Raw genomic sequence first — 72089 nt, 5'->3', positions numbered from 1 at the left:
TTGGATAGAGAGAAAAGTTGACACGCCCCGGTCAGCTGATAGAGAGAAGCGGGAAAGAGAGAGTGAACAGAAGTGTGTGAGCACCCAGTCTTCCTGATTGAACTTTTGCTAAGCTTCATAAGTATGGGGGAACAAACACACATTGCTAATAGTATAACATCCAACACACATTATCTTTTTGGTTACTGGTGTATGAGAATTTTTTTTCAAAACAACTATCAAAAACTGAAATAAACAGAAAAAATGCAGAGTGTTTTATCCCGTACCTAAAGCTGTCTAATTTTGTGTCCATCAGCTAGAGCGAATGCTAGCGCCCAGTGAAAACGGGATTTTTGTCACCTAATGATTAATGATTGAGTTGTTTACGTTAACCTCAATTTTTGTTACTCCACAAATGGTGTAATCTTTGTTTATTTTTAATCTTTCTTGTTCTTATCTTTGTAATGAAGATGTTTATTTTTTATTTATCAAAAATGATAGTTAATGCAATCCAAAAAATGAAATTACTTGACAGTCTCTTTTTTGTCACGAAATTGCCATTTAGCATACAATAAACAAATGTATACAACAGCAAAAAGGACTTGAAGTGTAAAATTTAGCAAAGTAATATCACATTAAAATTAAAAGCATAACCAAGTGATAGATTTTGTTAAGGGTTAAGTGAGTGGTTGGCTGACTTCCTGTCAGTGACTGCAGTCAGTCCACTTCCTTATTCCTACATGACCACATTAACATGCAGCAATCAATCGGCGAGTCATCTAGCATCTGCACGATTTTGTGGTAGAAAAGGAGGGCACTGTTAACTGCAGTCACTGACAGACAGGTGGCTAAAGTGACTTGAAAACTTAGACCTGCTTTAATCTAGAAATGCATGACAAAGGAGGTACTGGTTTGTTGTATGATCTTCTGTGTCTCCATCATTTTCGTCAATGAGCATCTGAAGTGCTGTTTGCTGCTCTGCATTCAAAGGGTTCTCAAATTCTGGGACTACTACCACCCCATCCACATCTTCTCCATAGTCTGGTGAAACATTCCAGTCAACTTCCGGCTCTTGGATATCCTTAAAGATGAATAAGACAAGGACTTTCAATGAAAGGTTGTAGAAGTCAACTAAATCCTGGCTCACACTACATGATTTTAAAAATCTTATAAGATTCTGAAATCGGGCTGTATCTCACACATAAGGAGAATCTTCACAGATCATCTTCTCTTAAATCTTAAGCACGCTCTAACAACAAGATTTGAAAATATTGACAGCACACACTACAGGATTTCACCAAGATTATTTGACCAGAGAGAGTGATGCACCACATGTGCTCAGTTGTTTGATCTGAGGTTTTTAGTGCACTGGTGGGACAGGAGGAGAGAGAAGCGGAGCTGTCTGCAGCGGTGCCTTTCATCCATTACGCACACGCAGAGGGACAGAGGTGAAACTGTTGCTGTATCAGCCAATAATGGCATGATCTCACACCCATCACTGATAAAACAACAGTTTGCTACTGAAAATGGCGTGGTTATGTGTTATTTTTAAAGGCATTATTGAACTAGCTCGAGTTGGCCAGTGGAGCGCGCAGTCAGCTGACCTGGAGCCTTTCAGTTGCACTTTGTTGTCTGTTGTCCGGTCTCTGGGGCTCTTTCTAATTGTCTGTTGTCACCCTCAGTGAGAATGAATGTTGTAATCATCCAGATAAATATCAAACATGTTTGAAAATTATCAGGGCGGCTCTGACGAGTCTGTGAGACGATCGTGGGGCTAAAGATTCATCTGTCAACCTCTCACACTAGAAGATAATCTTGCCCGAAGGTCGGGCCCGATTTTAGTCCCTGACCAGATTTCTTCCCCGATTGTGGGGAGGACAGAATCGGGGTTAAATCGGGGCGAGAATCCTGTAGTGTGAGCCAGGCTTTACAGAGCAGTGCAATCATTTGCTTTGATCAGGTGGTGGTTAGAACAGGTCTGCCATAGTTTAGTTTCAATTCTAAAACATTTTCAGCTTTCTCATATGTTGTAGTAAATTTGTGTGATACTGCCTAGGGCAGCAAAAGGCCAAAATATTACATTAATAACTATCCCTAGATTGACCATTTAGCCTACTAAATTGCCTACTAAATAGAAAAAGCTGTCACACAGTACCTCAAGATTCTCTGGCTGGTCGACTGGGTGAAGCATCAGTCCTGTGTGCCACAACTGCCCAGGAGTTTGATTCCTCTCTGTTCTGAGGGACTGGTTGTTCCATCCCCCCACAAAAGCCTCCAGGTCTGCTTTGAGTTTAGGAAGGTATGTCAGGTGGACTGCGAAGCAATCTTCTGCAAAGGACAGTAAAAGTTATGTACTGTAGTAACAGGTGAGATTTACAAACATAACTTTTTTTCAGTAAAAAAAAAAAAAGTCGAACTGTGTCTTTATTCATTTTATTAACTTTCATTTTTAAAAGGTTTTACAAATTACAATTCGATTCAGCTATTATCATGCTGGGTCATCAATGGTCATTTCAGTCCTCCACACAATTTATTTAATAAAGGTGATATCCACCATGAATCAAAGTCTTAGTATCTTACTGGATATCTACAGCCATACCTCTCGAGGACACATCAAGAAGACCATCCACCTCCAGGCTGTGGAGTGTGTTGTAATATTTGGATGTGCCACCTGCTCTGACATCACCCCACAAGCATTCAATCCTACAGATAAAAAGTGCAATACTGTCAAACATCAAGGACATGTTCATTTTTCCTTTGGCAAGTATTTTTTTGCAAATGATAAACCAGGCAAGGCATTCCAAAAAAAAAAAAAAAAACCCTTTGATTCTGGACGCTTTTTCCTGCCATGAAGATTCCTCAATCGGTTCCCCTGATGTTGAACATATATCTGTCAATATCCACATTTTCCGCTCCCTGATCACCTCTGACCCTGTAGTGCAAACAAAGAAGACCAAAGATTGGAAATATCTGTTCGTATTTTACTGAATACACAATGAGACTGCACTCTTTTACAGTGTCTGTATAAAGCCCATATACATTTAACAAATATGAAAATAATTAACATTTTTAGCATATGACAACATTAAAGATGAGGAATATGAGGAACAAACAAGAACTTGTTTCTTCTTGTTAACAAAAACAATGATTCTTTTGCACATTCAAGATAATAAAATGTATACCTTAAGGGCATGCCTTGCCTCTCTGTTGCTCTTTTGAAGGCAGCAAATGCTGTTGATGAGTGATTGTTGGTTGCAGTTTCAAGGCACATCACCTGCATTATTACAATTTTAGATATTTTATTTATTACACCATATCATACATTCTCGCCTCTGTAGATATCCTATAAGATGATAGTGTAATTTTATAAGGTTATGAATAAAATCCAAAATTATACTGAAAAATATGTTCTTCAATTGTTAAGTACCTCAACATCATATTTTACAGGAAATCCAGCAAAATGCAATGTACACCAATTCATGAAAAGGACAAAATCAAATCATTGTATAAAAAATATGTGAAATTCAATCCTACCTTCCTGGAGTAGCCATCCACTGCACCAAACAGTAGCTTTACTCTACCTTTGTAGGCGGGAAAAAGCGACCTTCCTCGTCCGTCTCTTGATAGTGTGGCTTGAGACACACAGAAACTGAACTATGCTCTCAACAGACATACCAAGGTCCAACAGGTCTGCCAGTCTCTCCTCCTCGATGGCGTATTGGAGACATCCCCGGGACCCCGATCCAGAGTCTGTTGGGATGGCAACTTCTACATCGCTCTCTTCAGCGTGGATCCTGACCATCCTGTGAAATTCCCTGAAGGCCTGCGCAAATTCCGGTGAAACAACGACAAAACATGACAGCACGTCCCAAAGATAGAGCTCATGCTGACATACAAAATCTAAATAGTCCGCATCAACAGGGCTCCTTAAGGGAGCTGCCTCCAGCTTTGTAATCAGTCTGGATAGAAACTCATTTCTGAGAAAGTCCTTTAGAGGAGGAAAAACATTGAGCCTGCATATTAAATGCCAGTTGGCTATAGGCAACAGATTCACTTTGAGAGTGCAGACTCCCTCAACATTTGCGTTTGAAAAGAGAAAAACATCAGAGAAAATTAATCTATTTTCACCTACATGTATATGGTCCCTCTCTGCCATTTCACCTGTTTTAAATGTCCCACGAGGTCAATGGATTTGTTTTCTTAAGCTGTGACGTAAGAACCATAAACTGCACGTTGCCAAGCGTACATGAAACCTGAAGCCTGTAGAAACGTGTGTTGTGGATGACTGGCCTTATCGTTTAAAAATATATGCTGTAACCAGATACCCTACATGTGGATATAGCCAGAAAAAGAGTTCATTTATAGTTGTATTTACTTTTTTTTTTTTATTATTTATTTATATGACCAGTGACAAATAAGAACTAATACAAAGATATTAGGTTAACAGTTGTGCAGGACAGGAAAGAAGCCTATATGTTTTTATAATATCCTCCCCTCAAAAATATCACTGTTTTAGATCACCTTATAAGAGAGGAAGAAAAGAAATGAAAAATAAATAAATAAAGGGAGCAAAAAATGGAACAGTGTCAAAGAAAAAGTGATGATAATGATGATAACTTTGCAGTATGCTGGTGTCCTGTAGGATGTGAAACTTCCCTACCCGGCAACCCTGGGCTCCCCGAGAACTGTCAATCAAAGACCAGGAGCTCTACTTCCAAAGTGCCAAAATTGTTTCCCTGCGCGAGCAGGGAAACAATTTTGGCCACAAGCAAGTGGAAGCTGCTTCTCGCACAGTGCTTCTTGCATTGTGAGCTCAGAAACAACCCTCCAGCATGCAAAGCATCTTCTCAAGCGAGAGCAGAACCTCTTGAGCTCGTGGGATGTGATCTTTGTGAAGCTCTTGCGTGATTTTGTGACCTCACTGTTTGAGCTGCGGTATATAGAAAACAGCCACTGTGGTTTGTTGGGAGCTATTAGGGGCAGGGGGTCACAGGAGGTCCGAGCGCTCTCCACAAGATGATAACGAGCACTGACTCCTTTGACCATCAGTGATAATCAGGAACATTTCTTTCCTTGCAGCATATTTTTTGCTCAATTTTCTGGCTGTAACAGTCGTGTTCCTCCATATGGAATGTTTTTTTTTTTTTTTTTTTTTTTTTTTTTTTTTTTTTTTTTTTTTATCAGACAATTATTTTGTTCTTGAAAAATCTAAAAATTCAAGTTTCTTCATATATATACAGGGTCAAAAATACACAGGGGCCAAATTTACAACTCCTTGAGGACAAATATGTCCTCTACAGAAAACTGCTGTATAAACAGAACAGATTCATATTTTTTATCACTTATTTTCCTTAGATCTACTAAACTTCAGTCCTAATTAAACCAAATGTTAAATTATTTTAATCATTTTAACCCCTTATATGCACATTAAATATTTATAATTTTGTTTTGCAATGACACATACTTTATTCCCGACTCTTCGTTGACATTAGATGTCCCATCTAGTCTCATTTTAACCGCAGTTGAAAAGCACAGTCATTACACAGTACAGTCATGTGTTTTCAGGATTTTATTTTGGAGAAAAATATCACTTTTTTTCATTTTTACCGTCAACCATGAGATAAAACAATTTGTATTGCTATTTCTTTTATTGTTTATATTTCTTAAGCCTGATCTCAAAGAAAAATCCCAAGCCCCCCAACATTTATCAAATTAAAAATTCCTCCTTTTATTTATTTATTTTTTAAATTATTTTTTGCTTTTTTATTTCCTTTTTTTCAAAATGAAAATGGTACAATCATGTGATCAAATGGGACTAAAGGAAAATGAACAATTTGAGCAAAAAAAAAAAAAAAAAAGTAGAAAGTGGAAAAAACAATGAATCTGCTCTTTTGTATTGCAGTTTTTGGTAGAGGATATTGTTTCCCTCTAATGTGGTCAAAGAGTTGTAAATAAAAGCGACCCATGAAGGTTAAAGAAACCTTTCTAAGCAGAAAGATGGTGAGCTCACTTCATGGTTCACGTCAGGTGTGCAGCACTGGTTACCATGGTGATCCACCTTGGGCTGACTCTAGTTACCTCTCTCATGGTGCTGCATGGTTCCATTGTAGCAGTCTGAGGTTTCACAGTGCTGACCTAAAATCACTATTTTTGACTGCTTTACCAGAGCCAGATGAGGCAGCATCTTTCAGGTCTGTTCTGTGGATGTCCTCAGCACCCCACTGTGGGCTGCTTCATGCTGGAAGACCACGTTTTCACTGAGGCTATAAATAGTTCATGAGCAGGCCCTGGGCTTTGGTTCTGGACCACAGGCTGAATGGAAAAGCATCAACAGCCCTCACTCTCTGTCAGATATTAACTGCACACTAAGAATAGTCTGATCCCCAAATCTCTGTCTGTGTTTCCAACTCCAGTCAGAGTGATGATGCTTATTTAGTCTGATAAAGAGCCCAAAAACATAAAGCTAGAATAGAATGGAACTTTATTTGTCATTATAACAAGTACAAAAAAATTGCAATATGAGTGCAAGATGAGTGTCAGAAATCAATCGTAGTCGTATCTAATTGATCAGGAGTGTCTTTCTTCATGCTTTGGCACTGCTGTGAGGTGTTTTTTATGATAGGAGGGATGGAGCACAATCAGAGGAGTAAAATGTAAGCAGAGGAAAAAGAGAGATGTGGAGCTGCATCGCAAACGTCTCTCTCACCCAAGGCTCAGTGTGTGGCTTCATGTGAGGAGCACAACAAAAAAAGCTCATCACATTCACAGATGGCTGCTCAATCCAAGGGAAATGTCAAAAGGACTCACATGACAACCAGCGCACCTGTGAGAGAGAGCACAGCACGAGGAACATGATGGATTTACAGATGGTTGTGTGTGCGGGGAGATGATGGAAAGCCCATTGCAAATTTATCTGTATCACATTTCCAGGGCATCAAATCTAAACAGTTTGTGTGAATTAGAGAAGCTGCATTTTATGCCCCCAGCATGCGGTCAGATTTTCAGAGTTTGAACATGAAGAGATCCAAAACAAGCATCTGAGCCTCTCTGAGCCTCGATCAGACTTAACTCTGTGCCAGAATACACGCACAGGACAAATAATGATAAAACTCAAACACGCTATGTCTGATTTTAAGCTCCCAAACATCAAGAAAGTGTTTGGTGATGCTACTCAGTAACACCCATGTGTCTTCTGACTCCTTATTCCCCAAAGGCCACCTAAGCTAAATGTAAATTAGCAAAGCATCTCCTCTCCGACGCTCAGATTATTTCCTATTTCGCTCCCTCAGGGTGATTTAAATGACAAAGCTCTGCACAGCTTTGAGGCTAAAGGCGTAAGAGTCCGTACAAAGCCTCATTCTTCTGAATTTTCCCATCCAATACATATGCTAATGCTTCAAGTCGCAACGACTGGAGGATTTTGTGGTTTAAAACACTTTGGAGTTAAATTCCAACCATCGTTTGGAAAATGGAGCTGGAAAAATAGAGCAGAAAAACACACCCCACGCAGTCATAGCCCAGTGTGTTTAGTAATGAAACACTGTGACATGTTAGCTAGTTAGCGTGTTAGTGTCTGTTAGTGTCTGTTGTTCTCTGGTCTGTCTGTTGAGTCTGTGCTGCTTCGTTCCTGATTGGTTTAAAAAGAGTTTGGTAAAAATTAGCATCAGGAGCAGGCTCACAGGTGTCATAAGATTCTGTTTGTCACAGCACGCTGGTTTTTCTTCAGTGCTTTGTTTTGGTTGTCAGTGTTGGTGGTTTGTTTTACTGTTTCTCACTAATTAAAAAGTTAATTTATTCAGCTCCGCAGCCCCCCAGTGATTTTCATTAATTGCTTTAAACAGTGCTCATCAGACCTTTGCAGTGTGTGTCACCTGTTGTATCGTCCACACTCACCCCTTTGTAACTGAATTTATCCTCAGTCTTAAATGCTCACAACAACATGTTTTTCTGAGTAGTAGTGTTAGAGAAATACTTGTTGTTTTTTCTTTTGAAACTAAAAAAAATGTCTTTCCTTTATTCTCTGAATCTTTTACCACCAGGAAATGAGGAACCAAACTCTGCTTCCACTCAGCCTGACTCAGTCTGAGGCAGAGTCAGTTCCCTCTGCTGCTTTAGGGACTGGACTTAATGTAAATCTTTACAGCTGCTTTAAAAATGAATCACAAAATAGAAAACGAGCAGAAGAGATCTTTAATACAAGGATTCACCTTGCTGGGGATTTCAGTGTTAAAGAAGTTTCCTTAATTTGTTCTTCCCCCATTAGCTCAGAGGCTGCTCTGTGACTGAAAAACCTCTACCTCTGTTTGTGCTCTGTAGTGCTCAAGAGTCATTTCTTAACCATGAACCATATGTTGTATAAATTAAAGATGTTACACTTTGGGTCTGATCTATAAAGATCTCAAATCACAACTGGGTTTGTAAACTGGAAAACTACACATGCTATCAGTGGACATGTTGAGGGAGATCTACTATGATTGTGTGCAGTTGATAGCAGGTGCAGAGCTTGTGCAGACTACCCTGTTTCAATGAGGGTTTAGTAGCGTGTGACGTCAGCGTTTCGACTGAAAACGCCGGCTTACCGTTCACAGGGCAAGGGTGTCTGCAGCGTTTCAGAAAAATCCCACTCTGGAGGCCGTTTTCAAAAGTTGGCGTTTCAGGTCGGCCGAAATGCTGTTTCCATGTAAACGGAAGGCTGAAACTCAACAAAACTTTTGCATTTCACCCTAAAACCGTGATCGTGTAAACGGCCCCTTAACCCACCATGAGAACAGACCTTAGCAGCATTCAGCAAGTTACAATGGAGAGGAACAACTTTCCTTCCTCCTAGTCCAAGTCAGTACCAGAGCTGCATCTTTCTGTACCAGCTGAAGAGTCCAAGTAATAATAGAAAAATAGAATAACAATAGACTTGTTCGGACAGCCGGATAAAAGAGAGTTGCAATAGTCCAGCTTGGAGGAAACTACACCAGTTTCTCAGCATCTCTCTGAGACAAGATGTGTCTAATTCTCTTGATATTACAAAGATGAAAAAATGCCGTCCTTGAGACCTGTTGGATGTGAGAGTGAAAGGACAGGTCCTGATCAAAAAGAACTCCCAGGTTCCTGACAGTGGTGCTGGAAGCCAAGCTGATGTCGTCCAAGGCAGCAATGTTGTTTAAGAAAGCCTCTCTGAGATGCTTAGGTCCAAGAACAATGACTTCAGTCTTCTCTGAAAACCAAAATATTGTATATAAATTGACTGAATAATACACTGTCCCTTACTCACAGTAGTCAAGAAACAGTACAAAGTTAGGAATTAAAATGAAACAATTTCATCCTCAGAGTAACAGCCCTACTGTAGCAATTCAAAGATTTAAGTTGTAAAGAGTTTAATAATTGGCAACCATCTTTTTTTTTTTTTTTTGCCAAACCATGAAATTTAAAATCTCAATATCTGAATTATTGTTGATTCCCAAAAGAGCCCTTACTTAAAATAGCAATAGGAATAATATTACAAAGCAAATTTTAGAAGAAAAAAAATCACAATTTTGATTGTGGCTATTTTGTAAAATGAACCGAAAAAACAATTTCTTTCCCTCTGGTTTCTTGACCCTTAGACTGAAATTATTCTACAGACCCATATCTCCAATTTAAAGCAGAAAACAAAACTTTTGCATTAAAATGAAATGACCAAGGGCGCGGTCACATTGGCTATCCAAACTGTGCCGTGTTTCAGCACGATCACCCCCCCCACCCCCCCGCAGGAGAGTGTGGCCAGCGGTCACACTACCCCTATATGAACCAGACTTCAGCGGGTATCACACACACCCATGGCCTGCCTGCATCATCATGAAGCGTCTGTTTACATGAAGCGCAATCTTAACAGAGAGCTCTGTTACAACTTTAGGCACAGCCCTCCAACACCCCGATTTGTTTAAAATGATTGTAGAGAGATGCGCTCGTGGCAGTCATACGTCATAGATCACACGCCCTGCCTGTGCATACACTAAACTGTGCCAAAGCCGACCTCTCCAAGTGTGCCAAAGCAGAGAAGTGAATCATGCTCAAGCACGGCACGGTTGTAGTCACACTGGCCATTCCAAACTTGCTGAAGGGCTGAAGCTTGCCTAAGCACAGCACAATTTGCCAGTGTGACCACGTCCTAAGTGCCTAGGCACCCCTCTTTAAACAAAAACCGAAGTTTAATGCCATGGAGGTGGAGGGTGAAGCCATTTTGCACCTGCCTTTCTAATGCGCTAAATATACTCACAAAAACAGTGACCACAGACCTGTGGTATATCAGGCCCTTAGACATGATGCATGATGACCATTCAACCAGCCAATAAGATCAGGGTTACTGTTCTATAAGATCAAGGCTGCTATGAACATTATGGTAGCATTAATTTACATTGGGTATATAAGTATAAGTATAAGTATAAGTAGTATAATGTGTGAACAAGATTAAAGTAATAAGAGTGTGACAAGGGGGTAAACGTATGAGAATACACTGTAAAAAAAGACTCCACCAGCTGGTTTCAATGATTAGTCCCTGCTCTCTGCTTGAAGGTGAGGTAATCAGTGGAATCAGCTGGTGGAGTTCTTGGTTGGAAGGAAAAACCTGCAGCACCTTGGCCCTCCATGGCATGAGTTTGACATCCCTGTTCTAGATGGTGGCCATTTTCCTTCATGGATCCCATGATTATTCATCTCAGAAATCAAGGGTCTGCCTGAGTCAGAAAGCTCATTTCTGTTAAGCTTATGCTCCAGGCTAGAATAGGACCCACAAACAGATCAGACTGAATGCACGAACAAAGGTTTATTTCTTAATCCAAAAGAGTAGGCTGGGATCCAAAAAAACAAGAATGCAGGAGGGCTGGGCACTGTAGCAGACTTGTGGTGAAAAATGGGGAGGCAAACAGAAAAACAGGGTAGTTAGTACGAGCCAAAAATGTCAGACAAATCTTGAAAGCTCTTTCGAAGGTTACCAACAGGGTGGCTGACATACTGGCAGCGAGTGAAGATTCAGACTGGGGCTGTTTCCCAAAGCCCAGGTACCTTGCCTTGCCTTGGTCTGATGTGGGCGTGGGCAGGCATCCACATCATCAGTCGCTGCCCAAGTGCTGTTCCAATGTTTATGTCCTCCGGAGGCATATGTCCTCCTTTGGTTAGCATGTGGCTAATTGACCAAGGATATACAGGTGTATCCTTCACTGCCTTGCCCTGGCTATAAATACCCAACATGCAACACATGAATCTACAAAAAAGGAAAAAAATGGAAGGAAAAGACGCATCAGAGAGAGACGCTCCAGTGGAGGCGCGCTGTAAATTCTAATTCAAATGTAAGCAACAAAATACACCTTTTGAAAATAACAACTTATACCATGTCCACCACTTAACTCTTTTGTGTGTCACTCACGTTACTATAATTACTGAGTGGCTGCGCCTGCAGAGTGTCAATGATGTGACAATAAAAAAGCAAAAAGCGTAGAAAAGTGGCAAGCCATGACAGTATTTGTAGCCGCTTGAGCATACAGTATACTCCCACGTTTGTATTTAACTTTCCAAGCACTGTCCACTGTGCAACACGTTATGTGAGACAATGTAACTCCAATTACACAAAAATTTGTGAAAGGAATCTGATGGTAAAAAATATGCCTTTGAAGGCTGTTCCATTAACGTCTCCTTTTGAGCAGAGGCAGGACACTTGCCTTGGATTGGAAGGAAGTGGCTTCGGAGGCACTGCCTTCAAAGGCAAGGCAAGGCAAGGTACCTGGGCTTTGGGAAACAGCCTGGGTTTCATACTGCAGAGGAGAGTGGTGGCTGATGAGCTGATGACTGACAGGTGAGTAGATGGCACAGGTGAGGTGATAGGAGGAGGTGCCCAGCCCACACTGACAAGGGGTGCGTCTCAAAGCTCCAAAGTTCCATCCTTCCTTCCTCCACTTGCGTCGTTCACTTGCGTCTTAGTCCCTCCCAACAGAGATGCATGGGAGAGACATGAGGAAATGAAGAGAGGAGAGAGGATGGAGGAGATTAATTTTAGAGCAATGGGACATCCTCTCCTCCAGAGCGTCACATGAAGCTGCTCTCTGTTTATTCTGTGTGCTGTTTAGAAGCTCATGGATCACTTTTCTGGTAAAATGCGTAATTGTTAGATTATTTATGAATTATTTAGCCTTTATCTAGAGCCCATCTGATCGTGACCTCTGTGGAGCTTATTAATGTAACCCACCTTATTGTGTCTTAGGAAGATATTATTTATCGGTCAGTTTTCAGTATTAATCCTCCGTTATATTGATTTGATGATGGTTGTGTTCAGTGTTTTGTGCTTTAAACTCACCGCGAACACACCAGATTTATGATCAGTGTCTGAACGATCCTCTGTGCCTGTTTTCAGCTCCTCTTTTCTCTCATTAAACTCTGTTGTGTTTGAGGAGTTTCATGTAAAGTCTGAGCCGCTGCAGCATCCAATCAGAGAGTGATATTCTATATTAGGGCGTGTTGTTCAGTGAAAAGCCGGCTTTCGTGTCTCCTCGATCATAGCTACTCCGATCAATCTCCTCCATCCTCTCTCCTCTCTCCTCTAGGCGCAATTATCGCTTTGGGACAGTCTGTAAAATGGCGACTGGGAAAGTACTTCCGATGTCATGGAGGAGATAGGATGGAGAATGCACGGAGTTAACGCATTGAGACGCACCCAAGGACAGGGGGAAACAGACAAACACAGACAAGAGAGGAGGGGCAACAGAGAAGAAACAAAGGGGAAGACACTGCAGATCCGTACAATTTCAGAATTGCTGCAAAATAAACCTTTAGAAGTAAAAATAATCATCAAACACACAAAGTGCATTCAATGTTATATGTGTAATGTGTGTGTTTTTGCTTTGAATATAGATCCACAATTAATATATAAATGCTCACCAGGCATCAGAAGTGTACCAAAAGCAGAACCATGAACGGGTCAGAGTCTAAATGTGTGCTAGAATAAAGATGTTCATATTCATCTGAGAGGGCTAACACGTGGCGTGAAGCATGATCCACTTCTTGCTGATATCAGAGCTCTGCTTCCAGCTCTCAGAACAGGTCTGGATCACATTAACTTTAAATGGATCTCAGTGTTTCCTCCCTGATGGTCAGCTGTCTCATACAGTATCTGCTTGGGGCCACATGGTTCTCTGAGGTGGAGGGACTCTCCCCAGCTCACATGAATAAAATGAAGTCTTTACGCTGTATCCAGTACTCCAGCAGGGATGTGGTGATGACTTTATGTCTGTATGTCAGTGTGTGGGTGCCGAGCAGCTTCCCGCTGCTTGTGTTGGTTCACAGTGAGCTGCTCTAGAGGGTGTTGGTGTATTCTGGATCAAATGGAGGAGACCCCAGCAGCAGTGGGAGAGTCTGCCTGAATTCAAACATATGGGACTGGAGCGAAACAACAGATTGGAGTCTTAATTATACAAACATTTGAGAGGAGGGGCTGCTCTGTGGAAGAAAACACGTCTTCATCACAGCAGTTTATCACAGACCCAACAGGAGGGATGAAGGGTGTGTTTGATGGGATGACAGAATCAGCTCTTTACAGTTCAATGTTCTTTACACTGGAAACAGCAGCGCTGCTAATGAGTTATTTTATCTGATATCTACCAAGGCCACCTTTAAGGACATGCAACCATTTAGCACAGAAAGCACTCAGCGACAGAACACAAATTCTGGCAAAGTGGGGTTGCGTTCAGGACAAACTGGAAATACGGGACAAATTGTGTCCCTTATGATTTAAAATGGGACACAAAATTTAAGTGCGAAATATGGGACCATTCCGTTTTTTTAGCAACGGTGGCGACCCTAACCACCACTGCAGTCTGATGGATACTTTGGGATTTTCTCCACTGTTAGCAATAGTTAGCCGAGCGTTAGCTCCTTGCTGCTTTGTTCATCATGTCTCTTCATTTGTTGGGAGTTCATTTGCCTGTTTTGTTCTAGTTTTTGTTCTTTGGTGATCGTACATCACGGTTAGCTGTTGTCCAAAGGCTCTAGTTAAGCTAACGTTAGCTTCTGGAGCTTAGCTTCACTACCTGATATGTAATAGCTGAGATAACAGAGGTTGTTAAACGTTGTGCTGAATGATTCAGTGTAAATCCCGTAGCTTCAAACTAACAGAGAAACACTCTTGGTAAAGATTGTAAAAAGGAGGTTATATTTTTGTCCTGACCAATGCTGATCTTCTGTCTTCTTGTCTGAGATGCTGATGCTAACCAGATGCTGTTTATCAGGTTTGCTCTGGGAGCTGTACATTTAGTCTGTAACTGAAGCTTTTTATCAACCTTCTCAACAATAAAATGATTCGTATCTCCCTCCAACATGGACTCTAGGGCCTTTTGGTGACTGAAAGATGATCTGTGATCTTTCTGTCTCTAACATTCATCAACAGCACCCTGTGAAATGTCTCCTACTGTGATATCTGCCATAGCACCTGTCACTGAATGTTTATTGTCTGAGTGTGTCGTGGGGGCGTGGCTTAGCCATAGGTCAATTGGATGTTGTGGAGTGCTATTGTGAGGGGTGGTATCAACTCTGATGGCAACGCCACCTGGGAGTCTCACCATGAAAAATTAAGACTGGAAGAAGTATCCCAGAGAGAGAAATCAAATAGAAGTCATTCCAGAGACACGTTTATCAAATACAAATCAGTCACATTTACCAGGTTGGGCTAAAATATGAGGCTAAATAAGGCTGATACTTATTTAGGAAGGAGAAGGCTCTTCTTTGGGAGCCTTGCCAAAAAAAAAAAAAAAAAACTCTCTGACAAGAGCTGAACTTCCCATCACTAATGATACACACACACACACACACACACACACACACACACACACACACACACACACACACACACACACACACACACACACACACACACACACATCCTCTTGTAATATGAATCAAACTGAGGTACCTTAGATAAATGAAACAGTTTGTTTCTGTGTGGGGTCTGCATGGGTCTTATCATTGCTCAGGTCTCATGACTCAAAAGAAGACCAAGGAAAAATACATTTAGATCCATGACTGAATCCTTGACCCTCAATTAAATCCTGAAGGGGGAGGGGGATGTCCTAGAACAGTGGTTGAAGAAAGACAGACTTTTTCTGGCCCCACAAAGCCTGAAGCTCCAGTTTGAGAGAACGTGTGTGATCCAGCTGGTTATGAGCTTTCCCTCTTAACGTCAGCCTGTGAGGCCTAGAGAGAAAATTACCATTTCTTTGGTTCTCTTTGATGTTTGTTAAACATTTTACACTTTGATGTGAAGATTTCCACAGATTTTCACAGATGTAAACAGCAGAACAGCTCCTTTTATCTGCTCACAAATGCAAAGCGTTAAGGCTTGTCATCAAGAAGTCATCTTTCCCTTTGACATACAAACCTGGGGACCAACTAACGTAGCATCAGCACCCAGCAAGAGAATATTTGCCTTTCATGATGAACAAAGCACCTCGTCCACCTCTTAAGAAGTAAAGTCAGCAAGCTACTGCAAGACTCCAGCTACAACCTGTCACTAACATCCATGGACACCACCATCATGGCTACAGCAAAGCCCTGTGCTGATTGGAAGTGTCAGTAATACAATCTTCTTGATGGGCTGCTGAATGAACCTGACCATGGCTTGTGTCAGAGTCTACACTTGCATCAAAGGATCGTTTAAGAGCCTGATTTGATCGTCACAGAGTCTATTCATCTGGGAGATAAAGGGAGTATATGAGGAGGTTATTTTCTATATTTGTGTAGTAAAAGTTGACTTTGAACACGCTACACATTCCTGATGTGACAACTCTAAAACTTCAATCATTAAAAGATTTCAGTTTAAAATGTTGGAACTATAATAAGGTTGCATGCTTTCATTTCATTAAAGGTGAAATGTGCAGTTTGAGTGGAGAAGACTTGGCAGAAATTGAATATAATGTTCATTAGGACATTTATATTGGTATGTAATTACCTGAAGTGAGTAGGAATGAATCTTCGATATCTGGTTTATTTCTGTAGAAGATAGAAAGAGGACTATCAGCCCGACCTGGCATGTTCCTATAGCAGCAGAAACAAATGTATACCTTGCATTGATTTTAGTGGATGGCTTAACTCAACTGATAGAGAATCATACTGATCATATATGACAGCAGCCTTTGTCCCACCACCAACTGAAAGGAGTAAGCAAGGAGCAGTTTAATCTGAAAACAAGACTGTGCTAAATATTCTCAATTCTACACACTGCATGTTTAAAAGCATACATGAAAACCTCAAATACTTAAGGACTGTAAAGAAATGAAAGAAAATTCCCTCGAGTGAGGGAAGGATGAAGCGAGAGATCGACAGGCGGATCAGTGCAGCGTATGCAGTAATCTGGACTCTGCACAGGTCTGTCATGGTGAAGAGGGAGCTGAGCCGGGAGGCAAAGCTCTCTGTTTACCGGTTGATCTTCGTTCCCACCCTCAGCTATGGTCATGAGCTTTGGGTAGTGACCGAAAGAACAAGATGGCGGGCACAAGCGGCCAAAATAAGCTTCCTCCGTAGGGTGGCCAGGCTCTCCCTTAGAGATAGGGTGAGAAGCTCGGCGATCCTGGAGGAGCTCGGAGTAAAGCTGCTGCTCCTCTGCGTTGAGAGGAGCCAGATGAGGTGGCTTGGGCATCTGGTACGGATGCCTCCCGGACGCCTCCCTGGTGAGGTGTTCAGGGCACCTCCCACCGGGAGGAGACCCCGGGGCAGACCCAGGACACGCTGGGGAGACTACATCTCTCGGCTGGCCTGGGAACGTCTTGGGATCCCCCCGAAAGAGCTGGACGAAGTGGCTAGGGACAAGGAAGTCTGGGCTTCCCTGCTTAGGCTGCTGCCCCCGCGACCCGACCCCGGATAAGCGGTAGAAGATGGATGGATGGATGGATGTAAAGAAATGATCATAAAGAAATTATTTTCTCTTTAAGATGAATCTTCATTCATTTGATTTATTTCACTCCATTAAACCATCTGTTAAAGATGAGTTATGGTTTCTGCATGAACGTGACACAGAAACAGCTTTAAAGAACGAGTAGTTTTTAGACTTTTTCACACTCTATGTGGCGTCCAATGGTGTCTGTTCCAAAACTGCAGGGGCGGTATACTATAAACACACGTCTACCATGGTATTACACCATGGTAGTGTAGTTCACTACAAGAATTGTTCATCACATAGTGATCATGGTGATCTCTGTGTGATGAGTCATACCAATGCCAGGATTTTTCTACTTTAGAGCCCTGTTTCCACCAAGCACTCCAGTTTAGATCAGTACTGTATGATACGGGTTGGACTGCTAAGCCTGATCCTGTTTGTGTTTCCACAGCCAACAGTGCCCCCTCGTGGTAGGTGGATGCTGATAGCTGCATCAGTTTCATAATAGTGTGACACCAAAGCAGCACAGCACAGTGTACCCCACTATTAAATCCAATCAAGAAGAAAAATGCAACACAGTGAACAAAGAGCAACAATGAAGACATCCAGCAATTCATCTTTTTTGTAAGTGGCATGTGACGCTTTGATACAAAGAACAATCAGGCTTTGTTTTAGAGAAGCTGCTGTCACACAGGAAGTGACCATTCTTTCAGCCAATCAATGGACTGCAGGGTTTCCAGCTCCACCTTCTGGGGTCAGATCAGTTTAGATTGGCACCCCGACAGAAGGGTACCAAAAACAGTACTTGTCGGTTATTTGGGGATTTGTCCCAGGATTAATCAGTGAAAACGCCACAAAATTCCCAGATGAACTGAACTGAACCTCTTGGTGGACATGGGGCTTAGGAGCCCCAGGTTGTCTGAGCCTTTCTGGCTCTGTACAGAAGTTAGAAATCTTTGGATGTGTGCTACACAGAAATGTTCGGCATGAAAAACCCTGTTGTAACCTCTAATAACTAATGCAAAGGGAACCTTTCCAGAAAAAAAGGGGACTGGAGCATAAATCAGCACAACACCACAGCATGTGAGAAACATTTCTACCAGGTGTTTTTATTTTTTAAAGTTTGACAACCTGTGATGACTGGAGGCATAGAGTTTTTGACCAATACTGCAGCCAGCCACCAGGGGAGCAGTTTTTGTGGAAACGTCACTTTGAGCTGAGCGAAATGATGTTTGTTTTGTTTGTTTGTTTTTTTTTAAAGTGCTCCAAGACATACGATATGTGTTACGCTCAAACAACGATATCACGGCTTCATTCTTTGTCATTATAAATAGCTCTTCTCTGACAGTTTAGAGCCCAAACTGTGAACATAACCAAGCTTCAGGTCGCTCTAGGCAATGCTGATGATCATCTATGCCAGGGTTCTCCAACTCCTACCCTGGAGGGCCAAGAGGCTGCAGGTTTTCTTTCCAACCAAAATCTCCACCAGTTGATTTCACTGATTACTACACCTTCAAGCAGAGAGCAGGGACTAATCAGTGAAATCAGCTGGTGGAAGTTTTGGTTGGAAAGAAAACCTGCAGCCTCTTGGCCCTCCAGGGTAGGAGTTGGAGATCCCTGATCTATGCAAAGAGAAAAAGAGAGTGTGTTCGTGACACAAACACACACACACACACACACACACACACACACACACACACACACACACACACACACACACACACACACACACACACACACACACACACCTAGATGAGATTCATTTCATTATTTTGGAACAAAATTCCAGGTTCGTTCAGGGTTTTAATCAATCATTTTGGAGCAAAGCAGACCACCACATGTTTCAGTGAGGGGCTGTTGGAGTCAACAGAGACCCCTTCATATAATCCTGTTTACACATTCCTAAAGCTGATGATCTACGCTGCATAGGAAACATGGTCACGTTATAATTAGCCAATCATAACTCAGCCTGTATGAGCTTGAATACAGCCCGTTTCAGACGATCTGATCTTGTTGTCATTTCCTTCTCACTCTGTCTCAAAGGCCAGCCAAGGCCACCGGAGGAAAAGCCAATCATTCTGCTTTAGCTTTATCTTTTCAGCCAGATTGTGCCTCCAATCCAATCTCCTGCTTCTCCAGTCTGTGGCCTCACTATTTCTAGCTTCTTTTTTTTCCCTCTTTTGTGAAAGATAGAAAGACCCCCTGCTGTCCACCCAAGGGACTTCGGAGTAGAAGTCAGCCCTTTCTAACAGGTGATTCTTTCTCATGAAGTGACTCAATCAAGCCAAAATCAGACATTAATCATTTGATGTACACAGTTACAAACAGGCCTGTAGCTGCAGAGCTTCAGAAAGCAGCATTAAGTAATATTCAGGCTGCAGGCTCAGTGTGGCCCTAAACTGGTCATTTTGCACACAAAACACACATCTTTAAAGCATTCCCCAGGGGGAGAGCTGTCGCTGAATGTCCACCGTGCAATCCCATTCAACTCGACGCAGGAGCTGAAAAACCATGACTGCTTTCAAAAGAAGTGGGAGGGGGGAGAAATTGAAAGAGGAAGACAGCATGGCTTTTAATAATTAATTCTGCCGAGTTTGGTCCTGGGAGGCCAGGGAAGATATATTGATGTTTGAAAAATGCTAATTAAAGAAAGGAGCACACTTTGGTTTGGAAGGCATCCGTCTGCCCGTGCCGTTTGAAATCTTGCTGCTGCCTGGGCTAATGGTGCTGGTAATGCCTTTGGGGAAACGTGGCATGAAACACAGAGGCAGGCGCTAATGAGTCTTGCGGACCTCTCCAGCACGCAGGGTGAATGAGTGCCACGAGAGAAGATGCTGAAAGGGAGGAAGGAGCCACACTCGGTGGAAGACGCCTCATATTCTTTTTCTCCCCATAAATGAGTGACGAGGGAGCCCCCGATGGGTAGAACCAGAGCCACACACACACACACACACACACACACACACACACACACACACACACTCACACACACACACACACACACACACACACACACACACACAATCTGCTGGCAGCCACCACAGCTAATGGGATCAACATGGTACACAGAATGAGCATAGATTAACTCTGTTGGCTTTATCCAACACGTGGAAAGCAGAGAGCGAAGTGAAAAACAGTTACTCAGAGACAACATCACCCAGTTTGAGACATGCCAGCAGAAGCTGTGGGTGCTGTGGGGATTTGAAGATATCATCGGGCTGTGCTGTGTTCTAGTCCGCTTTTGTCGGAAAAGTTTCTTTTTCATTAGTTATTAGGGGTCTAAAATGGGGTTTGACCTCATGTTTTACGGATGATTAACAGCTGAGGTTCTTCAGTAAATTTTTCAGGAATGGTAAAACACGTCCAGAAGGAGAGCCAAGAAGAGATCAGACTCTGGAAAGAAGAAGAAAAAAAAAAGATTTGTCACCAGCTCCACTCAGATTCTTTACTGTGCACAAAGGCAGCACCTCTGGCGGTGGTATTTTGGCTTCAAAACTATACAGTGGTAAAAGGCGGAGCCACACTACAACCATGAATGCCCATACAGTACATACACATTTGATTTAAAGACTATTTTGAGCCAGGGCGCCACTGGAGTGGCCGCTTGTTGCAGTTGCTCTCTCTTCCTTTTTCTTATCTACATCTTTTTTTCTCCTCTTCCTTGTTCTCTTGGCATTTGGAGCCTGTAATTACTTTTTAAGTTAAGCACATATCTTTAACCATAGTACCCACGGTCGCATTGTTTACACACAAGATCGACTGTAAGCAGCCCATAGCATGTCGATGCTGACTGTTGCTAAGGCTGATGTTCCCGTCAAGCTGTGGAGATGGAGGGGAGGAGGATGTGCTGGTAGTGTGGTGTGAGCTAAAAGAAGGAGTCCAGCTCAGTCCTGAGCTGCTCTTGTACTGTCGTACTAGAATAGTGGCCAAGCTGTCACCTCTTGGGAGAACTTTTATTTTCTAAATTACACTTGTGTTATATTATTTAATATATTCTTTTGCACTACATACTTTCTAGTTTGATGCTGTAACTCTGTAAATTTTCCTGTTGTGATGAAGAACTGTCTTATCTTAAAAATTGACGGTTAAATTGATCTCAAAATTTGTCATACATGAGAAAATACCTCTGCGTGCTGATGGAGGCTCTGCATCTCTACCTTGGACAGCTCCTGGTTTGTAGTGCCTGACAAAATGATTTACAGAGTTAAGTTCACTTCTGTCTTCCTTCTTCTCAGCTTTTCAGGATTTAAGACACCAACTAGCGTCAAAACTCCAGTAACTTTTTAAAAGTAAGGATGTTTATCTGATGGAGCTTAGTGAAGCTCACACTGCATCAGTCTAATCAGAAACACTCGTGATACAGCAGGGGGAGGAGGGGGAGGAGGGGGAGGGATGGAGTGAGTGAGACGAGCACAGAGAAGAGAAATTAGATTTTAACTATGGTCACAGATATAAGGCACTGTCAAGAAAATCTTAAAACCTCCTAATATTGGAGTTATATGTAAATGTTTTTTTTTATGGAAATACTGCCAACATACCAAATCAGTATAGCTAAATGTGACTTATAGTCTGAAAATATGGTTTTATATAAAATACTGTGAAAGGAGACCAACCATTACATTTCTAGGATAAACAAAGGAAGACAGGGTTTTCTGAGGCGATGCTTTCTCACATAAACTGTTGGTTAGTCTTGCCTCGTAGCAAGGTGTTCCTTCATTAAACATCTCTTTACCCACACATTTCCCCTGACAACAGAAGCACAGCTAATAAACGAGAGTCATTATCTGTTCATTTTGTGGCCTTGAGTGTTTTCTTGAGATACGCCTCAGGAAAATATTGTTTGGTTAGTAAACATGAAGAAACAATCTATTTACATGTGTGTGTGTTTTCTTAGTGCCGTGTTCTTCTAAAGGTATCAGCAGCACAGCGTGAGCTTTCTTCTACAACATGAAAAGGATCTCTTCCTGCTCGTAGCGTTTCCTCTCCTGCTCTCTGAGGAGTTCATTCTAATGCCTCTGACAAATAGGTGTGATTTGATCTGCTGAATTTGGTATTTGTGTTTTTCTAATAACAAACTATATTTTTTCTTCTTCCTTGTTTTAACCTGAGTGGTAAATAAGATGATAATTGCTGAAGAAGCCTTTCACGTGCATAGTGTTTGCCTCATACCGAGCTCCCCTCCCCCTGCTGCAGAACAAAGCCACACTTCCACCAGAGGTAATGAGTTTAATGTATTTCAAGAGCGCCTTGTCTGCTGGAATAATCTTTCTTGTGTGCTGCTTCATCAGACTCCCTCCAACGCTGGGTAAAACACAAGTGTCCTCTATCTGGTACAGTATTCTATTTCAGTCCCTTATGAGATAGCAATCTGTGGCTGGACGAGGGAGAGATATTGCCTTTGTAGCGGCAGATCGTCAGAGAGACCAGATCCAATCTTTCTCTTTTCTTCGTCTCACATTCTTGTAGCTGAGGACAGATGGGGATGATATATTGTACATGCAAGGTCTCGCTGAGCTGGGTCTCAAAATATGCCATCCACGTAGATGATAAAGTTAAAGCAGGCATATCGAGGCAGATATCTCATAACCAGGAGATAAGTCTCATAACTCGACAAAGATGGGAGTTTGATTAGACTCAAGGATTGTTTTATTGATCTGTGTGCTTCCACTCCGTCAGATAAGATCATTTGCTCTGAGCGTCTCATCAAACCATGTAACCTTGCGGGGATCCAGGCCTGTGCCTGAGCAGGTATCCATCCATGAAGCACAGCTAAGTGATGGTAAAGAGGGACTAATGTGACTGTTCCAATTTAATCGCAAATACCAGCATGCACCTGTGAAATCACATGTCTACCTTCTAAATGAAAGGGTCAACTCAAAACCATCTGGTCTCTGGACTCTTCAGGAGGTGGTTCAGTTGACTGACCTGTTGGACTCTGTTCCAGTGGTTCCCAAACTGGGAGATACTATCCTCAGATTACCAAACCTGGATTACAATGATACCAGTAGAGTGAGATTAAATTAGGGAGAAGGAATATTTGCGAATTAGAAGTCTCACTTTAAGACACTTTTTTAAGTGTGCACATCTCTGATTTTCCTCAGCAACAAGCTCCAAGTGTTGCTCTAATAGAGAGGGCAGATCATCTGAACTCAGGAGATCTGAGGTGTACCATGCAGTCACCTCTTTGAATATTGGGCCAGATGCATTAACTGGAATATGCTCCAGAATTAAGCTACTGAAACAATTTGTTTTTACTTCTACACATGTTCAACATGGCGAGAGAGCAAAGACCTTACACTTCTGGGACGAGAGGACGTATACTTATTTAAAATGATAAGAGTTAATTATCATGTGCTGCACAGACGGGTGGAGCACCGTAGCAGTGATATTTTTTAAAAGACTGTGAGGCGAGCTGCAGTTGAAGAGTGGGAGCTCTCATCACACTGTGATGAAGAGGGGATACCAATATTACACAGAAAAGTGCAGAAGCAAGCAGCTTGGACTGTTTGGTGGAAACGCCAATACAGTGCGTGCAAACAAACTAGATTAGTGTTTCTCAAAGTGGGGTCCCAGGGGACCAATCAGGGGGCCACTTAAGCATGCATTTTTACACCGGGGCACTTCAGTGCGTGTTTTTTAAGCAACTAGACCACAGGTATATGGCACCAGCCTTGTTCTCTGAACGGCAGGTAATGTGTTTTTGAGTGGCTTTTATCAAATTTTGCTCTTAAAGGGATAGTTTTTATGTGAACTGTGGTTGTATGAAATATTTATCCATAGTCACTGTAAATCAGATGCCACTTTACCTTTGTGTGACTTTTGGGGGGCTTCGTTGCTTGTTTTTATCTACACTGTTGGAAATGAGGTGAGTTGTATGACATACATCTAAGTGTCACTCCTACTCTGCTTTCCCACACTGCCTTGCAGGGTACCTCTAACTGGGTGCTCAGTATCTTCCCACACTGCTATCCTGACAGAGCTACTTTTTCCACGCTGCCTTACAGGGTACCTTCAACCGTGCACTAAGTCATGTTCCCACACTGTTATCCTGACAGGGTACATTTTCGCACTGCCTTACAGGGTACTTTTTACTGTTCACCTCAGTTAGTTTCCCATACTGCGATCCTGACAGGGTACCTCACAGATAGTTTGTCACTCTCAAATGATGTCTTTGTTCTAAATTCCTCAAATACTTGAACTACTTCTTATTGGAAATGTGATGCTATCAATCTGACCAAAATACACTAAAATTATTCATCTGACTCCATTCTCCTCTCACCTCTTTCCGCGCAGTTCGTTGATGGGGAAGGATCAGGAGACGTCCTGGTTCTCAGTTGAACACAAATTGATTAACAATAGGTCAAGAATATGCATTTACAGAGATCTCTGGTGCAGCCTCTTTTCCCTGTTCCCTACATGTTGCAGAGACAGTTCATGAGACTGACCCTGACTCTCTCTCTCAGCACCAATATATAGTCACTAACAGAGTTTTTCTAAAGAATGTAGGTTGAGTCATCTTCTTATTGGCTCTTCAGGTGTTGTCCCCCTCTGATTGGCTGCTGGCCGTCTTCTGGCTCTGTCTGTGACTGGCATTCATCAAGTGGGTGATCAGCCCCCCTTCACTTATCTGTAGAGAAACTGTTAGACACACAAATCTCGCTTCCTTCCTTCCTTTAATTGTTTACCTTCCTCACTTCGACTGAAACACCTCAACTCTAATAAAGTAATTGCTGACTTGCGTTATTCGTGTTACACAGTTACTTCTTTTTATTATTGGGTATAAACATTAACTTCACTTGTGGTCACTCTCTTCTCTGGGTGCTCCATAAAATCCCAGGAGTCCCCAGCCCCCCTCAAGTGTCCTGCAATTCATACCAACAACAATGAGCACATGTGTACAACCAAGTTAGTAAAAGCACATCTGTATAGTATTGTTAATAAAAACATGTCTACATGGGCTAAATATTCTTTCAACACTCACAGATTGAAGCAGAATTTGCTCGCCTTACATCAGTCGACCTGAAGGGCTGCCTCTTTGCCGGGCTGGACCAGCATATGACAAGGTGGAGCTGTACAGAGCAAAGAGTGGCATTGAAGGCCTAACCAGGCTGTTGAGATCTCTTGATGATAATGTAAGTGTTAAGGAATGATTTTTTTCATCAATGCCTTTCACACTTGTTAGGATCTTCCACACTGTATTTGTGAAACTTCTTCTTTTAGGAAGCGGGTTTAGTGAAAACTGAGTTAGTTGACTCAGCGTTACAGGAAACTCAGGGTTTTTTGTTTCAGAAAGCTGGTTCAGCTCAGCTCTGAGTCAGTCACCATGGCAGCATACTCTGTGAACCTAATCTGGTTTGGAGCAGGTTATTATCCAGATTGAGATCACAAAGTATAAAAGTTCTGCCTCATGACCGCTAAGTTCTCTTGGCAAATGAATCACCGATTTAGTGAGACAGTCTGATCAGCTGACAGAGGGCTGTCAGTCCTTCAATGAAAGCGAGAGAGAATATGCATCTGTCTCTTTTATGCTCATTAAAAAAGTCAGGAGCCTGTCTTAATTTTATTGAAGATTATTATCTTTTTTTTTTTTGGACGCAGTGCATGCATTTTATTCACAACCTAACTCTCTGCATTGCAAGTACACCACAGAATTTCATGTGAGCAACACGTCAGTTTAGGAATAAAATGTGATTAGAGCCATCCCATGGAGCAGTGGTTTTATTTAATGTCAATGCTGCTGTCAGATATGACTATGTCTGTGATAGGTCAGATGCTGCCAACTTCGCCTGTTTGATGTGAATGCGGTAATGTCCAGACTGGGAAACCCGGGATCAATTACAGAGTTGATAAGCCCTGTTGTGTGACTGTTTGGTGTGATCACGACTGCTTGGTTAAGTGAAGCTGGGTAACTGAAAGTTACCCTGGGTTTGTTAAACCTGCTTCGTAGTGCAGGCCCCAGATCTCAAAGAATGAAGAAAACACAAGCATGGTGGATCATTGAAGTCTTAAAGTATTAAATTTGATTTTAAAAATGTGAGGCCACAACATGTCTAAATGTCTTATTTTTACTTGAGAGATCTTAAATGCTGTTTACAATCATATAGAAATGCCAGTTATTGAGTACTGTTTTTTTTCTAAACAGAGCTCAAACCACCATAAGAGGACAGTTCTCCTGCTGGGCCTTCCGCACTTTCTCAAGGAGAAATCCTCCGGATTTTTCAAGACTGTTGAGGTAAGCATGTTTGATTTCTTTATTGTAGTGGTAAAGAATAATTTGAGGTAAAACAGCTTGTTGGACCTGCATAGTGGTGCCTACAAAATACATGTTATAAGCATGTGCTTTCTGTAGGTGTTGGACAAAAATATGAACTCCGATGTTGAATAAATTCTCTTCACGACACATAGATTTTTCTGCTCTCGGCTCACGCAACAAATTCTTTCCCCCTTTTTAAAAAAAAAATATATATTCTCAAGGCAGTGTAGAGCACGGTTGCTGCAGTGACTCAGTCCCTTAGCTGCATGTCAAACCCCCTCTCACTTTTTCTCTGCATCCTTGTCTCTCTCATGCTGTCCCTTTAAAATTATTATATAAAGCTCAGGGAAAAACCAAAAAACAAAAAAAGTTCAACAATGTCTCCTGAGCTGGTGGCAATGAGAAATTTAAATGAATTTTCCTTCTCTGTGGCAAACATTGCACTCCATTCCTATACAAAAAATGTCTGAAAAGATCTGTCCAGCTTAGATCATCAAAATCAAGTTTATTCACCAAGTTTGGAAAATTTTGTTCTGTGGCCCGTTTAGTAGGGTGATGATTGTTATCAACATGTCTGAAATGGTAACCTTGTTTCTGTTTTTTTGTTGATGTCAACATACATACATTGCTAACAGAACAATTATAGATGGTAATATATTTCTGCCTTCTTCAAAATCTTGTGTAGGCCACAAATGGTGAGGACACATTCACAAAGGGTATGAAAGTTGGTGTTGTGATGGTGAAGGATGGAGGAGACATCGTTGACACAGTAGTGGTTCTCGAGGAAGCAGTGATCCTGTCCGATCTGAAGGACATCCCACGTGCCATGGCTTTGCTGATGGGTCTTCTTTACTCTCTCAACATAGACTATCCAAATGAACTAAGGTACACGTTTGAAGTCATTCAAAAGGTCCTGATGAACATTGGTGGAGGACAGTGTTCCCCACTTGTGCATGGGTTAAGAAACAGGCTGCTACGGAAAACCATCTGAGATTGTGCTCAGAGAACTCATCTCATGCCTGAGTGTTAAAACTTTGTTGTTCATTTCAAGTTCTTATCTTGTCATCGTAGGTTTTGCGAATGGAAATTTTTATATTTTGCACTTTACTAAATTCTAATTTAGTAATCTTTTATTATTTAGCACTCAATTGACCACAAGCTCAAAGGAGACGCTCCTTTTGTTCACCTTTGCTCCCAGCATTTCTTTCATTTTAAGATGTTCTATTCAGACATGTTTCTATAATCTCATAATTTCACAACTTCTCGTTATTTATGATACCATTCTCGTAACTTTACAACTTTATTCTTGTATATCTTGTCTTTGTACCTCACTTTTTTTAGTTTTTAACAAGACCCCAATCCTTAGTTGTTCTGAACTTACACTGTTTGTTTACAGTGTTCTTTATTCACAGTTGTCAAGCAGTTCAGTAGTCCCATATAGAGGCTTAACTGTTAAACTTACTCATAGTCCTTTGCTTCCTCAGTTAATGCCCCTCTGAGTAAATGCCCTGTTCTCCAGCTGTGTATTCCGCATCTGTTGACTGTGAATTGTGACTTCACACTTTAGTGTTTGAAATGTATCATTCACATCTATTTACTGCTGTTGTTCATTATGTTTGTGAACTGCTGATGTCGTAGGCAGAGGGGGGCAGGGGGTTGGACTGACGTACACACACGCACACTTGATTGAAAGTGTGATTGTTGTTCAAAACGCCTTGGGTTGGCAATGTCATGCAATGCAGCAATAAATGTTGAACTTGTTGCATGTTAATTGCTGTTTGTCATATTTCTCTTTGAAACAAACTTGATATAGGCATTTGTTACAGTCTGTTGCATCTTTTGTACTAGGTGTTGGTACAACAGGAAACATTAGTTATGTTGAAATGGAAATTTAAGTTCAAAGAAATATTGAATTATGTTAAGTAGATTAATTAATTTAATTTAAATAACCTGACATTTTTAATTAAGCTAAAATAGATTTGCATATTAAAATAACAACCGTAAAAAGTTCAGTCAATAACTCCCGAGTCAACTTAAATGAAATTAAAGGGTTTACTCAACTTAATATCTTAATTAAGCTGGAATACATTTACAGGTTTAGACAACTATCATAAGTAGTTCAACCAACTAACAAATCCAATTCAGCTTAACTGAAACAAGAGTTTAAACAACTGACCATTTTAAGTGAACTGAGAGATTTGCAGGTTCAAACAACTACCTGCAGGAGTTAAGTCAATTATGAAATCTAAATCAATGAAACTAATGCAGATTTTTTACACAACAAGGAATGTTTAATGAAGATGACAAATAATTCTTTTTCACTTAACTTAGATTTTTAAGGCAGCCCTTTCACTCATAATTTTAAGTTGAAACAACATGTTACATTTTACAGTGCAACGGGGCACTTCAGTGCGTGTTTTTTAAGAAACTAGACCACAGGGGTGGGGGGTTGGGGGGGTGGGGGTGTCTGCCCACCCTCTGTGCACACCACTTCCTTGTGGAATCAACCTTTGCTCAAAGTTTACAAGATGAAAAAATTAATTACTCAGTGTCCGTGGATATTTCCTCTGTATTCCTTTCAGTTGCCATCTGTAGCAGCTCTTCTTCTGTGTACTCCGGTTCATACAGGTATCCTTTTGGTTCCAAAGTGAATGGAACTTCATCGTCGCTGTCATAGTCACTCATTTTGAATTTCCTACACTGCCTCACAATCCTTAGAGTACAAACAAAAGAATTACAATACTTGATCAACCTTACATGAGGCTACAACCGGCGCCCGAAGCATAGCTTATTTATATTCCCTACAGCTGAAAGGAGGGGGGACGGAGCACACTAGCGCTGCGCGGAAGGATAAATGACCAGTTAGTTAGGTCCGGATAAATGTTTATATTTCTGAAGACTTAATGCGCTTAAAAAATATTTTATGTAGCGTACTCTTAAACTGTGGTATTACTTTTTGATTTTAGTTCTTGTAGGCAGAGAAAATAGCCTTTGAATTTGGTATGGTCTCTCCCTGTTAGCGCCTATTTCCTTGTCACCATCGATTACAGTTTGCGTCTTTCTGAGTGAGAGGAGACACCTTTCTACTGTATCTAATGTCCTTAGCGGTCACATAGAGCTCATACAACCCCACTTCAAAAAAACTGAACTATCCCTTTAAGCCTCAAATACACCAGATACGTTTGCAGTCTGACTCTGTTTAATTGCGTGTTGACTGCGTGTTCAGTCCTTTGAGCTGTATGACTAGAGTCACAGACCAAGGAGTTCCCATGCTTCCCACTCCATTGATAAGTCTCTCTTCATTTATGCTGGGCTGTAAAACCTCAAACCTGTTGACTCCTGGGCCCTGTTCTATGAAGCAGGATTACTGCCTAGCGAGGTAGCTTTGAGGATAGGTTCCGGATTCCCTGTTCAACGACACGGGATCACTCTTCAGCGAGGCGTGTCTCCATGGCAACATACGCTGAACGGCTAACCTGCTCCGGGGCAGGTTAGGTTCCAGATTGAACTCGCGGACTATAAAAACCCCGCCCACTGACCAATGAGCCCTCACGAAAAAATGGCTTGTCGGTTCTTGGAGGATCCCGTGGACATCAGAGCTCGCATTGTCCGAGGAGCACTCCGGTGCGCAAGAGTTTTCAGGGACCGCACCGACCCACTCTCTTTTTCGGATGACCACCTTTATGAAAGGTACCGGTTTTCCAGGGAGGGGTTGGCAGTACATGACACTTTCTACATGTAGTTAAAGGGAACGAAGAACTCTCATTGCCTTAATGAGATCTTCAATGCCAACACTTCTGTTCCGTCACAATATTTTATTGGCCGTATTAAAATTGTGACAGGAATTCATGTAAGGCTCATGTGGGCTACATATCACACAAAAAATGTAAACACGATAGGAATGAACAAATGAATAAATTCATCTAAGAAATAAATTAGGTATGTTGCATGTTACAGTAAAAGTGCATGGTGATCAGTGCTATTTCAGGATGATAATGGCACAAAAGATTTTTTTTGCACCACACTTGCGCATTTAGACTGTCAGCAATTTTTTGCCAGCACTCCTTCCGTGCTTTAGCAGCGGCGACAGTGTTGCGTGTAACGTTAATTACATGTTTCACCTCGTCATACTTCCTCATGATCACCTCCTGCTCCTCCTGTGTGAAGTATGCGGTCCTTCTCTCTCTGGCCTGCTCTGACGCTCCAGACTGCTCCATGTTCGCGATTGGTCAGATGCAGTGGGCTCCGCCTTATATGTGTGCACGGGCTCATTGCCTAGCTGGATCCACTTATGAGGTTGATAACCAGCGTTGTAAAACCATGTAGTGAGACCGCCGGCTACCGCGCTCAGTTCAGCGAGGTAGCTCCAAGGCTATCTCGCTAGACTGAACTTGTTTCGTAGAACAGGGCCCAGGTCCGGCTTCACTTATTATGTCTGTTATCGTCACAGTCAAGATAAATACAAACTGGTTTTGGTGCAGTTTGTTTGATTTTTTGTCTGGGTGTTTTTAGGTTGTTTCTGGTTGACTACCTGTCCCGCTCAATCTTCCTTACCCTGAATTTATGTGTCACAGCTCTGCGTCCAGAAAAAAAAGGATGGTTGCGTTTTATCTGTAACAGGACACAGCAGCTATAAAATATGACATCTTCTTAAAAGTGCCACTGCTGCTGTTACAGATTATTCTGAATATGCTGATTAACATGTAAACCGGATTATTCCAGTAGCTCTGACACTCCTTGGAGCATTTTTAGGAATATTACCTTAATCAGAATATAGTGTGCATGCAAACATTGATGAGGCAGTAGCTCAGATCTAAAACTCAGTAAGTTCTTCTTTTCCTCTTGTATTCAAAACAGATTCATTTTGGATTGTTAACGTTTTAAACACAGCTGATAATATTTTGATGTCCTGTTCAGTATTTGATTCTGTTATCCTGCTGGAATAGATTACCTGGAGTGTATTATGTTTGAGTAAAGCATGTTAATACTCCTATAACCTCTGGCTATAAGAGGAAAACCCAGGCCTGCTCAGCGTGATCATACACATCACAATTACAGCTGGCCTCAAACTGAAAAGAGGAGCGTTTAATGTTCCTGAACGCTCGCTTAACCATCCACGTCAGGGGTCATTAGCATTCACGATAGCCCTCGTCTTCCCCTGGCTGTCATCAGTTAAACAGCGAGCTCCTAACCCTGCCTTTGTTTGGAGGGAGCGTCCATGTCTGATAAGGGCCCTCGTGATACGGCTGACATCATTAATCACCAGCACCGTGGGAGGACAAGGTGGGCAGCGAGAGCAGCGAGTACTGCCATCGCTCCCCGCGGATCCTATTTAACTGTGCCATGCTCCTAATTAATAGAGCTGGCCCTCTCTCTGCAGATATACATCAAAATGCATGCTGGGAAAGAGGCAAATAACGTCAGGCTGACAGGGGGCTAAGGATTACTGTTGTGTGTCAGACAAGCAGCAGACAAAGTGAATTACTGAGGACTTTTGTGCTTAGACTCTGTGAAAGGGGGCTCCACAGTCCATGGGGAGGAGAGGGAGGAAAAACTGATATTACAGAGTACTTGAAAGGTTTAACCGCAAATGTCAGCACCATCGATAACAGCGCCTTGTTGGTGACCATTTTTCGTCGCACATTAAGAGCCCATGGGAGCAGTAAAACCCGTGGAAGTGGGGAGGATGAAACGCAGGGCTGGGGCTTTAATTTTACTGCCTGTGCTCGGTGCTGGGACCAACCTTTAATTGCCTGTTACTGATGATTGATTAAAAAAAGCCTGGAGTTGCATCACACAGCTCGATCAGGCGACCAGCTCTGACTGTAGGAGTTTACAGGACGCTGTAAGTAAAGAAAGCTTGTGATAAAATAACAAAGTTTAGGTGGATAAAAACAATGCTGAATGTGTATTTTCTGCTCGTAACTGAGCTACTTTTCATGACTGAATGAATGTTTGAGAAAATGAAATTGCACCGTGATGATAAAAAAAGAAAAACAAACAAACAAAACAAAACGAAAAAAAAAACAGGAGATTAGGTTTCATAAAAAAGAAAACACAAAAATGAGAAATGCAAATTGCTTTAGGGTGCAGCATGAATGTTGGAAAAGAAAAAGGTGTTGCGTTGAACCATATCGCCTCAAAGAGCAAATGCATTAAAAAAAAGCCCTGACTAGAAAATGTGCATCTGTATGTGTTAAAGTCTGCAGGAAATTATGTTTCCCCAATTAAGCTTTTTTCCTCCTGTGACCTGAGGGAAGACGGTCCATACTAAAGCTGCAGCTGCACTCATACGCACTCGTGTCACTGCCAATATCAAGGGCACTTAGTCACTACAAACACCCAAGGAAATAGATAAATATAAGCTTTTTCTGGGTGCGAGCTGCAGTGAGAACAAAATGAGCTTCCTCATTAATTATTTCTAGTTGACAGGTGTGCAGAGATTCCCACTGGTTGTTTCTCTCCTCACTGAAGTACAGGTGGAAGGGTGCAGGGATTGTTGGTGGTAACACCACAGTTTGAATTGAATAAAATATTAGTCAACATGTTTCATACAGCAGTCCTTAGTTAATTTTCAGTGGTGCAGTCACAACAATCAGCACAGGCTTAGCCAATCACTGACAGCGGTTTAACCAAAAATAAAGCAATTTCTGTCTGCAGTGAAATCAGCACACAAAGAATCTAGGATCAAAGCAGCTGGATGGACCACCTGTGTTCGCCCTGTACCATGCAAAAGGAAGGTTTTTGTGATGAGTAACAAATAGCAACTAATTTATGGAAATGCTGAAAACATAGACACACGGTGGCTCTGTGATAGGCACAGAAAGGAACAGTGAGGTCATTTGGAGGCGACTATCACATTTTAAAAACACTTTCTTCTTCTGACAAAAACACCTCATGGTAGTTTCAAGTTCCTTTAAACATTACTGAGCAGAACTGCTCAGGTTGGTACCATCTCTCATTTCAATTTCATTTGACACCTCATGAAATAACTGTGGTGGTATTTTTTTTTCTTTTTCTGTTCCTGTGTGTGCCCAGAGATCCTACTTGTTACCATAGTTGGATTGATTACACATGATATGTCACCTGTTAGCAGCCTGTAGCATGTTGATGCTAACTGGTGCTGGGGCTTGTGTTCCTTGTGAGCTGAGGAGAAGGAGGTGAAGACGATGTGCTGGTGCTGCACTATGAGCTAAGAAGACAACACTGACCTGTCCTTCCATCCATTGTTATTGGGAATGTAAGATCGCCAATAAGATGGACAAGCTAGCCATGCTGACCCAGCAACAGAGGGAATACCAGAGGGCAGAGTCGCATCCTGCTATCCACAGATATGACTGTTGTCTCTGATGGACATTTGGTTGTTGTGACTTTATTTCCCTTTAGTTATTAATAAAGTGAATTCTATTCTATTCTATTCTATTCTAATCTATTCTATTCTATTCTATCTAGCTTTTTGGAAATAGCTTGTGCACAAGCTGCGGAGCTTGATATCATGCTCTTCTTTGTAAAACCAGCTAGTGTTCAGAGCAGTTTAAGCAGAGCAAAAGTGAGAGGGCGTTACCTCGACTTCCTGCTCATGTCATCAACACACAGTATGACGTGCCCACTGATGATGTCAGGTGCACCAAATTTTTTTGGGTCCAAATCATTTTCTTCCCAGTCCGAACACGCTGGCCGGTTCAAAAGTAGGTTCTACACCTAGAACCATACTGGTATGACAGCCCTGTCTGAGGCACAGGGCAAAGTTATGAAAGGGGTGGCCAGAGGTGGTACTACCTCCTTCCCTTGAAACCAGAGTGGGCACCACAAGAAATCCTGTAGTGTGATTGGCTATTAGCCTTGTCAAACCCATCTCATACCAGTTCTGTTTAAGTGGTGTTGTAAAACTCGGGTTGTAAAGTATAATGCCTGTATGGAAGTGCTCAGAGCTGCAGTTCCTTAAGCGTCCACTTGGAGCTAGCCGCAGAAGCTCCAGAAACCATATACACACCAGTTCAAAAAGCTGATCTTTAAAGCAGAAACACAGAGAGCATTTTTCTGTCAGCGCAAACTGCATGGCGTTGTTTATTTTATATAGATCATTATTTTCAAAGTTATAAAACTTTCATGTTTTACCCCTATGAGGGCACAGGTGTCTGGACACACAGGCGAGCATACAGTAGGTGTCTCCGCAGAGGATTAAGACCTGCCACGGTTCTACCTCTCTGACTCACCCAAGCTGAAACAAAAGGATGTGACCAAAGTGGATCAAATCTATGATGTAAATATATTCAAAAGAAATTAAATAACAAAAATAAAATACTGTAAATGTATGGAATTAATTGAAGTTGGCATTAAGTATGTTGCACATACCTGGATACAGGTCACAAGGCAGAATAACCTCAATTTAAGCTATTTACTTTGAATTTTGAAAGCACTTCATGTAACTTTGTGTTTCAGTGACGCATTCTCATTTTATAGGCTCTGTGACCCATTCCTTAATATCTCTGGAGACGATATTCTCTCCTGGCTGAAGACCACAAACAGATTAAAAATCTAGAAATCTACTTGTAGACCCAACAGCTTCAATTAACTGCTGTGAACAGTTCACTCTGCCTCTGCTCTCTGAGGGAAAACCTGCCCAAAGGGATACAAAGAGGAGACAAAGCCAGAAAAGTGGTCAACTGCTGTGTGTGTGTGTGTGTGTGTGTGTGTGTGTGTGTGTGTGTGTGCGTGTGCGTGTGCGTGCGTGTGTGTGTGTGTGTGTGTGTGTGTCGAGTATGTGCATGTGTTTGTCTGTGTGTGTGTGTGTGTGTGTGTGTGTGTGTGTGTGTGTGTGTGTGTGTGTTTGTGTGTGTGTGTGTGTGTGTGTGTGTGTGTGTGTGTGTGTGTGTGTGTGTGTGTGTGTGTGTGTGTGTAAGATTAAAGCAAGCACTGATAAAACAAGTCTCTTCTGTTGGTGTGCATGCAGAGAGAAAGCATGCAGCAGGGAGCCCGACACTCGAGACCCTCGCCGTGGGGGCGCTTTGGAGTGGAGTGTGAATAATTACATGTGTGAGTACTTTGCTGCCCTCTAGCTCTGAAAATCTGTTTTATAATGATGTCAAAGAACACACACACACTCACACACACACACACACACCTCATCCCTATCATTCTGATTAATTTTATAGGCGTGCTAATTATCAGAATCAAGGATCAATTTCAGGCTGCCTTCTCATCCTCGTTGGTCCAGTATTTACAGGTAACAAATGACTTTTTTCTGGATTACTGGCTGGGATGGTCTCATTATATGTAATGGGCAAATAGTCCATTAATCTTACACCATTCTGGCTGAACAGTCTTGTACATTGCTGTAAGTTTCTCTCTTCTTCTGTGGTGCAGTTTACCCTACATTGGATGATCGGAGTTATAGAAACAAGCCACAGCCTCTCAGCTACAGAATAACACACTTAACAATGAAAATGCAGTTCTGGGTTACACCTGAACAATCAAGGCCAGCCCTCGTCTCCCCCTTCGATCCAAACTCAGATTCCTGATAGTTTTACAATGGGTAGTGCACGATGAACTTTAATGAGATGCTTTTAAAAAGATGAGCATAAATCAGCACTTTCTTTAGGGTTACAGGCAGCGGTGTGCAGAAGAAAGAAGGGGAAGGAATAAAGGAATCTTCTGCCAAGTGAAGGGATAGGAGGATCGATTCATATGCATTGTCTCGTTAATTTTGCTGGAGGTGTGGATTCCTCCTGATCAATATCCAGTGACTGCATCTTTATTCTTCTGTGTAACCTATTACTGTCAGTGAAATGCGAGGCCCACTCCACAATTAGAGCCCTGGAGCAGGCAAGGCCAATCAATAGCATAGATGTATGATGTGTACAGCAGGAAGCAATAACTGGTCAAAGTACAGTGTGGGTTCTTCCAAGGCTAAAGGCTAATCTGGGTGAGTGACTCCACCTCAGTCCAAAGCCACCACAGTTCCCAGCAGCAGTGCAGGCATAATCAGAAGAGCCTCCCTCATGGCTCCGCTCAATAAGGTGTCAGGCTCCAGGGTCGTTTCCATCTATCTGAGGCTTTTATGACAGCAACCATCTGTTGACTTCTTTCTGAAAGCTTTTCTAAAAACAGGTTATGTTTCATACACACATGCCTGTGGAAGAGTGTACATGCGGATCTCGGAGGACAAAACACATGAAATCCAAATCAGTGGACACTTCATAGAATAGAATAGAATAGAACTTTATTGTCATTATAACAAGTACAATGAAATTGAAGTCACAGCAGCAATCAAGAAAACAAAAGTAAGTGTATAGAAAGTGCAAAAAAGGTCCATATGAAAATAGATGCTGACAGCTAGTCCATCATTCTCCAGTTCAGCCAGCCTCCCCCTCCACAGGGTCCAAAACCTACATGCACTAGGGCAAAGCGGGACTAAACAAAATAATGACGCAATGCCTCAAATACACCAGATCTGTCTGTGGTCTGGCTCTGCTCTGTTGTTTATTGACTGCATGTTCAGCCTGGCAAGCCACATGACCGACAGACAACTGGATTGTGAGTTGGAACTGGGAATTCATCCTGGGTAAAACCTCAAACCTGTTGACCCCTAGTCTAGCCCTGCTAGTTATAGCCCTGTTTCCACCAAGTGGTCTGGTTTGGATCAGTACAGTTTGGTATGAGTTGGATCGGTAAAGCCTGATCCTTTTTGTAAGCCTGGTGCTGACAGCCGCATCAGCCAAGTAATGAAACAGGAAGTGGACTGGAGATTTAGCCATGGCAAGGATCTCTGCGGTCACGTGAGTGTGTGGTATCATTTCCGGTTTTCCTTTACTCTGTGTACAGCACGGTCGTGTCGTTAGCTCTCAACTATCTTTGTTGTTTTCCCTGTAACGGACTCTCACTCTTTTCAAACTTACCATCTTATCGATCTAAAGTAGTTTTCACCAACAATTGGTTTTTCTTTTAGCCTTTTAGCTCCCAAGTGATGTCTTTTCACTCTAGCTCCAGCTCTCACTCTGACTCTCCTTTTGCTGCTCGTTTCTGCTCGATGTTTCAGATGTTGAGTTATTCCTCGTCCTCCTTTATGGATAATGATAAATGTGTTAAATGCAGCTTATTTGTAGCTCTGGAGGCGAGGGTTACTGAATTGGAGACGTGGCTCCTCACCAAAGCTGGCCACATTTAGCTAATGCTAGCCAGCCCCCTGTAGCCGGTGCGGGCCGGCTTAGCTTAGCCTCCCCCCGGCAGATCCCGAGCAGCCGGGATGCAGTGTCTGGGTGACTGTGAGAGGGAAACATAGCCGCAAGCATAAAAATTGCACGCTGGATAACCGGAACATTCACAATTCCAATAAATATGCCCCTCTTAGCAACACACCTACTAAGAAACTTAACACTCTGGTGATTGGTGACTCGGTAGTAAGGAATGTGAAATTAGCGACGCCAGACACCATAGTTCAGTGCCTCCCGGGAGCCAGAGCGGGCGACATTGAGGGCAACCTAAAACTGCTGGCAAAGGATAAATGTAGATTTTGAAAGATAGTTATACATGTCGGTGTAAATGACTCCCAACATCGCCAGTCGGAAGTCACAAAGGTTAATGTGGAGTTGGTGTGTGCTTTGGCCAAAACTTTGTTGGACTCCGTAATTTTCTCTGGTCCCCTGCCAAATAGGGCAAATGATGAGATGTTAAGCTACATCTCTTCATTCAACCGCTGGCTGTTGAACTGGTGTCCAGATAATGGGGTGGGTTTTATTGACAACTGGCGATCTTTCTGAGGCAAGCCTGGTCTAATTAGCCGAGATTGCGTTCATCCTACTCTGGATGGCGCAGCTCGTTTAATTCGAAGGGCTCTAATTTCATGGCGCAGTGCAGGGGGACGCAAGCTAATTTTGAGCGGCGCACCGCCTTGCACTGCTGATTTGACAATTTGGTAGACCGAGATGGGTGTGACTGCGCGCCAGGGGGAGTTGACGGCGCGCCAGGGGGAGATGTCAGCAGATTCATACTGGCGCAGTGACAATTTCGTGCCAAAAAAGTGCGCTGAAAGCTCACCCGCTCCAACCTGGTCTATCCTCTGCGCAAAGCGGAGTGCATCCTGCGCAGCTGTAATTTGGTGACAGGTGCACATGTACGCACATGTCAACAAAGCCTCAGAGGCAGGTTTCCAGAGTGTCAGGCACATTTTAATGCAATAAACAATCACAGTAATTACTATTTAATGTAACCGTCTGAACCAGCATATACATTTGTATCTATATTAACTGTCCCTTCACATCTGATGTCAATTTAAAGCCGTTTGTCATAATGGAAAGTTAAACTGACAGCAGCTGGAAGTTTGATGCACATCCTACAATTAAACAATAAACAGCCTTAACATCAGATACTGAATATATATGTGGCTTCTCTCATTTCATTTAATTCAAAGAAAAGAGGGAGAGAAAAGACGAAGAAAAAATGAGGCAAAATAAATGTATGTCACTCAGGATTTACCCGTGATTTCCATATTTCTCTGTTTTCGTCTTTATTTTTAACGTGATCTAGAAAGATGGAGTGCATTATTGTAAGGAGGATGAGGTGGAGATACCGGGAGAGTATACAGTGTATCACCAAAGGTTCTGCTATTTGGCGATGACAAACCAGGAGTGCAAGTGGATCAAAAGTATTCTGAATGGATAAGCCAGCTGTGTAACTGTCTCTTCATTTTGTACTTCTATTAATGACAAAGGGTGCTGGCCCACAAGGTGACGCGCTTCGTGTCCTCTTATGTGCCCCGCTGTCCATTCTCCTGCTGCAGGGGCAGCGGCTCTGACCGTCTCCGTGACTGAGTCTTTCCAGCACTCTCTCCGCGGTGCTGGGGATCAGTCAGACAAATCAGACGCTGCGCCTCGGCTGCAGGGCATCTAAAGGCAAGGAGAGGCGCTCATTTGATTGGTGAAAACAGCGCTCGGCTGTATTAAACCCACTCACGGCTTTTCTCCTCCCTCTCTGCCATTTGTGCGGAGGGAGGCGTGGATGCGCACCTCTGCGCTCCTCTGCGCCTTGACTGCGCCTCTCTTGGCACTACAGGAAACTTGCAAAGTGTGCCGGTCACGCCCTGTCCGCCCGGCGATGGCCGGCGCGGGGCAGGTGCGCCTGCACTTGTGCCTGGTCTACGAAATTAGAGCCCGTTATCTGGCTGATTTTATTAGTTTGCCCATCTGACAACTCAGAGTAGAGACCAGGCAACAGAGCTGCAGTCCACACGCTCCTCTGCGTTTCCCTTAGTGCAGTTTCCCAGCCACTCCTACTGTAATATAGAGACTGTAACGGTTCCCCGAACGAGACACTTTTTCAATAACAATAACAATAACAATAATAATAATAATAATAATAAAGGAGTGAATTATGATAATCTTATAAAAATGAAAACTTCGGGTGTGGATGAACCACATGACGTTAAAGTCAAATGTGGTTTGTTAAATATTAGATCTTTATCATCTAAAGCTAGTTAATGATCTCATATCAGATTATCATATTGATTTACTTGCTCTGACTGAAACCTGGCTGTGTGAGGGTTAAATATGTTGGTTTAAACGAGTCCACTCCTCCCAGTCACCTTAATACTCATAACCCTCGAGACACAGGGTGTGTATGTGTGTGTGTGTGTGTGTGTGTGTGTGTGTGTGTTTAGGGGGGGGGGGGGGGGCAGCTATTTTTAACTCTAGTTTTAATATTTGCACTAGACCTAAACTAGGCTTTAGCTCTTTTGAAAGTCTTTTTCTTAGTTTCTTGCATCCAGCTGCAAAAACTGCGCAACCTTTTTTGTTTGTTATCGTTTACCGGCCTCCTGGCGCATACTCTCAATTTCTCTTCTATTTTTCAGAGTTTCTTTCCAACATCCTTCTTCTTTTGGATAAAATTATCCTCGTTGGTGACTTTAATATTCATGTGGACGTCGTTGCTACCACCTTATCGTGGTGGAGGGGTTTGTGTGTCCCAATGATCCTAGGAGCTAAGTTGTCAGGGGCTTTATGCCCCTGGTAGGGTATCCCATGGCAAACAGGTCCTGGGGGAGGGACCAGACGAAGTGTAGCTCACACAGACCCCTAATGATGAATAACAAAAATGGTTTGACGTTTCCCTTGCCCGGACGTGGGTCACCGGGGCCCCCTCCTGGAGCCAGGCCTGGGAGTGGGGCTCGCTGGCGAGCGCCTGGTGGCCGAGTCTGTTCCCATGGTACCCGGGGGTACCCATGGACTCACCACCCGCAGGAGGGGCCATAGGGGTTGGGTGCAGTGTGAGTTGGGCGGCAGCCGAAGGCAGGGACCTTAGCAGACTGATCCTCAGCTGCAGAAGCTAGCTCTAGGGACGTGGAATGTCACCTCCCTGGCGGGGAAGGAGCCTGAGCTGGTGCATGAGGTTGAGAAGTTCCGGCTATACATAGTCGGCCTCACCTCGACGCATGGCAAGGGCTCCGGCGGGCAGGGGTGGCGATACTAATTGCCCCCCGGCTTAGTGTCTGTATGTTGGAGTTTACCCCGGCGGACGAGAGGGTAGCCTTCCTCGGCCTTCGGGTGGGGGGACGGATCCTAACGGTTGTTAGTGGCTATGGTCCAAATAGCAGTTCAGAGTATCCACCCTTTTTGGAGTCCTTGGAAGGAGTGCTTGAGAGTACCCCATCTGGGGATTCCCTCGTCCTACTGGGAGACTTCAACGCTCACGTTGGCAACGACAGTGAGACCTGGAGGGGCGTGATTGGAAGGAACGGCCCCTCCGATCTGAACCCGAGCTGTGGTTTTTTTGTTGGATTTCTGTGCTCGTCACAGATTATCCATAACGAACACCATGTTCGAGCATAAGGGTGTCCATATGTGCACCTGGCACCAGGACACCCTAGGTCGCAGTTCGATGATCGACTTTGTAGTTGTGTCGTCGGACTTGCGGCCGCATGTCTTGGACACTGGTAAAGAGAGGGGCGGAGCTGTCGACCGATCACCACCTGGTGGTGAGTCGGCTGGGGGAAGATGTCGGTCAGACCTGGTAGACCCAAACATATTGTGAGGGTCTGCTGGGAACGTCTGGCAGAGCTCCCTGTCAGAGAGAGCTTTAACTCCCACCTCCGGGTGAGCTTCAACTGTGATCTGGGGGAGGTAAGGGACATTGAGTCTGAATGGGCTTTGTTCTGTGCCTCCATTGTTGAGGCGGCTGATCAGAGCTGTGGCCGTAAGGTGGTTGGTGCCTGTAGGGGCAGCAACACCCGAACCCGCTGGTGGACACCAGTGGTGAGGGATGCCGTCCAGCTGAAGAAGGAGTCCTATCGGGCCTTTTTGGCTTGTGGGACTCCTGAGGCAGCAGACAGGTACTGACAGGCCAAGCGGAATGCAGCTTCGGCGGTCGCCGAGGCAAAAACCCGGACATGGGAGGGGTTCGGTGAGGCTATGGAGAACGACTTCCGGACAGCTTCAAAGAGGTTCTGGACCACCATCCGGCATCTCAGGAGGGGGAAGAAGTGCACTGTAAACACTGTGCTCAGTGGGGACGGTGCGCTGCTGACCTCGACTCAGGATGTTGTGAACCAGTGGAAGGAATACTTCGAAGACCTCCTCAATCCCACCAGCACGCCTTCCTTGGAGGAAGCAGGGTCTGGGAATGATGGAGTGGGCTCTTTCATCTCTGGGGTTGAGGTTGCCGAGGTAGTTAAAAAAGCTCCTCGATGGCAGGGCCCCGGGGGTGGATGAGATCCACCCAGAGTTCCTTAAGGCCCTGGATGTTGTGGGTCTGTCGTGGCTGACACGACTTTGCAACATTGCGTGGACATCGGGGGCAGCGCCTCTGGATTGGCAGACCGGGGTGGTGGTCCCTCTTTTTAAGAAGGGGGACCGGAGGGTGAGTTCCAACTACAGGGGGATCACACTCCTCAGCCTCCCTGGTAAGTTCTATTCGGGGGTACTGGAGAGGAGGGTCTGAAGGATAGTCAAACCTCGGATCCAGGATGAGCAATGTGGTTCTCGTCCTGGTCGTGGAACTGTGGACCAGCTCTATACCCTCGGCAGGGTCCTCGAGGGTGCATGGGAGTTTGCCCAACCTGTCCACATGTGTTTTGTGGACTTGAAGAAGGCATTCGACCGTGTCCCTCGGGGAGTCCTGTGGGGGGTTCTCCGGGAGTATGGGGTGTCAGGCTGCTTGTTACGAGCCGTCCATTTCCTGTACAAGCGGTGCCAGAGCTTGGTCCGCATTGCTGGCAGTAAGTCGGACTCGTTTCCAGTGAGGGTTGGACTCCACCAAGGCTGCCCTTTGTCACCGATTCTGTTCATAACTTTTATGGACAGAATTTCTAGGTCCAGCCAGGGTGTCGAGGGGGTCCGGTTTGGTGACCTCAGGATTGGATCGCTGCTTTTTGCAGATGATGTGGTCCTGTTGGCTTCATCAAGCCGTTACCTTCCACTCTCTCTGGATCGGTTCGCAGCCCAGTGTGAAGCGGCTGGGATGAGAATCAGCACCTCCAAATTAGAGTCCATGGTCCTCAGCCGGAAAAGGGTGGAGTGCCCTCTCCAGGTCGAGGAGGAGATCCTGCCCCAAGTGGAGGAGTTTAAGTATCTCAGGGTCTTGTTCACGAGTGAGGGAAGGATGGAGCGAGAGATCGACAGGCGGATCAGTGCGGCGTCTGCAGTAATGCGGACTCTGCTCAGGTCTGTCGTGGTGAAGAGGGAGCTGAGCCGGAAGGCAAAGCTCTCTGTTTACTGGTCGATCTTCGTTCCCACTCTCACCTATGGTCATGAGCTTTAGGTAGTGACCGAAAGAACAAGATGGCAGGTACAAGCAGCCGAAATGAGCTTCCTCCGTAGGGTGGCTGGGCTCTCACTTAGAGATAGGGTGAGAAGCTCGGCTATCCGGGAGGAGCTTGGAGTAGAGCCGCTGCTCCTCCGCGTTGAGAGGAGCCAGATGAGGTGGCTCGGGCATCTGATGACGATGCCTCCTGGATGCCTCCCTGTTGAGGTGTTCAGGGCACGTCCCACCGGGAGGAGACCCCGGGGCAGACCCAGGACATGCTGGAGAGACTACATCTCTCGGCTGGCCTGGGAACGTCTTGGGATCCCCCCGGAAGAGCTGGACGAAGTGGCTAGGGAGAAGGAAGTCTGGGCTTCCCTTCTTAGGCTGCTGCCCCCGAGACCCGACCCCGGATAAGCAGAAAAAAATGGATGGATGGATGGATGGACATCGTTGATGATAGTCTTTGTATTGCCTTCATGTTGTTACTGGATTCTTTCGGTTTCACACAGTCTGTGAACCATCCTACTCATCGCTTTAACCACACCTTGGATCTTGTTCTTGCTTATGGCGTGGAATCAGTCAGCTTGGCTGTCTTACCGCAGAATCCTCTTCTGTCGGATCATTTCTTCATTACTTTCGAATTCTTGCTGTTGGATTTCTCACCTGCGAACAAAATCATCTTGTCCAGGAACTTGTCTAACAGAGCCGTAGACATTTTCGAGGAAGGTATTCCTGCTGCCTTGATATCTTGCTCTACTTTTGCAGAGAGCTCTTGTGCTCCCTCTCAGCTTGATCAACTTGTTGCGGACACCACGGTGGATTCTCTTCGATTCAATTGCTCCGCTCAGACAGAGGACTCTCCGACGACACAGTTCGGCTCCGTGGTACAACACTCAACCAAAACTCGAGGAAATTAGAAAGAATATGGCGTTTGACTAAAAGAAAGGAATCCTGCTCGCATTGGAAAAATAGTCTAAATGAATATAGGAAGGCTTTGCGGCTTGCGCGTGCAACTTATTCCTCGACTCTTATACAAGAGAATAAAAACAGTCCTAGATTCCTTTTCAGCACTGTAGCCAGGCTGACAAACAGTCATAGCTCTACTGAGCCATGCATTCCTCTATCGCTTAGCAGTGAGGGCTTTATGAGCTTTTTTAACAATAAGATATTAAAGATTAGAGATAAAATTAGTAACATGTTACATGCAACCATGATAGAACCTTCGACCGATGGTGAATTTACGGAAACGTCGCTTAGAGCTAAAATACTCTTGGACTGCTACTCGCCTGTGGACTTGTCAGAGCTGGATTCAACTGTCTCTTCAGCCAAACCATCAACTTGTCTTCTGGACCCCATCCCAGCTTGGCTGCTGAAGGAAGTCTTTCCCTTGGTCGGATTTTCTTTACTAAGGGTGATTAATGCGTCTTTACTGTCGGGCTACGTGCCCCAACTTTTTAAAGTTGCTGTTATTAAGCCTCTTCTTAAAAAGCCTACACTTGATTCAGGCTCTTTGGTCAACTACAGACTGATATCAAACCTCTCTTTCATTTCTAAGATCTTGGAGAAAGTTGTTGCGAATCAGCTCTGTGATTTTCTTCATAGCAACAGTCTCTTTGAGGTCTTTCAGTCTGGGTTCAGAGCCCACCACAGCACTGAGACTGCACTGCTGAAAGTAAGCAGTGATCTCCTTTTGGCTTCGAACAGTGGTCTTCTTCTGTGCTTGTCTTGCTTGATCTTAGTGCCACTTTCGACACTATTGATCATCGCATTCTTCTGCAGAGATTAGAGAGTCTTCTTGGTATCTCAGGAACCACTTTAGCCTAGCTTCAATCGTATCTTTCAGATCAACATCAGTTTGTTCATGTGAACAACGTCTCTTCTTCGCACACCAGGGTGCAATATGGAGTTCCTCAAGGTTCAGTGCTTGGACCGATTCTTTTCATCTTGTATATAATTCCTCTTGGCACTATATTGAGGAAACACTCCATAAACTTTCACTGCTCTGCAGATGACACTCAGCTTTACTTGTCAATGAAGCCTGAAGAAACCAACCGCTTATCTAAACTTGAAGCATGCCTCAAAGACGTAAGGTCCTGGATGAGCAGAAACTTCTTACTGCTGAACTCAGAGAAGACTGAAGTCATTGTTCTTGGACCTAAGCATCTCAGAGAAGCTTTCTTGAACAACATCGCTGCCTCGGACGACGTCAGCTTGGCTTCCAGTGCCACTGTCAGGAACCTGGGAGTTCTTTTGGATCAGGACCTGTCCTTTAACTCTCACATCCAACAGGTCTCAAGGACGGCGTTTTTTCATCTTTGTAATATCAAGAGAATTAGACACATCTTGTCTCGGAGTGATGCTGAGAAACTAGTCCATGCTTTCGTTTTTTCTAGGCTGGACTACTGTAACTCTCTTTTATCAGGCTGTCCTAATAAGTCTATTAGGACTCTTCAGCTGGTTCAGAATGCTGCCGCTCGGGTACTTACTTGGACTGGGAGGAGAGAGCACATCTCTCCAGTGTTAGCGTCTCTACACTGGTTACCTATAAAATCTAGAATAGAGTTTAAAATTCTTCTTTTGACTTACAAAGCGCTTAATGGCATCGGGCCATCCTATCTTATAGACTTAATTGCTCCGTATTATCCGTCTAGGTCTTTGCGTTCTCAACATGCAGGTCTGCTCATTTTACCTAGGGTCTCTAAAAGTAGTATGGGAGGTCGAGCCTTTAGTTATCAAGCTCCTCTTCTTTGGAATAACTTACCGGTTGAGGTCAGGGGAGCAGACACAGTCTGAACCTTTAAGAATAGACTTAAAACTTTCCTTTTTGATAAGCTTACAGTTAGAGCTGGATCAGATCTGAACCAGCTCTTAGTCATGCTGCTATAGGTTTAGACTGCCAGGGGGAACTGACACACAGGGCTCCTGTTTCCCTCCCTATCTGTCAGTCTGACTTCTAGTCTTACTGTCCTGTTATAGTTACTGACCATCCACCTCTCTGGGAGGCTCTGAGTTTGTCTTGTAGGTTCCTGGGGGTCGGTGAAGTAGACGGTCTGCTGCTGTGTTCCTGCCAGACTCCTGCTGCTATGGCTTTGGATTATTGCCAATAATGGCCTGCTGGTTTCACCTTAACTGTTGCGCCAAACCTCAGACTGTGTGTGTCTGTCTGTCTCTCTCTCTCCCTTTTTGTGTATGTGTGTGCGCGTGTGTGTGTATCCCTCTCTCTCTGTCACCCCCCCTTCCCATACTTTTCTCTCCCACTCTCTCTCCTCTATCTGTCTCTCTCTAACCCCAACACAGTCGAGACAGATGTCTGTCTAACATGAGTCTGGTTCTGTCCGAGGTTTCTGCCCGTTGAAGGGAAGTTTTTCCTTGCCATTGTAACTTGCTAAATGCTGCAAAGTCCTGTACTCATGGTGGATTAAGATAAGATAAGACTCCTTATCTTGTCTTGATGTTGGGTTTCTGCTAATAAAATTTTACTAACATTTACGGGTCTAGACCTGTGAATGTTTTTGTAAAGTGTCTTGAGATAACATTTGTTATGATTTGGCGCTATACAAATAAAGATTGATTGATTGATGGTTATGTGTTGTTCTTTATCACTGCTGTCACACAGGAAGTGACCATTCTTTCCACCAATCAATGGACTGCAGTTTTTCGAGCTCCACCATCTGGGATTGGATCAGTATATCTGGCACCCCAACGGAAAGGGTACAAAAAAGTGGGACGGCACTGGTCACTAAATTCATGGTTTGAGACAAAAATACTGACACAAACCGAACAGAATTGGTAGGTGGAAATGGGGCTTTAGTCTGTTTGTTGTTATAGTCAAGATAAATACCATCACCGTTCGTTTTACTTTTGAAAGTCACTGTGTGTTCTTAGGAAGTGTCCATGCACTACTTCCTGTCCTGCTTAATCTTTCCTACGGTGAACTGATGAGTCACAGCCCTGTCATCTGACAAAAACAAGATGTCTGGGAATTAGCTGCAGCCTGCTGGACCAACCACACAGCCAGACCATAAGGGGGCAGTTTTAGTGTAATTTGACACATTGCAGGACCAGAGACACATCTGGTTTATTTCAAGTGCAAGAGTAGGAATCACATTAATCAAACACAGGAAATTGAGTCAAAAGGATGATATATATTTATGTTTTAGTTGTTTTGTTGTTTTCTTTCTTTCTTTTCAAGTTATTGACTATCAGGCAAATATTGACAGATTTACAGGTTAACCTTTAATGTATCAACATTATTGCCTATTTAACTCCCCTTATCCCACCTCAAGCAATATGTATGAGATATAAGTGGGATATATATGTGCAGGAGTAATACAACTGTTAGAATATATATATATATATATATATATATATATATATATATATATATATATATATATATATATATATATATATATATATATATATATATTCTCTCTAACCTTGTGGTAGCTAGGCTATGATTTACTTACTAAAAAAGTCTTGTCTTGAGTTTGTGAACAGCCGAGGAAACAAATGTTTGTAGCATCTAGCACACTGTGAATGTGAAACTGGTGTTTTCGGCAGTGGCTTATATGTTATGTTCTTGTTGCAGTTTGTCACTGCTGCCTTGATATTTGCTTTGTTTTTGTTTTTTCCTTGTTCCTTTTTTTGTGTTTCGTTTTCTTATGTTATGATCATTAGCTACAAGTCCCCTAAGCTAAGTTTAGTTTTGCTGTGGGTTAAGTAGAGTTCTGTTTTGTCTAAGTTACATTAGTGTTCCTTTTTGGCTTCCTGTTTTGGATTTAGTGTCTCTTTTTTTTCTCCCTCAGTTTGCAGAAAGACGCTATCCAGTAACAGTTTGCACAGATGCTTCTCAGTAACATTTAAGGTCCAGTCCAGGTTTAGGGGACTGTAAGTGTCCGGCGGTTCATTTAGTCCGGCGTTTTGTTTTGTTTTGTGTGATTTAGAGCACGTTTTTATTTGCCATTACAGGTGTTGTGTTTTTTTGTTCAGCTTGACCTGATAAGTCTGTCAGGCACCGTTTGATGTCTCTTGTCTAGGGTGTGACTTGAGTGTTGCTCCAGGTGCCTATTTATTGTTGTTGTTATTTATTGTATATTTTAAAGATAACTATTTTTTCTACTGTGAAATAAAAATAGAGTTTGTATTTATATTTTTCTAAGAAATTACACGCCTTTGTATTCATTTGTGGAACTTATATATATATATATATATATATATATATATATATATATATATATATATATATAGATAGATAGATAGATAGATAGATAGATAGATAGATAGATAGATAGATAGATATTGATTTATACAAACACACATACATACATACACAGTGAACATAGAACTAGTACACAGATAGGTGAAAAGATTAGATGACCTAAAAGCACACACAAATTGTAAGATCACATCATGACAACTGCTACAAGGTACCAAAGTTACATTTTGGGAGCCTGGTCTGTGAGTTTTACCAGGAGCTGGAGCATCAAGGGCAGCACTGGAACTCTGAAGGTTCAATTATAACATCAGGTCTTTGAAAACAAGACAGTAATAGTCCCCATATCATATAGAACTTTGGTTCTGACCTACAGAAAGAATGGCGTGTCTTCTCCAGACACAAGGTCCTGTCCTTTTTTGTTGTTTTAAAGTTGTTTGAGGTACTAGTCCAAAAGAAGTGTATCACAAAAAATGCCAGCCACATCAGGTCCATTTTTAAGAGACCAGCAAAAAAAAAGATAAATAAATAAATTTAAAAAATGAATAAAAAAGACAGCCATAGAACCAGGACAGACGCCAGGCATGATCTGTTTCACATGCTTGCTTATTTCAGCACTTGCACTTCCTGGTTTGAATGCTCAAGTGTGTTCACATTGACAGCATGGAAAAACACAGTGCACTTTGATTTTTCAGCTGGTGCACTCAAAATGTTGAGTCTGGAACTGCTGACAAATCTCACAGATGATGATCTCTTTATTGGCTACATCGAGGAAGAGGCCGGGACTGATCAAACGATGGGTACTGGACGTAATCAAGGATAAGCAGGAGAATACCTGTAAACGGTTGTGAAATGCGATCGCAGTTTCCCTGTGAGTGTGAAGCCACAGGGTTTGATTTGAGACAACACTACCCTGTAAGATTTTGTGCACTTCATGTAAGTGTACTAACACAATGTGGAACACAGCAACAGCTTATTGTCAGGATCAGCACCAGAAAAACTGATGTGGGTCAAAGTATGTACTTCAGCTGACAGTTTTACAGAGCTCAACCTGGTCTTCAAAAAGCCATTGTGCCCTGTGTCCTGCTGTGCTATGTTGAGCATGACATGTACACGTAATTCCGCCCTGATCAGCTAATCATACAACACACAACATGAGCAGGTCTCGACCATGATTCTGGAAAGCCTCTTGAGCTAGAGTTGTGATGTGGTTCCTGATAAAAAGAGATTAATTACTGGGTTGATTATTTTTCAGTGAGCTTTTTCTCTGGCTTACTTATCTACATGAGCGTTAAGGTTTATTCATCCCTGTGCGCTTACACCAGTATCCCGTCATACCTTTCTTTAAGGTGGTATAAATGTCCCTGTGTAATCAGAGCCAATGACAGGACTTGATCTGCTGAGAAAGATGACATTGTTTAGCTTCCCTGTGCTGCTTCATTTTCACATCAGCGATGTTGTGGCTGTTAGCATATTAAGCTGTCCTTTTCTGTCACTCTGCGCCTGGTTTACAAGAAAATGGAATGACTATAAATCACTTCTAAATCACACAGCAGAACTAAGATTATGTTTGGAATAATAGCAGAGCTATAAATCTTCCATGCTGCTGACTGGACCAGACAAAAACACACGTTTTTCTTTTTATTCTGTCTGGGTTTTGTAATGCAATTTCCAATTCAGATCAGTTTGACATTGATGGATCGCATTTTCTGAAAATGCAAACAGACTTTTTTATTGACAGTCTGACAATTCTGACATGAGTTTGCTGTGTGGGTAGGCTGCTTTGTCAGTAGTTTCTGGGAATAAGTGTGATACCAGATTAACTGCTGTATTTTTTTCTTCACTTTCAGGAAAATAAAGTTTTTGGGACAAACTTGTCATGTCAACATGTCACCAAGTGGTATCATGCATCCTTTGGTCTGTGTAGTAACAGAAAGAGCGTATAGATACTGGTGCATTGTGTGTCTCAGCATCCATCCTCTGTCTGAGGGAGAAAGGCACTTACTGCAGAACAATGACGGCTGCTGGTCATTTGGATATAGATTTCACCGCCACATTTGAGGAGCTGCGGCTCTCAGGTAGTCACTGCAGCATGAAAAGCAATAAATAGCAGAGCTGTCTCACTGTTTAAGTCCACTTACCTCTTGAGGGCCCAGCGCTCTATATGTAAATGAGAGTGGCTTGTAAAGAGAACACGAAACACACACACACACACACACACACATACACACACACACACACACACACACACACACACACACACACACACACACACACACACACACACACACACACACACACACACACACACACACACATAAGGTGGTGTCTCTGTACTCACAGCCAGTCGCGTGCATGAATCCACCAAGTGATTCTGGCTGCGTTCCTCCTTCGATGAAAATAAAACACTCAGTCAAGTCCTTTTCTGAGCAGGTGGAGCATGAGGCGCCTACATCCTCTACCTCTACTCGAGCGTGCTGCCTGGTTTTCTTGCTGTCTTTCCTTTTGAATCCCTCCTTTCTCACTCAGAAGCAATTGAATAAGACAGCTTTTGCCGAGCTGTTAATATCCTGAAAATCGCTGAGTGGTTTGGAGTGCCAGGGACTTTTGTTTTCAGATCAGAGTGCCTCCTCAAAGCAGGCTTTACAATCCCAATATCCAGTTTCTAAACCCACCCCTGTATGGATGAGAAGAGGACGTCAGCTGGTTGGAACCACTCATCAGTCAATCCCTGCATGCCCTGCACTCTGTCCCATGCCATCCCCGGGACGGAGGGGGTCAGACAAGGAGTAGTGAGGTAAAACAAACTTCAAAACCAGAGCGGGTTTTTAATTAACCATGACAACACAGTTTGGCTTAACGAGCATTTCTTCCCCGTCTTAAGCTTGCCAACCATTCTCTGCTGCTTCTCGCTGTTGCTCAGGGAAACTCAACATCTCCGCCAGATAGCCACAAATATGAGCGGGACCCTTGCCAAAGCTTTGTAAATATACACAAAGATGAGACGGCTCAGACACCTTCCTTGTGACGCCGAGAGAGCAGCTCTAATGAGGACATTCCAGGCTCTGTATTTTTAGAACTTTCATTATGATTCACAGCTGTCCTGAAATGTTTATTTCCAGGCAGCAGTGCTAATACTGTTATTGATGATAACAAGTTACCAAGTCTAGATAAATGAGACTGCTGCAGCACAGGCAGGAGCAACAACCTGAGCAAATGAGGAGCAGCACTGATCTTATTCAAAGACGCGTGCCTTGGGTTTTTAATTATGTGATTCATGTGAAGTGTAATTACAGATATACATGAGTGGACCTCAGACAGAGCGCTTGTTGCTGGGGATCCAGATGACTGAATTTAATTGTGTGGCAGCAGCTTTTGTAATACTATGGAAAGAGTTAAAGATAAAAGGGGTTCCTTTCGGGAGGGTGTTCACGTGTTTGTATTGTCAAAGATACTGTGAGGAGGATCTGTTTAAATTGGACTGCCACCTTTTGGCCCAAAGTCTCACACGCACTGTGAGTTACTTTAGCAAGGTATGTGTTTGTTCTGGAATTAAATGAAGATTGGATTGAAACAAATTTTCTTTGTTCAAGACAACTTTTTACTAGATACAACGCACCGAGGTAAGGTATTTATCAGTACAGTTATGTAGAGCTATGGTCTGAAATATGACATCAAACAAACTTTGTAGTAGCCGGCAATGTAGCGCTGTCGCCAGCCCGGTGCTCTGATGTATCTGTAGGCTAATGTGACAACAAGCTAACTGTCAGTTTGTATGTAGTTTAGTAGCGTCTATATTTATCTCAGCTGGCAGCCCGGTGCTCTGAGACATGTCTGTAATGTGTAACGTTAGTGAATCCTGGTCATGTCCTGCCAGTCATCTACCAATCAGAGCTAACGTAACCTCACTCTTCATTTTATTGATAGACTCAAGTTTGAACAGACCACTGCAGAATAACTGCTGACTGTGGGTTGGAGTCAACATTAGCACAAACAGTTTAGCCCTTTAAGCCTTTAGCTTGGGCTTTCTCCTGTTTCTATTTCTTCTGCTCTTCTGTCCTTTTTCTGTCTGACAGTTAGGCTCATGTGTCCACCATCACTTCAAAATTAATCACAAAAATCGTTTTTAACAGAGAAAAACACAGATCTCTCTTCTCACTACTAAACTTCATCAGCCAGCGTGGAGTCATTGAGACCTAGACATGCCGTAAATGTCAGTTTAAAATAACCAGTAAGCTGCAATTTGGGCGCTGATAATCTAATTTTAAAAGTTTGGATTAGGATCAGGCATACATCTGGAGGGTAGACTTTTTTAAGATCACTCAGAAACCCCTCACAGCCCCTCTAAGGCTAAACTTTATGAGTTGAGTTATTTATTTTATCTAGATATATTACTCACTACATTTTAACATTAACTTAGCATACTTATATAAAATATTGTTTCTTATCATTTCGAACAGTGCTTAGCTTTATTGGAGCTTTAAGTGTTTGTGTCTTTATTCAAGGTTTTCTTATAATCAATGTAATTTCCATATTGTAATGGACTTTATTCCTAGCCCTTCTACAGCAGCGATGGGAAAAGCTTTTTTTTTTTTTCAGTCTACTGAATCATTAGAATCAGTTCAGTAAAGTGATTTGTTAAAAAGTATTGTTCAACAAATTGTCCAGTTCTTCTCTGCAGCTCTGCCTATGAATCAGAAATGTAATGAGCAGAAAACAACTAAACATTTAGTTCTGATTGGGATCACAGTGAGAACGGCTGGAGGTGGATAATAGGCCATGAACTGAGGATTTAGTGGGATAAAGCTACAGCTACATACTGAAAGCTATTATTTCCGTTCTGTTTGCTACGTTCAAGGGTTAGACCGTGATAAGCTCACACAGCAAAAAAAACGGAAATCTTGTCAAATGTTTTTGTCTTATTTTTAGTGCTGTCAGGCGATTAAAAAAATTAATCTAATTAATTACAGGATTTGTAATTAATTAATCTAATTAATCGCATTTTAATCTCATATCTGCTTAAGGTCCCAAAACAAAGAATTTGAATTCCAGGACATTAAAACTACATTAAAAGACATTTAAAAATAAGGTGGGAATATATACAACACATTTTTAGGTACCCTGAGGCATAAGGAAGAAATGAAAAAAGTGTTATGGTTCTATCTTTAGAAAATCTACACAGTCCTGCACCTAAGATAAGCTGATTTGATTTTTAGGACGTTTTTTGCTTCTGTTCACATTTTTACTCGATGTAGACTCAATTTTCACTGCAATATGAACTTCTATACTTCTATGAGGTCAGGAGAACCAGGGCTAAAGGCTAAAAACTGTGAGGAACTATGTACAAAATACTTTTTTCAAGTCTTGGATCAAAGAAAAATGAAGTATTCTCAGTTTAACATGCTCTGAACACACAAACGGTTGCTGATTGGTGCAGAGCAGCCCCAAGCTGAAACATGACACCAGGAAAATGGAAAGAAATTTTCAAAGAATTCTTAAGATTTAAATACAGGACCTTTTTTGATCATTCAGGGCTTGTTTGATGCAGTAGAGAGTGTAAAATGACCTGTTTTTTTACAGAATTGAGCAAACTGTTGATTTTCTGTAGATTTTCAAAAAGGACATGTAAATAAACGAGATGTGGACGGCAGTCCTCTTAAAGGATAAGTTCGGTTTATACAGCTTTTACATTGTTTATAGAATGAAGTAGAACAAAATACTCACCAAGAAGGTTTTCCTGATCCAAGCAGTGCTTCGGGAGATATTTAGATCCAAAATTGTGCAGCGGACGTCCATATGATGGGATCCATCGGGGCATAGACGGCGCTGCTCCTTAAAACTGCATTAATCGTCCTCTGCTGCAGTCTGTGTCACTCCAGACAGCGATGTGCGGCTGTACTGATCTCTGAACTGACGAAGACTTTGTTTACGCTTGCCCCTCAAAGAAAGGAGTCAGTGCTCCAGAGAGTACTGCGCAGTTTTAGGAGCGGCGCTGTCTATGCCCCGATGGGTCCCATTATACGGACGTCCGCTGCACGATTTTGGATCTAAATATCTACCGAAACACTGCTTGGATCAGGAAAGCCTTCTGGGTGAGTATTTTGTTCTATTTCATTCTATAAACAATGTAAAAGCTGTATAAACCAAACTTATCCTTTAACAGCGCTCTCTCTTCCCCCCGGTTCAAAGCATGTTGCTAGATGTGATACATTCAGGGACCGTCGGAAATTTGAAAATCTGACGAGAACACCACTTTTTTCATGTAGGACAAACGGTTTGTAAATGCTAGACATTTGAAAATAAGTGCGTCTTTGAACGCCTCGCAGGTTTGGGATCCAGATCAATCTGCGTTAATTTTTATGACGCGTTAATTTGCGGTGTAATTAATTAATCTAGTTAACGCGTTAAAATGACAGCTCTACTTATTTTAAGTAAAAAACTGTCTTGTGTGAGCACGTGAACACAAACTTTGAAACTTGTGTGGTGTTAACACAGAGATGTGACTGTTTGACACTGCTAAGGTGAGCTACTCTGCAGTCTTGAAGGGCAGCTGAGTGTCATTGACAGAGCCCGTTGTGCCACATAAACAACTGCTCATTATCCAGGGTCAGCAGCCCCGTTTCATCTGTTTATAAAAAGCCCAAATACAGTGATTTATAAGCACCAAATATGAAAGGTTTTGGTGTGTGTGAGCAGAACAGCTCTGCCCGTCTGTCTCTGTACAGCCCGGCGTGCAATCAGAGCGCCCCACTCAGCTCGATCATAAATGAAAGTGACTTTGAGCGCAAACAAACGCAGCTTAAGTGAATCAGTTAGGCAGAAAGCTGCGTGTGGCAGGCAGGCAGGTGATGGATGGCGCCACTTAGGAGCCGTGACTTTTGGTTAAGTGACAATGACACACATAAAGGTCCACCATTACCTGTTTTAAGATGCAGTTAAAATCCTCATCGACCCGCCTGCCTCACCTGCCAATATGCCAGAGCATCAAGCCAGCTGGAGCTAGATCGCAGGCTGGGAATGATTTGCACACACACACACACACACACACACACACACACACACACACACACACACACACACACACACACACACACACACACACACACACACACACTTTATATACTGACAGGTTACTTTGTGAGCAGAGTTTCAACCCAAAGAGAGAGCACACACCGGAGCGAATCACAGCAGTGCTCTGCTATCGTCACTAAGGTGCTTCAGAGTGAAGTGTGCTGCAGAGTCAAATTAATACCTGACACCAATTCGGCTGAGGACATTTTCTTTCACATCAGCTGACACTGTTGGAAACACTCAGCAGCAGTGAGAAATTGCCCCAAATAAAAGCATCTAAGACACTTAAAATCCACACCCACTCCAAGCACAAACATCACGTGACTCACCAGAGCAGTCACTATGCTTCGATGAACCGTTAGCTGTCACAGCAGTTTGATGAACTCTTCAGAAAGTTGCCACAGGTTTACATCTGAGACGGTACTGTTTAAAGAGTGTGTGAAAAGTTATCAGACCCACAAACATCCCGCCACCTCTGTCGTGTTAAAAACAATTTTCAAAACCAAGAACTCTGGCGGAAAATATCTGGGAGCTTAATATGCTCCTGTGTTCTTATGTTTTCCTGAGCGCCGTTAACACAGTTTGTCTGACCTAAAAAATAACTGTTCTTAAAAACTAGCGCTGTGTTTACTCCACCATTTCTTTTTTTCCCTGTGACAGCTGCTGGGTTTTCATGTCTTGCCTTGGTGAGAGTTGTGTAAACAGCATGAGCAGATCAACACTAGTTTGAAAGTTACAGATGTACCTGTGAAGGAAGACGTTATTGATGTCAAGCTCAGCGCTCGGGGTGTTATTTTGGAGGGATAATAATTCAAAATGGTAAACAGGTAAACAGGTACAGAGGCACCATAAAGTTGTTAGTTTGGAACTTTCTGGGTATTTATTAAATCAATATAGAGTTTCTGAGAGAAAAAGCGCACAGTAACACCCTGACAAGGTGTCAGTACGACGAGGAGACCACTGCCTAGTTAGCTCGCTGTTGGTATGACTGAACAGAACTCTGTTTCTCTGGAGCTGGGATTTTGTATCTACACTTATCATTACAGAAACCACGTACAGTGAGGGAAATAAGTATTGAATGCATCAACTTTTTTCTCATCCCAATTATTTCCAAAGATGCAATTCAAACAAAATTTCTACCAGACATTGGTATTGACTCAAATAATCCACACATGAAAAGAAATCATGACATTGAAGTCCAAAAATAATGATTACGTGGAATTAAGTACGATAACACAGGAAAAAAGTATTGAACACACCATGGAAAGGCTGTATACTTTGGCAAGGAAATGCACTATACCACCTGAAATCTGTCAGTAATTATTACTTGAACTTCCAATTAGTGCAAACAAACATCAGCTGGGTTAGAGCAAATTGATGGTCCTATAAAAAAGGTTGGTTTTTCACCAGGCAGTTAAATACGACACACCTCATGATGGGTAAAGGTAAAGAGCTCTCTGAAGGCATTTGCAACCTGATTGTTGCTCAGCATCAGAATAGAACTGGTTACAGACTTATATCAAAGCACCTGAATATTCCAGTCAGCATCGTTGGGGCCATTATTCACAAGTGGAAGAAGCACCACCTTACCATCAACAGGCCACGCACAGGAGCTCCTTGCAAGATTTCTGACTAGGGAGTAAGTAAAACGTTATAATGCTGTTACTGTTACCGTCAGTGAAACGAGGCGTGGAGTTGCAGATTTAATTTGAGCAAGTGCTGAGCGCTCTGTGGGTTCAAACTGGAGTTTTCAGGATGGGAGTTCCATTCTGATGCCCCCCCCCCCAACACCCTCCCCTCACACACACAAACACAAAGTCATGACCAAGCAGACACGTCCCTATCTGACAATCCTGCCTGCATGGAGGAAATTGTCTCTGTGTGAGCGGGACTGATTCCAACAGCCAGGCCTTGGTCAAGATTACAGTGTGTGTGTGTGTGTGTGTGTGTGTGTGTGTGTGTGTGTGTGTGTGTGTGTGTGTGTGTGTGTGTGTGTGTGTGTGTGTGTGTGTGTGTGTGTGTGTGCATGTGTGCGATAAAATAGATAAAGACCATGAATAGAGATCCCCCACCCCCACCAGTAAGAGCACACCACTCAGATCCCCCGTGCTTGGCCAAGACTAATCCATATATGCAAATGGTGTGTTGGACCTGGCGTTGTTGCTGCAGGACACGAGGAACTTCATATGATGGCTTAACTGGCTCACCGGCTCATCCATGGGGTGAGAGTGCTGCATTGATCTCTGGCTAATAGCTACATGTTGATTTGCTTATTCCAGGGACTTTCTTTGGTTGTCCCGTATTCTTGAGGATGAAAATCCGGCTGCTCTTCCACAGAAAATCCTTGCTTGAATGTATGAATTACAAAAATATCAGCCATATTTAATCATGCACAGGTGTTTTACTGTTAATGAAGCAGACTGTGAACATTTTAATAAAGAAATATGAACAAACTCAATGAAACCAATAACTGCAGAGTGCAGCGTGTGGGACGCACTGAACCTGTGTTCACATATTCTGTGTCTGTCACATAAACTCAAACGTGCTATGGTTGCAGTAAAATAAATTAAAACTCCTTCTTCATATAAAAATTCCAGATATATTTAAACATGTCAGTCCGATACAGCGGCAGGCTGAGGTTAGTGCTCGAACTCTCAGGCACATCACACACTGACACCATTTCTGGCTCCTGAAAACCTGAACTTGTGCACTTTGCTGAAGCTACACTGGGACTATGAATAGAGTGTTCGTCTACACGAAGCCAGAACATGACACACAGACGCACAGGGCTGGGAGAAAAATCCATAAATGCAAATCCAGCTGCTGTGTTTGTTGTGGCAGCAGCTGAACAAGGGGATCTCCATATTGAAGTACAATAAGCTAGCTGCTTGATTCTCAGTCCAGTGGGTTTCTCATTGATTTCTGAAAATGATCCTGCAAGTGGCTGATGTTCTTCTTCAAGGATATTGTTTGTTGTGCTGTTTGTTTTTGACTTGAAGAAAAGTTACTAATACTCCTGCGCCCTAAAAGAAACTTCAGGATTATCATTTTAATGGACTTGGATTTTATATTGTGTTCAGTCTTGCTCCCTTTTGGCTCTTAGTTTGAAAAATGTAATAAAAGAGGTAAATACAGTTTAAAAAAAAAAAAAAAAAAACGGACAAAAACTCATGAATCTTAAACTGTTTTCAGCTCAGAAAGCTTCTCAGGAGACCCAGGACTGTTGGAGGAGGTCGGTGTGTTTCCACTGCATGAGTCAGAGTATAAATGATATTTTACTCCTGACAGAGCACCCTTTGCTGAACTTTTAAAGCACAGCCACTTTGGGGCAGGCTCTGCAGCATTAGACTGGAATGGCCGTGACTTCTTTATTTTCATTATTCGTTTTTCTCAGGGCTCTGCAACCTTTACTCCCAGCTCACCTGGATTAAAGTCTTTCCAGCACCCAAAAACCTACTTTTATCATCACAATAAAATCTAACACATGATTATTAACCTTTTTTTTAATTAATGAAACTGTACTTGTGACGTTACTGATTAGGTTCATATTGTCTTCTTAGAACACAATTGTTTTAGTGTTCTTTTTTAAAGACAAAAAAGTATGGTTACCTTGAGATGTTTCAACGTACTCTGCCGTCTTCTTCAGAAGCTGTCATCCTGACAGCTGTGACCTGTCTTTTTATCAGCTGTTTCCGGTAGTAGCCGGCGGGACAGATTGATCACATGATCTGTCCCGCCAAAACAAGGGACATCTTTTCTGGATATAAACATTCACCACAAACAGGACGGCAGTATCAGCACAACAGTGTACAGAAAACCCACTCATACAGATCAGTACTTACTTTGGACCTCAGAACACCCCACTGCACACAAGCTCTCAGTTGTCAGAACTTTATATGAACGGCTCAATATCATCACAGACCAGGAGGACAAGAGGAGGGAGGAAAACCACATAAAGACAGCTCTGAAAAATTGCCTATACCCAAGATGGGCAATTGAGAAGGGGAAGCATCAGGTAAATAACAAACAGAAGAAAGAAACACGGAAAAGAAGACAAACAAAAAAGGGCAATAATACAAGCACATCATCACAGTGCCATACATCAGGGGGATCACAGAGCCAATACAATGAGCAATAAAGAAACATAACATTGGAAGAATCGTCAAACCTCACACAAAACTCAGACAGCTCCTCGTACACCCCAAGGATAGAATACACCCAAACAATGAATGCAATGTTATATACAACATACCACGCAAAACGTGCAATAAATCATACATTGGGGAGACTGGGAGAATATTCAGCACAAGAAGAAAAGAACATCAGAAGGAGTGCGAAAAACAAACAGCGACACGTCTCACCCAGGCAGTCAAGGAAAAGGCAAATCAGGAAAACTTAAAATCAGCAATATCAGACCACTGCAAACGTGAAAACCACATAATGGACTGGGACAAATCAACAATAATCGGGTCAGAAAGTAACAAATACAAGAGATGGATAAAGGAGTCAATAGAGATCAGGAACTGGGGCACAGACACCATCAACAGGGATGAAGGAGCCTTCCAGCTCTCGCACACCTGGGATTCACTTCTCCAGAGGCCGCCAGGCAATGGGGGACATAGCTGGCGGGACAGATCACATGATCAACAGCTGTCAGGATGATAGCTTCTGAAGAAGACGGCAGAGTAGGTCAAAACATGTCAAGGTAACCATACTTTTTTGTCTTTAAAAAAGAACACTAAAACACTTATGTACTTGTGATGTCTTATTATTATTATTTTTTAAGATTTTTTATTAAGTTGCAAAAATGTCTTAATAATTTGAAAATTCCAAAATTTCCAAAATCTTCACATTTTTCAAACGTCAAACATTTCAAAAATTTCCCAAAAGTGTTACTTCCAAAAATTTCCAAAACAAAAAAAAGAAAGAAATTTAATAAATTTGCAAAAAATAAAAATAAAAAATAAAAAAAATCAAACTTTTGAAAGAATACTTGAATTTGAAATCAACATACATTGATAAGGTCACTCAACTCATCATTGTTTGTTGTTTACTAATGTCTTCCCACAAATCAAGCATGTATTTTAAGCCAGCACGTTGTCAGTTAAATTAATACATCCACATAGAATTAAAATCTGTATTTTCTTCCAGATTAGTCTTTTTGGAGATGTAGTTATCTTCCCAGGGCTGTAAAACTTGAGGTTAGTCACAGGTGCATGGAAAGTAGGTGGGCTGTTGATGTTGTCGGAGGTGAACTAGAGTGATGGCAGGCTTTACTGACAGATGGGATAAAGATTTAGTCCAACAAAATGTTAATGTGTTATAGCCTAGAAGTTTTTGGATACAGTTCATTTAGGCAGAAGAAAGCACACTATACTTTAAGTAAGGACGTACAGTATATGATATAATGTTATACTTGTTTAATTTGTTAATTTTGGGAAAATGTAGTACTGTCATTTTGTGTTTGTTTAAAAACTGGAAAGTCCTTATTGATCCTTTATTTTTTAAATGTGTGATCCCACTGACCTGCGTTAGAGGTGACGTGCAGGGCTAGAAGAAAAAAAGTGCTTGTACGGTGTGTCTCTGTTGTGAAGAATCCAGTGCCTCAGAGAGAAAACAATCTTAAAAAAAAAATCAACACCGGGGAGAATAAAGTCGCCGAACCAAAGACAGAGTCCTGGTCTATTCATGGGCGCAACAAATGCATGATTTTATTTGGTGTCAATGTCCATAATCATCAATAAAAATAATTAACAAGATTCTTTATTTGCTTCAAGGAGCCACTGCAAAGAAGTCAAAGAGCCACATGAGGCTCCAGAGCCGCAGGTTGAGAACCCTTGGTTTTTCTTGACAGATCTCTAAAGTGTGCTCTTGCAGAATGGTGTTGTTATCTTGTTCAGTTTAGTTATATAAACAACTTAAATTGGGTCTCTGTGGATGATCCAAAGACTCTCAGTTCTGCCTCATCGTCCATGCAGTGTGGAGGCTGATTGACGAATTAAATGTTGTGTTTCAGAGGAAGCCATTCCAGTTAGTACGTTTACAGCTTGAAAAGTTAGGCTACGAGCTTAATCAGCCCAACATCAGATTATTAAAGTAAATGTAAATAGTTAAGTTAGACTGAAAACGGACTAAGCATAGCTCTATCTAAACACATAGATAATTCGATTATGCGGCAGGACTCAGTTCACCTTGGCATTCAGCGAGAGAAAATATCACCCAGAGGAAGTAGCAGATGACCATGATATAGAGGGTCACCTCTAGGGGTGGAACGATTCACAAAATCCATGGTTTGGAGCTTAGGGTGGGGCTAAAGGGGTACAACTGGGATAGCCCTGAGTTTCTGGTAAAATGACTGCGCTCTCTGAGCCATTTCACAGACACGGAAAGCCCTGCTCTGGTAGAATTAACAGTTGTAATACTAAATAACATTTTATAAACACTTGTTTCCATATACTCTCAAAGTTTGGAGTTTGAAAGGTTCAAACTCTTTCTTTCACTTTGCCTCTACACACTAATGAATAAAATATGACAGAGTACTTGAATGAAAAGCTAATTTCTACCAATATGAAATATTAACTATTCCCTTCATAAACCATGCTAATATTTACTAAAGGCTGAAAGTATCACAGAATAAATCCACTGTGACATTTACCTTCTAATGCCAAAATAATGAGATGAGAGACAAACAAGGCTCTGGATGTATGGCACAGAAAAGTGTTAACGAATGTAACGTGATCGAGTCCAACACTTTCAAGCCAAAACACAATTTCACTTCTTCTTTTACTGGCTGGATGTCAGCTCAACTACATTCTTGGATTATTTATCGCTACAGAAAACATCTTCCCCTCATGCCTGCCCATTTCTGGCATGGATGAAAGACATGAGTAGCCTGTGCCTGATGAAGTGCTACAGACAGCCCAGAACATTTGCATTCAGTTTGTTGAACAGATGTCATAATAAATGTGCCAAAGTGGAAAAAAGTTGCTGATAAGCAGAAGATATTAACGGACCTAAAATGCAAGTGACACAAAGTAACTCTCATTGACAGAAAAGAGAATCGTGAGTTTATCTTTCTCTACTGATGTTTAAATCAGATTTGGACTCAGTTTAAATGAAGTCAGATATTTTGTGTCATTTTCTGCCAGATACAATCTCATGGAAACATTTTCCACATCTGTAGCATCTCTGTTTTAAATAATCCAAAACCAAAGACAACAGATGATATGTGTTGTGATGGATTCAGTTGGAAACGCATACAGAGGTAATACGTGTTAAAGTGAGGCTGATTCAGCACACACACACACACACACACACACACACACACACACACACACACACACACACACACACACACACAGGTACAGGTGTTATCAGGCAGGGTCCGTTCAGATTTCATTCCTCTTAGCCATACCTGCTCTGGATTAAAAAGCATCAAACCTACTGAGGTATCATAGGTAGTTACAGTCCTGCCTAAAGGAGAACAGGAATGATAAAATGATCCGAACTGACAAAAATCTGCAGGGGAGACAAACACCTTTAATTCTCAATTTAATAACTTCATTATAACCCAAAACTCAAGACGGTGAATACTTCACTTCAGCAATGAGTGACTGTCAGTCTGCTGGAGGCCTTTAAGTGTCTCTCTCAGTATCCGACAGGATAGTCAGGTTGCTTAGGTCAATATGTAGGATGAAGATGGAGATCTGTAAAACTATACATTTTTGTAAACCTCATAACGTAACAAATCAGAAAACCAATGCTGCCATTTTTTTTCTGAGATTGTTATGGCAGCCATCTTAGATCTTTAAATATGGCCTCTTTAAAAAATAAATTTCTCCATATCTTGTCTCCTATATGACCTAAATTCATGGTTTCAATGGTTAAATCTACATTTTAGGGGGCAAGGAATCCAATGGAGTTGACCTTTCTTCTAACTGGGGCATGTATGGTTGTGTATTTTGCATCTTTACACAATAAAATGGTATTTTATGGTCATTTGGATATTTATGTCGTCCAAACAATGTAATATTTCATTAACGCACTTTATCACATCTTATAAAAGACAACTTTTAAAAGACAACCTGCCCATTTATCAACTTTGAGGGTCCCTTAAAGCTATGGTCTACGATTTGGAAACTTTATACAAGAACACTGTTTCTAGGGCTGTTATGGTTCTATGGTCCAATCTACACAATATAAAGACCAAAAAGAACGGAAAAAAATCCATTCAGGAAATCCGCTGCAAAGCTGCATACTAGTTGACGTGAGTCCATCCAATCCCCTGTCTCCCTCGCCCTTGCACCGTCATGCCCATGGTCCCAACTCGTCCTTCCCCACTACCCCTCTCACTTCAGCTAGCTGCTCAGCTACCGAAGTGTCATGGAACCAGAGAAGACCGAAACCAGGAAGCTGTTACTGTTACCCTCCACAGGGAAGGGAAGAAAACAAAAAAGTTTCAAGAAAAAGGCTGAAGCAAGGAAGAATTATGAGCGATACAGGTGCCAACAGAGACTGAACACTGGAGAAATGTACGACCAGTGGAAAAAGCTGCAGAGGGATTTGGGACTGAAGACTGACACCGAGACAGCTGAGTTTCTGTTGAACAGGTAATGACTTTGTTTACCACAGTGGAAGATGTCAGCTGAATAACTCTGGTTAGTCTGAGCCTATACTGGCTAATGACTGAACGCTGCTGGTCGGAACTGGTCGGCCCTGTTAATAGGTTTTAGCATAAGTTAGCCACACATCTTTAGCATTGTAAACTAAGCTGGTGAGGACACGCTGAGAAAGGTAAAGCCTCACCCACAGTTGGCTCTGCTCTGATCAGCTGGCAGTGGCAACGCCAGACCTGCTTCTCCGGCTAATTCATGGTTTTGATCGCGCCGGTCCAATTGAAAAAGCTGCCACTGAGTGTTACAAGGAGGATGACTGTCTTGTTTGTTACATTTTCTGCCGGCCGGCTTCTTGTTCTGTCGGAGGGTGCGTGTTGTTAGGAGGTGAAGAAGGGCCATACCAGCTGGGGGGAGGGATCTTGGAACATGGAGGGGAGGAGTGAGTGAGGCTGCGTTTTTCAAATGTGTCTCATCAGCCAAACTGGGTTTCAGATCGTAGACCATAGCTTTAATCAAGAACTTAAAGGGGGGTGCTCTTATCATCGCATACCATCATGAGAGATCATCAGACACTATGACAAAATATGGACAAATGTAGGACAGTTTTGTGATCATAGACTTAAAGATCAACTAAAAGAACATAGGATCCCCTCACCAAATACAACATATACAATATTCTCTGTACATTGAACATTCAATTATCTACAATATAACAAACATGTCCAACAATATCTAACAAACTTGTTTAACATAACAGAAATGTTTAGAGCTCTTCTCATCAAACCTTGCAGCTGACTCAATGCAGTTGCTAACTAGAGTTACCTTGGCCATGCCATGTAGACCTAGCATCAACATTATACTGATAAAGCAACATACCTGGACCTGAGACACAGTCTGGCTCACTGTAGACTTATTTATCCCTGCTAAGTACACAGCTACTCCCTATCTTTGATATAATTCACAAGTAATATTGATTAAGAGATGATTTTACGCCTTCTGAAAATATAATTAACCTTGCAGTTGACACAATGCAGTTGCTAACTAGAGTTACCTTGGCCATGCCATGTAGACCTAGCATCAGCATTACTCCGATAAAGCAAAATACCTGGATTCATCCGAGATGTATTGGCACCATCTGTTTTTTTCACAGCCAAAAATGTAGAAGCCAGTGGAATCTTGAATTAGGGTAACATAAGAGCTGAGCTACAGTAAATCAAAATTCAATTAGGATATAGGGTATTGTCATGATGACCTGATTGCTTCATTATGCCAATTCTTTGCAACACTAGCAACGTTTACATGGACCCAACTATTCCGCTTGCAATCGGTTTATTTGCTCAAACGGAAAGAACTTGACCTTTGTATACACCTCATTCCGAAAGAAAAGTGCCAATCCGAATGGACATTTAATCGGTTTCACAGGGGTGGAATATTCCTTTCCCCAAACCGATTGAGGTATCATGTATCCACTCAGACGGAAATTTGTCAGGGTGCGTTTTTTCAGTGCGTGCTCAGATATAACGAGAGACGCAACTAGAGACGTTCCTCAACTTTGAAAATGGCGGCAAGCCAGCATCAGCACTGGACTGCTGTGGAAAGATGTTTTTAATCCAAACTTTGAAATAAATAAACATAATTTGCCCTTTGTCAAGCCACGCCCCCCTTTGGCTCTGTTACTAGGTCGGACAACTGCGCGGTTTCCCTTCTGTTTTCCCATTATACAGACCAGTTTTTATATCTGCTCGTATTGCAGTTTTGTGTACACATGTGCACTCCATAACAATAACATCGCGTTGAGGAAAGTCTGAGTGCAGTATAGTTAATTTGCAAAACGTTTTCTAACCTGAAAATGATGTTTTTTTAGCTTAGCAGCACAGCAGCTCAAACAAGGGCTGCTTGCAGCCTTCCAACAACAGACCTACCTTTAGAATCCATCTGTAACTACTTTTCAAGCCAGTGCTCTCAAATATCTTCTAAATGTCAACAACAGGGCCTCCAATATGCATTGGAAAGTTATGTACATGACATTACATTCACAGCTACTTCCATACATGCAAAATGCTACAAATCTATGAGAAAAAGAGAGAAACCTCATTCACTTTCTGTCGATGTAACTCCCGACGGAAGGATCACTGGTCAATACTGCAAATGTACTGCAGGGTACTGCAGGCCTAACATAATCCAATCATATTACATTATACAGCTCGTAATAGTCCATTCAGTATTTATTCTACATACACCAGAAACTATATTTATACATGCTAAAAATCATTAATCATTGATATATAGCTACATACCAGCAACTTTATTTATTCAATATCACATGCTAAAATTCACTTATCATGTATACTTTACAGGGCTGCTGGTTACTGTTCCCATGTTGCCGGATTAATGTATACAATAGACCTTCAGCGTGGTCAGAATGAGATCTCCACTCCGCTATCCTGTACTAGCATGCCACAAATGTGGCACAAACCAAGAGGGAAAAAAATACAGAATGAACCTGTGTCACACATCAAGCCATTGAAGGCCAAACTGAAAAGAAAGAAAAAAGGTTACACTAAGACACATGAAGAGGTAAATAAACACATGTATTCACCAGGAGCAATATGATGAGGGAATCAACAAGTGCAACGTTATCAGGATTAAGATGTAAAAAATGACAGTTTAAATGGACAGCTGCAGTTCAAAATTTCTTTAGTACATTTCATCATGTCATCTTTTTCATTTGCTGCATTTTCACATTTGCAGAAAACACATAAAGGCGACAGATGGTGAGCTCAGGCTGCTGAAATCTTTGTCATAAGCTCCAATCTCCTACATTGTGAACGAACCACCACTGTTGGACAAGAAAGTTGCCCTTTTGCCAGTGGGCTGACCCACCAGGTAAACTTACACAACAGCTACTTCTTAAGTACGTGTGGCTGAAAATTAGACAACATACTGACAACATACCAAATTTCATTCAAATTTCCTAGAATTGAGTTTGGGATTCTACCTGAAACAATTTTAAATTTCTTTTTCTTACCTATAGCTCTTTCTACAGTTACTCTGTGCTTTGCTATCTTAATAGTTTTGAGCACATCCCCAGCAGGCATCTGTGTATTTGATTTGTTAAATGGAGGAATGTTCAACTTCAGACCCAGTGACTCAACATCTTTCTCAATTAAAAACCCTTTGTCAGCCGTAAGTGCATCGCCTTTCTTCAGGTAACCACATGGAATAAGTCCTTTAAGTAATGTGCTGATTCCACACTGGTTGAAGATTTCTCTGTCTGATACTGAACCTGTGAAAAGAGTGGAGATGAAGGTGACAGCTCCCCTAGGATCACATGCTCTTAATGCTTTTAGTGTGTTGGTAGACTTATAGTCAGAGATGGTCTGTCTTTGTAGCTGTAATGAACTTGGTTTGTGAATTTTTAATTCTGTATAGTCAAGAATTCCAAAAGTAGTTGGGTAGTCTTCCTTGTATATCAGGCATGTTTAAAGTGATTATATCCCTATGGGGCCATATAGATAAAGAAGTAAGCTTGTTGTACATATAATCTACCCATGCTCGGAAAATGATGCTGACACTTGCTAAATCAATATTAAATTTGAAAGCAAGATCCTTCATATCCCAGTTGTTGTGTAGCTTCATAAGGACCATCAATAACTGTTGACATAGGGGCATTTCCTTTGTGTAAATATTAGTCTTCACATAAGTCAGGCCATGGGGATATTTGCTTGTGGGCGTTCACTACTGTTGGGAATCATGACAAAAGAACATAAATTGTTGTATTGGCTATATGTAAAACTTGTACAATACTCAAAGTAGCTGGGTATTCTGCTTTCATTGACTATCTCAGGGGTTAAACACTTAAGATCTTTAATGTGTTTTTGAGAGCCTTCATTGCTTCCTTGTGAAGATTCAGTTCAGTTTTCAAGCTGTTGGCGTCTTCTTCTTTTTCTTGGTCCTCCAGTCTCTCTGCGCTGGTGTTGCTTTCTTGATATCCATCTGCTAACAAGTGAACAAAAATAAATGTTTGTGTTATTCATTTGTGTAATAATTACTGGGTTTATGCTCATTGTCATCTTGAGGTCCCTGTAGTGGAACAACAATCCCAGCAAAATGCAGCAGCAGCAGCAGCTTTATGCACTGGAGCGCAGAATATTCCACGGGCACTGTCAGAAGATTTCAGTACAGCATCAGTCAGTGCTACAATTACCATAGAAGAAGCCCAACAGATACAGAGGGAAACATCAGAGCAAAGCAAGAGTGAGAAATGGCACCAAGAAAGAAAAGGGAGACTAACTGCTTCAAGATTTGGTGAAGTATTAAAAAGGAAACATATCTCAGATAAGTTTGTCAAGTCTGTGTACTGCCCAAAACCTTTCACATCTGAAGCAACAAGTTATGGATCTAGGAATGAGCCTGCTGCCAAAAGCTAGTATCTTCAGAGATTTCCTGAAAGACATGTCCACAACTGTGGTGTCCTACTTCAACCAAGCCTTCCCTCCCTCGCAGCTACACCTGACGGTATAGTTTGTGACAGTAAAAACACTGACGTAAGTCTACTTGAAACTAAGTGTCCATATACAGCCAGAGATATGAAGGTGAAAGAGGCAGCACTGTCTCTCAAAAGCTTCTATGTGGTCAAAGTGAATGATGACTTAACAATCTCAAAATCACACAACTGCTATTATCAAATACAGGGACAGCTGCTACTTAGAGGACTTGAATTTTGTGACTTTGTACTTAATACAACACAGGATATATTTATATAGCGAGTGTACAGAGACAGTGTATTCATTACCCAAATGGTTGATAAACTATATACATTTCAGCAGAAACACTACTGTAGTGAGTAGAGACATACCTGTACCAGTGTTTTCTGACATGTGGCTGACTGTGCTGATATGAGCTGTACTTTCTGTCATGCTGCAGGTCTGTACTACGTCCTCTGCTTCTCCCAAGCTGATCGCCTGTGCCACTGCCATCTCTTCTGCAATGCTGCTTGTCTGTGCTGTCTCTTTTGGCAAGCTGCCAGTGGTCTGTCCTGTCTCTGCCAAGATGCCGGTAGTCTCCTCTGTCTGTTCTGCTGTTCTGCTGGTGGCCTGTGCATTTTCTGCCATGGTCTTGTCTGTGCTTGCCTGTTCTTTCTTTGCCGATTTGCTGTTCTTAATGTGCTGATGAACCCTTTTTCTAAAAACAAAAAACACAAGAATGTGTCTATAGTTTATGTTACTGCAAAGACATTTATATTGCAAGCAAATAAAATAAAGTACATTTGACCTATGCCTATGTCTTTTCTGAGGGGACAGAAAAGGCAAATTCATCCTCTTACCTTTGACCACAGAATCGTGTGAGGTATTAACATGTTATGTTGATGTGGGACACTGGGTAGAATAAAACAGCAGGTGGGAGCTAATGTGTCAGATGTTATTATCACTTATAGTTCTAGTTCTGGTCTAATCTGTAGAGCAGGGTTTCTCAAAGTGGATTCCAGGGACTCCCTGGGTTCCTTTAGGGGGTTCTAAATTTACCCTTACAAGTCTGGAACTCTTACAGTGTATGTACACTGTCAGAGTTTAGAAGAGACTGTTGATCTTTCATTGGCCAACATCAGTATTGTGGTTTGTTGGCTATGATATTCAGCAGATGATTATATACTGGGTCAAAAGATTACATTTGATTAAGAAATATCTGACCAGATAATGCATAAAAAAAATAAGCAAAGCCATGTCATAAGCAACATTAAATAACATCATTGTTTTGTTACATGACAAGTACACAGCAGCCTACATGACCTACTGTAGCCTGTATATAAACTTCTATCTGTAGCTTATCATTCTATAAACAACATTAGGTAAGAGTGACCCCATTGATATCAAGAAAGAAAGCTGTAGTGTGCAGTAGCCTACTTTGACAGTGGTTCCAGCTTAGTTTACCTTTTTGGATTAGGTCTACCAGGCTTAGCAGGTGTTCCTGTTGCATCCTCTGGATTCGGGAACTGGTCACTTGGTGCCCCATCAACAAAGTGCTTTCATGAAAAAGATAGAAGAGAACATTATGTTCATTACAGAATGATGTCTGGCTAATAGCGAACATAAGCTAACGTGGCTAAGGCTAACGCTAACCTAGCTGCTGGCCAGCTAGAGCAGTGGTTCTCAAACGTTTAAATTCCAAGCTCTCCCCTTACTTACTTAAACTCTGGCAGTGAATAAATGATATAGAATAGAATAGAATAGAATAGAAAATACTTTATCTATCCCCGAGGGGAAATTCAGGAGTCACAGCAGCAATCAATAAAACAAAAGTAAGAAAGTGTTTTGAAAGTGCGAAAAGGTCCATAAGAAAATAGATGACGACAGCCCGTCCACCACTCTCCAGCCCAGCCAGTCTCCACCTCCACAGGGTCCAGGACTGAGCCTCCCCAGCAGTCTGTTCAGTCTCTGTCTCCTGGATCCTGTCTGCCCACAGCAGGCGAAGCTCCTCCTACCGGCATGTGGTGCCGGTATCCGATGTCAGCTCCATCAGCCATGTCCGTGAACAGCATGATGCCACTCTGCCCTCCGGCAGCCCCTCTGCTGCTGGGCTAGCACGGCTAGCTCACCCATCCCACCGGAGATAGAGCCCACGTTCCCAACAACGAAGGATGGAAGTCACCTCCCAGCTCACACCCGAGAACCAGCACGTAGTCCTCACCTCCTCCTCCTCACCTTGTGGGAAATCATCAGCCCTACACTAGTTAGCATTGACATGCTACAGGCTGCTAACAGCTAATTTCACATGTAAACAATGCAGCCATGGTTACATGTAGGATCTCCAGACAAACACAGGAGAACAGTAGTAAAAATATCACTGAAGCCACAAAAAGTGGTGTCCATGAACAACAATGAACCATACAAAGTAATGATCCACTCCAAATACAAAGATGACAAAAAAGGGACGAAAAAATTACAAGAAACGGACAAAAACGAGAGAGCTACTGCAACAGGCAGCTACTTGGGCAGCGCCTAGCAACGGAGAGTGACTATATATATATATATGACTGACTGTCTGAGTTACAGACTTGAACGGGTACATTTAGACCCCCCTAAAGGAACCTAGAGAGTCCCTGCTTCCACTTTGAGAACCACTGAGCTAGAATAATATATCCCCACATAACTCATGATTAAACTGTAACATTCGTTCTTAAAGTTAACTCCCAGTGCTTGTCATTATTGCTGAAAACTTTTTTATCTTACCTTGGAGCAGATGTAGGTGTGCTTTGTTATAGTCGACGGGTTGAACTGCCAATGCAGACGTCCACACAGTCGAATCCAAAGGAGACATTTTTCCTAATTCGCCTTTGGTTTGGGGAATGGTATGAAATGTAGTCCTTTGATTCTCTCTGGGTATCTGGAATCACTTTTACAAGTGCCCCAAAAACACGGTTTTACCATTATGAAACAAATAAAAAAATATATCAAGTCAAAATGTACTTATATCAAAGAAAACTACCCTTATCTCTGTTCTTTCCAATGGAGTGGGGGTCAGTGTTTGTCCGACCGCATAAAAAAACAGTGGGTGGCGACAGAAAAGGATTTTTCTGATTGGTCAGTCTGGGACCAACCATAAGGCTGACAAAGGGTGAATTTCAAGACTGGACGGACAAAAAACTCGCAATACGGAGTATTGCAACACCGTGATAAACAAACTGTCGTCCTCCAGCTTTGATAAATCACGTGATGGATACGTTTTTCTGCGCATGTCCCATTGACTATTCTGTTTGATTATAGCGGCGCATGTAGACCAGAGATTGGAATATTCCTTTCCATGTATACTATTGTTTTCGGAAAAGTCATTCAGAAAGATTCAATTCAGAAAGACAAAAAACTCCCCATGTAACCATGGCTACTGTGTGGTGTTATGATTATGGGAAGCAAAGTACTGATATAACACCCTCGTGTTTATTGGTCATTTTCTTGTTGATTTTTTGTGATTGGTGCTTTTGTTATTGGTGTCTAAATTAATGTTGTATTCTGTATTAATCATAAGCTGTGAAGTTTAAGTAGAGAGATTTTTTATATCACAGTACCACACCTCTATTCTCTCTCCTTTACATCAATTTAAGAGTCAAAACTGTTACTACATGCATCAGATTATTTGTGCTCACAGTTTTTGAAGGTATCATATCGAGTGAACTGAAGATATATGCCTCTATAGGGACCATTTTTATCTTATTGGGGGGACCATTCTACAAAATGCAAGAAAAAAAAGCCAGGCATGTTTCAACCAAAACAGCCAGCTATTTTATCATGTAAAACACTCTAAGAGATGATTAAAATGCAAAATATCAACCTATACATGTCT

At 42.3% G+C, this 72089-nt stretch overlaps 1 pseudogene; it reads left to right on the top strand.

The window, feature by feature from the left end:
• The first annotated feature begins 39502 nt into the window (after positions 1-39502).
• LOC141802263 (uncharacterized) lies at positions 39503-45737 on the top strand (annotated as a pseudogene).
• Positions 45738-72089: the final 26352 nt, after the last annotated feature.

The sequence above is a fragment of the Halichoeres trimaculatus genome, unplaced genomic scaffold (genome assembly GCF_033239565.1).
Source record: "Halichoeres trimaculatus isolate MK-OKI-2021-1 unplaced genomic scaffold, fHalTri1.1 fHalTri1_scaffold_13, whole genome shotgun sequence".
In the NCBI taxonomy this organism is placed as follows: domain Eukaryota; kingdom Metazoa; phylum Chordata; class Actinopteri; order Labriformes; family Labridae; genus Halichoeres; species Halichoeres trimaculatus.
Note: the sequence above shows the minus strand (reverse complement) of the source record. Positions and strands in the feature narration are given on the sequence as shown.